The sequence below is a fragment of the Pinus tabuliformis genome, chromosome 5_1 (assembly GCF_031772625.1).
Source record: "Pinus tabuliformis cultivar Carrire ecotype Pingquan chromosome 5_1, CPIR1, whole genome shotgun sequence".
In the NCBI taxonomy this organism is placed as follows: Eukaryota; Viridiplantae; Streptophyta; class Pinopsida; order Pinales; family Pinaceae; genus Pinus; species Pinus tabuliformis.
The window spans coordinates 608267742-608339830 of NC_142305.1; positions in this window are offsets into that span (position 1 = coordinate 608267742).

Here is a 72089-nt window from a genome sequence, read left to right on the forward strand (position 1 = left end):
AGAGCCTTGAGGATCTAATACCGAGATTTATTTATAATGTTAAGAGGGAAAAATTGCATCATTTAGGATTTGACATACTAGAAACCCTCTTACTTAGAACAATTAGGGATGAGTGGATTGATCTCCTTGATCTCATGAGTAAATGTGATGTATACAAATTATCATTTGAAGAAATTTGTAAAACATGCAAGCGCATATCAAGACGGAGGGAAATAGTAAGTAAATCAACATCAAGATTGGTAAGTCAAGTTGAACTTGGAAATTTGTTTGATAACTTTAAAACAAAAATTCTTAGCAATATAAGCAAACAAGTAAAAATGTTAAGAATGCAAGATGAACAAAAATAAGATGTTGATATTTATGTTGTCCATGTAGAATCACATGTTATTAAATATTTCCCATCATTACCGAGGTTGAAGGAAGTTTACCAAGAGGACAATGGAGCAAGTCAATCACCAAAGCAGCTATGTTATGTAGCCCCAAGAAGACCATGGCATCCTAGTTAACCTAGTTTGATGCAAGAACCTAATTCACAATTTCAATGTTATGGACATCCATATCAAAGTAATTGGAACACCCCCTTTCCTTGGAAACCTCCGCCATCTCAACCCCAAAACCAATCTTAGCAAAAAGGTTAGCAAGGGACTTATGGGAACAATCCACAATATCCTCAATATTTTGCTCAATATCCTTCATACCCAACTCCATGTTATCCCTACCATCCACCACAACCACAACCTCAACCACATCCATCTCAAAGATACACTCCCACTCAACTACATGTACCACCATTTCCAAACCCACACAAGGAAGTAGCTCATCCCACTTACAATGTTGAGGTACAACACTTCCAAACATCTCCTCTTGATCTAAATGGTATTCATCTTAGCTCAGGAAGAGTATTGCAAAAAAGAGATTCTCTTGATGTCATTGAAGGACAACATTTAGAAAAAAAAGATTCAAATGAGAAGACCAAAGAATCATGGGTTTCACTTGATCAAGAGCAAACGTCAGAATCAGAGATTGAGAAAGTTCCCTCATGTTTACCATCAGATATTCCATGTGTTCAAGAGAATAATTAGCAAAAAGAGGAAGATTTGAATGTCATGGTAAATGAATACATGAAGAATGATCTAGATGAGCAAGCGAACCAAGGGCATCAAAGCTATATTGAGGGTTGGTTCCACAAAATCAACAAGATGGAGCATCACTCTCTTCTTCAACAATGCTTGATATTGTCAAAGTCAAAGCATTTGGTTTCTAAAATTTAGGTACATGTCAAAGCATGTATTTCAAGATTACACGAGTTTATCTGTCATCTTGATGTTCACATGGCTCCATTGGAAGTATTCTTATACTTGAAGGAAATTTTGTTTTTTCAAGTAGAGTAAGATAGTAAAAAAAAAATAAAAAAATGAAAAAATAAGAAAAAAAATAAAATCTCAGGTGAAAACCTCCTTTGAGGTGCTTGAGATTGGCTCATTGATTGAAAACCTCTGTGAGGTAATCAATGGGTTGGAAAAAGTGAAAAAAGAGAAAAAGAAAAGATCCCAGGTGAAAACCTTCTTTGAGCTCCTAAGCGGAGCTACTAATTGAAAACCTCATTGAGGCAGCTAGTAGGCCTAAAAGAAAAAAAATGAAAAAATAATATATATATATATATATATATATATATATTTGCTCCATGTATCTCTCTCTGACAAATATAGGTTCTCTCCAACCTTTACAAGCAACAAGAATAAGTTAGCACCAAAAGAAAAAAATTGATAAAAAAACTTAGTCAAAAAAAGTAAAACTTGGGTTTTCTCCTCCTTTGCTCAGATGCTCCAACACGATCAAGGCCATGTCAATCCGTCACCCTCATCCATTTCCAATATCCACCCATAATTTCCAATCCTTTCCCATTCATTTTCCTTGATATCCTAAAATTCTACAAGAGGGTTTTGTTTTGTTACAGGAAGACAAAATACAAAGGGCAGAAAATTATTTTTACCATATCTCAAAAATCATGCATTCATTGGTCGAGTTGTTTCATGGGGAGATGTATATGGATGATGGTAACATGCTCAAGGAATCTCAGAAAATTCTAGTGCACACTTTTCGAGAAACGACCTCCATCACCTACAACCATTTTTTATTTCTCTTTATATTCATGCATCCATTGGCCAATATTTTTTATGAGGAGGTGCATAAGGATGGTGAAAACAAGCTCAAAAAAATTCAGGTCAGTCCATTATATCATTTGATAGATATGGATAAAACAATTATGCTACATAAGAATGTCCTGAAATGTTACATGAGAAACTAGAAGTTCTACAGGAGGGAGATCAACTTGGAAAAAGAGCCCCAAAGGTCCTATTTTCCTTGGGAAATGTTGGGAGAGGTCCACTCAAATTCCTTCACCCCAATCACCACTCCATTCAACCAAATCCATCACCAAGATTCCACCTCTGACCACACATGAAAAAAACACAGAAAAAAGGACTTTGACTTCATATTTTTTTTCCTTTCCCACAACTTTCACCACCTTTTGAAGATGTTATTCTTGTCCCTAAAACCCACTATCATTTTTCCAAGTCCCTCAATGCAGTGCGATATTGTGAGAAGAAACTAAATGAAAGCTACATGAGGAAAAAAATATTGTAGAAACCTTCGTAGATTCATCAAAAAACATGGTCCAAGGATTGTTATTTCTCTGGAATGAAGATTTTCCCACCCTTAAAGCCACACCATCCCTGAGGATTAGTTGTAAGGTCAACCATCCACTCCAACAATAACAGATAAAAAATTGGAGAGATACCTGCAAGCAAGAAAGGTTCCATCAGTCAACTACATCATGTGAAGACCTGTGCACAAGAAAAACAAGGAAATTAGCACCTCTAGAGGACCATGGATCGATCATCAACTCAGTAGCAGTATGCATGCCTCTCCAGCAACCATCAGGTAGGTACAGGTATGCAATATTCTTCACCTCTTCTCTTGAGCGAGTTATGGTTATTTGTTAATGCAGAAGAGATGAGGTTTTATAAGCTAAGGATGGGTCAACAGTCTCAGCCACCCTCAACAAGTTAAGTGTAGCTAACTCCCTCACTCATGCAACTTGGAAAAGCCAAATTAAGAAGAATGATAATTATGAGGAGTGGGGACAACGGTTAAAAGAGGAAATTCGTGCAAAGGGAAAGTCACCAAAGCACTCTGAGCCATTACCACAAAAGGGAATAAAAGTACAAGGCTCAAATTCACTTGCACAATTACTCATTCCCAAGAAACAGTTGGAGAAACCCATCAAGATACATAAGGACGAGCTAAATGTTATCAGAGACTACCTAGGGTGCCACCGACCTGCTTCGAACAATGTTTGCAGGTGCTATAAGAGGAGTTGTAGGAGGATCTGAATTGCTATAGGAGGTCCAAAAGGAAGCTACAAGAGATAATTGAAGGGAAAAAGGGAGCCAAAACTACCCAAATTTGTCCTCAACCCCTCACACACATGATAGATATATCTTGAAAGGAGTAAGTGACTTTCTCCCTCTCTGTTCTTCCATACCTCTGCATGGAGAATTATGCTTGAATTAAGTGCCTTGTAGAAAAAAATTGTGCAGTAGTTCCATTTGGAAATTATTATATGTGAAGGCAAGATAAGGTCAGAGGGAAGTTTGTTTTGATAAAAAAAATATTAGAATCCTTCTCCCCCTCTGATAGAAACGAAAACAAGGGCAACAAACAAGTCTCTCTACAGGAAACACTGAGTAAGAAGTGGCTGCAACATTGGCCACATTGGGCACACTTGTCAAGCTCAAAAGAAGGCAAGCAAGGCAAGGTCCCTTATACTTTAAAACAAGGAAGAGCACTAGGATAAGGCAAGGGAAGCCTTAGGCTCCTTAAAAATTCCCTATCACTATTGATGAGTTAGCAAGAAAGAAGGAAGAGGGGGGACCTACTGAGGGAATAATTGAAGAACTTACTTCTCCTAAGGTCAAACCCAAGGAACTTTTGACACCTATGAGAAGGCCAACCACTAGAGTAGTGACAACTAAGTAGCTCAAAACACAAACTACCTTGCTACAGGAGATAACAAAGCTGCTACAGGAGAAAACAGAGCTGCTACAGGAGAAACAAAGCTTCTAGAGGAAGGGGCAGATTTGCTACAAGAGAAGAAATTGTGCTACAACAAAGTCTAGAGCTCTGCAAAAAGCTTGATTTTGAGCAGCTTTACTCTAGATTTGAAGAGGGACATCTAAGAGAAGGATTAGGAGTATTGGTTTGCCAAACTTTGGAAAATCATAGTGACAAATCATGGGGGGAGTAGTTTCAATTGAAGAGAGTCCATGAACTCATCAAGGATGCTAATTATCACATATGTTGTGGAGAATGTTTGAAAACTTGTATCATGGGAAAACATTGTAAACATTAATAGGGAGACTTTTCTTAAGACACAAACAGAAGCTTAGTTAGAAATTGGAGGAAAGGGTGGATCTAGAGAAGAAGGAGTTGGAGAAGAAGAGGAATAGGATGGAGTAATAGAATATGTGCCAAAATTCCTTTTGAGGTAGCTTGGGATGTTAAGGAGGTCACCAGGGCCATGAATGAGGCACAATTAGGTCACTAAGTTGCTCAGAGGATGAGAAACACTTTCAACAGGGGGTATGCTGGGTCTCCAAATTATACATAAATTAAGGCCCATATGACCATCCTTCAGCACATTAAACCTCTTTTTTTTGCATTAGATGACATATTTTTAGCTTTAATATGTTCATTAGGAAGGTTTAGAGATAATTGCATATTTGTGCCTAATATTATTTATTTTTGTAAAATATTGTGAGAATATTGGGTAGATTATGAAGATTTGGAGGATGAGATAATCTAGGGACTTGCTCCCTACTATAGGAGGATCAAGATTGGATAATAAATGAACAAAATATCATGAAATTATTGACAAATTTTGGAGCTCCAGTGATTGAGAAAATCTAGGAATGTGTTCCCTGTCATTTAATGCAAATTCCTAGTGTTGGGAACTAGATCCACTATTTGAGGGATTTTGGAGGGGAAAGCTTCCTCCTTTCAAGGAGAATGCTTCCCCATCAATTTGTATAAGTACCAATTCGAATTTTCCTCTAGGGGCATGTATTTCTTAGTCTTCTTGTGGAGAAAACTTGTTATTTAGCAGCTCCACTTTCATTTCTAGCAGGGATGTACTTGGATTGATTCAAATAATGAAGTTTGGTGCCATTTTTAGCTTCTAAATCTTGGTTTCCTTCACACTACTCTGAATTTCCTTGGGCTTTTCCATCCCATGAGCCTCAAATCCCTCTTGTTTTAGAAAATGTAACTATGTTCAGTCTTCAATAATGTACATAAGTCATTATGTAATGTACTTGTCAAAAGAATAAAGAAAATAATTTTTATTATTGTAACAATGACTTATTAAAGCATGGGTTTCATACTTGGGTCATCATTATATTAGTCAAAGTCCCCATTGTGGACTCCTATGATTAATATTGAGTTTACAGATTCGTTATACATTTAAAGAGACCCTTCTTGGGCTTTCGAATCATGTAAAAAGGTTTTGTATCAAGTCAAATATGAATTATGTGACCTCCACATCATGTCGGCCTAATGAAGATCAAGTTGGCCTAAGGACCCTCATTCGAGCCACAAGAAGCCTATATATTCAAGGAGGTTGAAGTCATTTGAACCACTCACACTCAAGAAAGTTCGATATCTCAAGAAGAACTAGAGAAGTGCAAAGTCTGTCGTTGGGAGGATGAAAGAAGTATGAGTTTCGGGAAGTCTCTAGAGAGGAAGAAAATCGAACTTTTGGTGACTTTCTCTCTCTGTTTCATGGTCGGGGTTGGGAGATCAAAGTCTCCTAATATTTGTTGTTGCTGAAAGTTGCATGTTGTCGGAATCTGCTACCTAGTCAAAGTCACTGGAAGGGGTCGAAGATCCGGGAGGCTCACATGGTGTGGAGGGAAGGTCTGGTCTTGGTCTAGGGTAAAGAGTCTCAAAGAATACTATTGAAAGGAAGAATTGTCTTGACTAGGTTTTCCCCTCAAGCGGGTTTTTCCCTGGTATGTGCCAATATCTTCTATCTCTTGTTTTGTGATCTTCATACACATATAATATGGAAATTTCTTGATGAAAGATAAGATAGTAAAGAATTAAAAGAAGCCAACACATTCACAAGTAATTATCAAGAAAGGAGAATCAAACCCTAATATAATATCTTTGATTTTCCAACATGGAAGCAAAGCTAAGGTCAAGAGAAATCAAAGATCAATTTGTCAGCATTGATTCTCCCTCTATGGTGAATTACATAAGATTGGGTTACAACACTGCTAAAAGATGGATCAAGAAAATCATCTACTACTTATTCAAAAAAGTCAAGAGTCAAGGATTCTTGGATTCCCTTACAATTTCTCTTACTGATGATAATGCAAAGATCATTAATAGTGGAGCATCGAGACACATGACAAGTGAAAGCAAGCAACTTCACACACTATCAAAGGAATCATCCTCTCATGTAGTGGAATTGGTTGACAACAAAATCTATGTTGTTAGAGGCCCGAGATCTACATCATGGAAGCTAGATAATGGATCGAAGTTGCATCTCAACAACATTCTCTATGTTCCAGGTTTGAAAAAGAATTTACTTTCTATTTCTTGTTTCGAATATAAAGGGGAAAGGATTGCTTTTGTTGATGGAAAAATATTGGTCTATGGAAATAGCTCTAGTATTGACAAAGCTAGGGTTATTGGAGTTCGTGAAGGAAGTCTTTACCGGGTTATCACTCCATCTCCTCAAGATTTGGTTCATATGGAAATAAGTCCCATTGAACTATGGCATCGAAGGTATGGTCATCTTCATTATAGGGTCATCCCTACTCTTAGTCAAATGGTTCATGGTATTGTTGATATGAAGTTATATCATGAAGGTGTGTGCAATGGATGCTCTTTGGGGAAGCATACTAGAAATCCATTTCATAATAGTGAAACTAGGTCTAAAGAAATATTAGACCTCATCCATTTCGATGTATGAGAACCCATGTCTGAAAAATCTCTTGGAGGTCATCTCTACCATGTAACATTCATTGATGATCATTCGAGGAAGACATGGCTCTACCTACTCAAAACTAAAGATGAGGTATTTGATTAGTTCAAGGAGTTCAGGGCTAAAGTAGAAACCCTAACTGAAAGAAAGATAAAGACTCTAAGGTTTGACAATGGTGGGGAATACACTCCTAAAGAGTTAATTACATATTGTAAGGATGCATGTTAGGAAACCAGCTCACAAAAAGATAGAAAAGATAGATCAATGCCTTAGAAATAAGCCTCTTTGAGGGGGCAACCTCCTTTACATTACACAAATGAACAATTCTTAGATGATTCAAATGACAAAACCTCCTTTCTATATATAGGAGTCTAAGGGGTCACAATATAACCAAGCCAACCTAACCATAATAATATAAAGGCACAAAAATAACAATAAAGGGATTCTATGGGGCACAATAATAACAATATGGGGAAAATAGGGGCACAACAATATTAATAGGGGATACAAATACAATAGTAATGGGGGAATCACTAGTATTATAGGGACCTAACATGCCCCTCTCCTTCAAATAACTATTGTCATCAACGCTTGAGTAGTTCTAGATGCTCCTGTATAAAATTCTCATCCTCCCATGTGGAATCTTCAACGGATAGGTTCTTCCACTTGATGAGATACTCCAAAATTGATCGATTTCGTAGCTGACGAGTTCTTGTTTCTGTGACTGCTTCCGGTTCTAATATAATTTTTCCTTCCTCGTCAAGTTCTAGAAATATTGTTTGAGATGGGAGCTTGTCACCTATAACCTTCTTTAAACATGAAACATGGAAAACTGGGTGCATTCGAGAAGCTGCAGGAAGCTCCAATTTGTATGCCATAGTACCAATATTTTGCAACACCTTGTACAGACCATAATACTTTGGTGATAATTTATTATCCTTCTTAGATTGCTTGAGGGACATTTGTTTATATGGTTGTAGTTGTAGGAATACCAAGTCACCTACATCAAAACTTCTTTCGTTGCGATGTTGATCTGCCTGTTGTTTCATTCTATTCTGCGCCAACACATGGTTATCCTTTAAGAGTTGGAGAAATTGTTGTTGATGCTCGATGTGATGTTCCACTGCTTGAACCTTAGAATTTTCTCTTAAATATGATGTGATGGATGGTGGTTGATATCCATAAAGTGTCATAAATGGGGTCATTTTTGTTTCAGTATGGAAGGAAGTGTTATACCACCATTCAGCCAGAGGCAACCATTTGACCCATTGTGTCTGTTTATCAGATACAAAGAAATGAAGATATCCTTCCAAACATTTGTTTACTATCTCAATTTTCCCATCAGATTGAGGATGATAAGATGAGCTATGAACTAACTGAGTACCAAGACTAGAAAATAATTCTGTCAAAAAATTTCCAGTGAAAATTGGATCTCTGTCACTTACAATAATCTTTGGGTTTCCATGTAGCTTTTGAATTGTTTCCATAAATGCAGTAGAAACTGTACTGGCTTTAAATGGATGTGATAATGCACAAAAGTGTGCATACTTGGTAAGTCTGTCAATTACCACCATGATGACACTCTTTCCTTCAGACTTGGGTAAACCTATGATAAAATCCATTGAAACCTCCTCCCAACGTTGGCTTGGAATGGATAAAGGTTGTAATAGGCCTGGGGTCTTAATTGTTTCAACTTTATTTTGTTGGCAAACCAAACATTTCGCCACAAACTTTTGAATATCTGATTTAAGGCCATCCCAAAGAAATTCCTTCTTAACCCTGTGGTATGTTTTTAAAAATCCTGAGTGCCCTCCTAAGGGAGAAGTGTGCAATTCCATAAAAATCTTTTGTTTGAGTTGGGAATTTTTACAGAGGTATAAGTGATCTTTGTACCATAACAAATCATTTTTCCAGCTAAATGTATCAAATGTACTGGAATCTTGTTGTAACTTTCAAATACGTGCCCACACTTCTTCGTCATTCTTCCATTCCTCCCTTGCTTTGTTTATCTAATCTGGTTGGATAATAGAAATGGTGCACAACAATGCTTCCACATCCTCATCCTTTCTTGAGAGTGCATCTGCCACAAAATTTTGCTTCCCTTTTTTGTAGATGATTTCAAAGTCATAACCCAACATCTTTGTGACCCATTTTTGTTGCTCTTCAGGGGATAATCTTTGTTCTAAAAAGTATTTAAGGCTATCATGATCCGTTTTTACCTTGAAGTGTCTTCCCATTAGGTAGGGTCAACATTTATTAAGTGCATGTAGTATTGCCAACATCTCCTTCTCATAAATAGCTTTGTGTAAATACTTTCCCTTGATTGGACGACTTTCGAAATCAATGGGTCTTTCATCTTGCATTAAAACAACACCAATTCCATTTCTTGAAGCATCACATTCCACAATAAATGTTTTTGTGAAGTCCGGTGTAGCTAAGACCGGTGCTTGGCACATTGCCTCTTTAAGATGTTCGAAGGCCTTTGTTGCTTCTGGAGTCCATGAAAATGCATCTTTCTTCAATAATGTTGTTAGAGGTGCTGCTATTCTCCCATAATTCTTAACAAACTTGTGATAATACCCTGTCAACCCGAGAAATCCTTGCAGATGCTTTATGGATGTGGGGATTTTCCATTCCTTAATGGCTTTAATTTTGCTAGGGTCTACCTTAACACTTTCATGAGATACAATATGACCCAGATATTCCACCTCTTGTACTCAAAAGAAACATTTGGAGCTTTTTGCATATAATTGTTTCTCCTCCAATAGTTGTAACGCCCTGTCAACATGTTCAACATGATCCTTCCAAGACTTGCTGTAGATTAGTATATCATCAAAAAATACTAACACAAATTTTCTAAGGAAGGGTTTGAAAATGGAATTCATCAAACCTTGAAATGTAGAAGGTGCATTGGTAAGGCCAAAAGGCATGACCAAAAATTCATACTGACCCTCATGAGTTCTAAATGCTGTTTTCAGAATGTCTTCAGTCTTCATTCTAATTTGATGATATCCTGAATGAAGATCCAACTTGGTGAAGTAAATTGATCCATGCAATTCATCCAATAATTCATCAATGACAGGAATGGGAAATTTATCTTTAATAGTGAGCTTGTTGAGCTCCCTATAATCCATACACATGCGCCATGATCCATCCTTCTTGTGCACCAATACTACTGGAGCAGAGAAAGAACTTTAACTAGGTTGAATTATACCAGCCTCTAGCATTTCTGCAACCATACGTTCAATTTCACTCTATTGGGTATAGGGATAACTGTACGGGCTGATGTTTGGAGGAACACTTCCTGGAATCAAATGAATAGCATGATCCTGATCACGAATAGGTGGGAGATATTTTGGAATCTCAAATGCATTTGAATGATTGTCCAAGACTTTTTGGAGATCTGGAGAAATATATGATTTCGATGTGGAAACATCTAGTTCCTTTTTTAGAAGCTTTGTCATACCGTTAGATCTGATTATCTTTCCCGGTTTCCCTGCAATACCCCTTAATTCAACTTCCTTTCCTTCCACAGAAAATTTCATGAAAAGTTCTTGAAAATTAAAAGATATTGTACCCAAGGATTATAGCCATTGGACTCCTAGTACAACATCAACACCACCCATTGGAATGGAAAGCATTGGGCTATTCAATACATATTCTCCCATTGATAGCTTGATATTATGGCACTTTCCAGATAAATTTATGGTTCCTCCACTTGCAACCATCACTTGACACTCTGGTGTTGGATATAGGAAGCAATTCAATTCTTTTGCTATCTTACAATGAATAAAATTGTGGGTACTTCCTGAATCAATCAACACTATTACCTTTTTCTTCTTGATATGTCCTTCTATCTTGATAGTTTGAGGAGTGGTAATTCCAGCCAATGCATTACAAGATATGATTGGATTCATTTGTTCTTTATCTAGGGTTTTTTCCTGGAGTATATCATCTTCTTTTGACATTTCTTGTTCCTTTTCTTCCTCCTCTTCACAATATATGTAGAATAATTTCTTCTCAGCACACTTATGACCTTTAGTGTATTTGCTATCACAACTGTAACAAAGTCCTTTTGCTCTTTTTTCTTCCAATTTTTGTGGTGTCAACCTTATAGGTTGTGGAAGGCTAGGGGTAACAACACTTCCATCTTTATAGTTGTGAGTGGTAGGCTTCCTAGTTGCCATAATTTTGCTTTCCATTTTTCTTGCTAACCTGAATGCCTTCTCCAATGAATCAGGTTCCCAAAGGCGAACCTCATGTTGGATATTATCCTTTAAAGTCCCTATGAACACATCAATCATATGATCCTCTAGAATATCTTTTACCCTTATGTTCAATTTTTGGAAGTCCTCAATGCGCTCCATCATTGAACCCTTTTGTTTGAGACTTATCAATTGGCTAAAAAAGGTGTTTCTTTTTGTATCCTCATAATGTGCTGTCATTTCTTCTATAAAAATTTCCCAAGTGACAATTTGTTTACGAGAGCAAAGCCACTGATACCATACAAACTGATTTGGTTCCAAATATAAAGTCACAATACGTACCTTTTGTGTGTTTTTCACATTATGGAGATTTAAAAATTGCTCCATTTGTAGTATCCATGTTGCGGGATCCTTGCCATCAAACTTCCTCGTATCGATTTTTGGAATATGGTGGGTCTTCAATCCAACATTAGAGTCTATGAAATCATGATTAACATTTCTTTTGTTCTCATCATGAGTTTCCTTTACTACCCTTTCACCATTAGTGACCATTTCTTGTAGCAACTTATTCAAATTTATCTTCAATTCTTCCATCTTATCGTCCATGCCATTCATCTTAGCTTCCATCTTAGCATCCATGCCATTCATCTTAGCTTCCATGACATTCATCTTAACTTGCATGCTATTCATATTAGCTTCCACGCCATTCATCTTGGCTTCATTTACCTTTAGTGAGAGTGAAATTTGTTGTACTTGGTCTTGTAATTTTGATTTATCATGTTGCATTTCTTCCTCTTCTTCATGAGTCATGCTAGAGCTTTTAGGTTTCTTACTAGGTGTTTCCATTTTATTTCTTCAGGGCATTAATTAATGCTAATAATTCTTCATTATTCCCTTTGAATTCCTTCAAACTAATTTTTCCAACCAATCTTATGCAAAATAAAAAAAATTACACACCTTTTTTTTTCACTTTGTAAGAGCTCGATATTGAATCTGTTATATCTTTGTAGCCACGGATCTTGAATACTTTAAATCTCGTCCTCTGGTATCCCTTTGAGTCCTCTTTCTAACCCCACAAGTCTAATCAAGATTGGATTCTCCAAGGAAGAGTTATGCCAAATCTCCCACGGTGAGTAGAGCAAACTTGTATGACATGCTGCATCTCACTGTTTAAACCTTAGGTTCTGAAAATGATACTCACAAAAACTACAGTCCGTCCTCTTTTTGTAACTTCTTACGAAAATTCAATCTGATATTCAGAGCGCAAGTTATGACGATTTTCCGTGACCTATTTGAAATGTAATTCGAGGGTTTGCAAAAACCCTAACTTCCTCAGATCATATCTCTGAGAATATACCAAGACAAGCGCTGAAATTTGGACCCAAGGTTCAGCGTGATTTTGTCTCAAAGGGGTTTTTTTCACTTTTGAAACGTTGCAGAAAAAAAGTTATAGTGAAAATGCCACGATGTCCTGTTTGGAACAGTGAAACCCTAAAATCCAAAGCTCTGATACCAAATGTTAGGAAACCAGCTCACAAAAAGATAGAAAAGATAGATCAATGCCTTAGAAATAAGCCTCTTCGAGGGGGAAACCTCCTTTACATTACACAAATGAACAATTCTTATATGATTCAAATGTCAAAACCTCCTTTCTATATATAGGAGTCTAAGGGGTCACAATATAACCAAGCCAACCTAACAATAATAATATAAAGGCACAAAAATAACAATAGAGGGATTCTATAGGGCATAGTAATAACAATATGGGGATAATTGGGGCACAACAATATTAATAAGGGATACAACTACAATAGTAATGGGGGAATCACTAGTATTATAGGGACCTAACAATGCAGGTATTAAGAGGGAGCTCATTATTCCCTACTATCCCGAACAAAATGGATTGGTCGAAAGGAAGAATAAGTCAATTGAAGAAGGAATTTGAACAATGCTCCTTGGTCAAGATCTACCAAAGTTCTTATGGGGTGAAGAAGCAATGACTGTCATGTACATTCAAAATATAAGTCCTCATAAGAGTCTTGATAATACTACACCAGAACAGGTATTCACGGGGAAGAAGTTGAATGTGGAGCATCTCCGTATATTTGGAAGTCTAGCATATATCCATGTTCTGAAAGACAAGTGAAAGAAGTTGGACTCGACAAGCATCAAAGGGAATATTCGTTGGTTATAGTCTTTCCTCAAAAGCATATAGAATTTACATAAAGGAAGGAAGACACATTGAAGTAAGCAGGGATGTCATATTCGATGAAAATCAATCTTATAAGAAATAAAAGGATATTCCTATTGATTCTGATGACAAAGAAGTTCCTGTATTTGAAGAAGAAGAATTTCATCATGAGAACTATACTAAATGTTTTGAAAAAGAAGGACCAAGTGAGCCTATTCAATGGTTGGTTGTCCTAACCACAAGGAACATGCAAAATTGATTGAAATCTACATTAAAATACGATGAAGGGCATGAAGTTGTGAAAGGGTCCTCCAGGGAAAGTAAGAAACCAAAGAGATATTCTAGCTATGCTGCATATATGACAAAGTTGATTGAAATCGAACGATCTACATTCAAGGAAGTTGAGCATGAAGAGGTTTGGAAGAAAGTTATGCTGGAAGAATATCAATCCATCATGAAGAATGGGGTTTGGGAAATCATTCTTAAACCTAGTGACAAATCAGTTGTCACATCAAAGTGGATCTATAAGATCAAACATGTTGTTGATGGAAGTATAGACAAGTATAAAGAAAGGTTCGTCGCAAGGGGTTTCTCTCAAAAGGAAGGCATTGACTATGAAGAAACCTTTGAACCTATAACAAGGTACACTACCATTAGATCATTGGTTTCATTGGTTGCTACAATGGGGTGGAATATCCATCAAATGAATGTTAAGACCACATTTCTAAATGGGACCATTGATGAGGAAGTGTACGTCGATCAACCTGGAGGATTTGAAGTGAATAGCAGGGACTCTCATGTTTGTGGATTCAAGAAGGCCCTATATGGATTGAAGTGAGCACCAAGAGCATGGTATGCAAGAATGGATGCATATCTTCTCAAAATTGGGTTCTTGAATAATATTGTTGATCTGAATATATATATCAAGGTCGTGAATAATGAGCCTGTCATTATTCTACTATTTGTGGATCATATATTCATCACTAGTGTAGAATGAAGAATTCAAGAATTCAAGAAGATGTTGGTAGCTGAATCTGAGATGAAGGATCTAGGACTAATGCATTACTACCTAGGTCTATAAGTATAGAAGAGACCTGGGGAGATATATTTGGGGCAAGGAAAGTACTTCATCAAGTTATTGCAGAAATTTTGGATGATGGACTCCAAGCCAATGATTACTTCTATGATCACCAACCTCAAGAAGTTGAGGAGCTCCAACTCTAGCCTCGTGGATCCTACCTCATATCGACAATCGGTGGATTCCCTGCTGTATATGGTAAATACTAGGCCCGATATATGTTTTGCAATGAACATTCTTAGTCAGTTTCAGTTGGAGCCTCGTCATGATCATTGGATAGCTGCCAAAAATATTTTGAGGTATCTTTGTGGCACTATAAATCATTGCCTAAAGTATCATAGTAAGGAAGTCAAGCTAATTGGCTTCACAAACTTTGATTGGTGTGGTAGTGAGACCAATGGAAGGAGCACTACCAGAGGATGCTTCAGTCTGGGAGCTGATATGATCTCATGGATGCGTAGGAAGCAAGATCTCGTTGCATTGAGTAGTGTTAAGGCATAATATGTGGTTGTGTGTGAAGTAGGAAAAGATGTTGTTTGGTTAAGGAAGCTTCTGACAGATTTGTTTTACAAGTCTCTAGGTCCTCCTGTGATTAATTGTGATAATCGAAGTTGCATCAAGATTTCTAGAGATCTCCTATTTCATTCGAGGATGAAACATATCAATAACAAGTTCCACTTTATTAGGAACTTGGTGTGGGATGGGATTGTGAAGTTAGAGTATGTTCCGACAGATGAACAAGTAGCAATCATACTGACAAAGGCTCTTCCTAATAAGAAGTTAGAATATATAAGGAACCTATTGGGTGTTGTAGATATTGGTGATTGTATTGATGATAAGGAAATGGAAGACATTTGTTGAGGCTTTCCCAGTGAAGAATTTCCTTGGGAGACATCAAGTTGGCACTCTGTGTTGATGTCTAGATCCCAAAATTGAAAATGTGGTGTTGTTTATTGAGCTCTATTTTGGATACACACCTGTATGTTTGGGTTGGTGATTAGAAAGTAAGCCTGATGGTACCTAGAGGGATTGAAAGTTTGAGTCCACCTTAGTCCCACTTGGATAGATTTCCCTGGCCAGGAATCTAGTCCATGGCATTGCGATGCCTAAATTGTTGAGTGACTGGTTGGATAGATTGCCCTAATCAGGAATCTAGTCCATGGCATTGTAGTGCCTAAAAGTTATCCATGTTTTCATATAGTTTGAGATCTTCCATTGTATATGTACATGATAAATACCTTCCTAGTTAAGACTCAAGAGGGAGTGTTAGAAAATGTAACTATGTTCGGTCTTCAATAATGTACTTGAGTCATTATGTAATGTAATTGTCAAAAGAATAAAGAAAAGAATTTTTATTATTGTAACAATGACTTATTAAAAAATGGGTTTCATGCTTGGGTCATCATTATATTAGTCAAATTCCCCATTGTGGATTCCTAGGATTAATATTGAGTTTATAAAGTCATTATACATTTGAACAGACCCTTCTGAGGCTTTCAAATCATGCAAAAAAGTTTTGTATCAAGTAAAATACGAATTATGTACCCTCCACATCATGTCAGCCTAAGGACCCCCATTCAACCCACAAGAAGCCTATATATTCAAGAAGGTCGAAGTCATTTGAACCACTCACACTCAAGCAAGTTCGATATCTCAAGAAGAACTGGAGAAGTGCGAAGTCTGTTGTTGGGAGGAAGAAAGAAGTGTGAGTTTGGGTAAGTCTATAGAGAGAAATAAAATCAAAATTTTTGTGCCTCTCTCTCTTTTTTTCATGTTTTGGGTTGGGAGACCAAAGTCTCCTAAGATTTCGCTGTTGTCGGAAGCTGCATGTTGTAGGAAGTTGATGCCTAGTCGAAGTTGTTGGAAGGGATCAAAGATCTGGGTGGCTGACATGGTGTGGAGGGAAAGTTTGATCTTGGTATAGGGTAAAGAGTCTCAAAGAATACTATTGAAAGGAAGGATTATCTTGACTGGGTTTTCCCCTTGAGTGGGGTTTTGCCTTGACATGTGCATATATCTTGTGTCTCTTGTTTTGTGATATTCATACACATATAATATGGTAATTGCTTAATGAAAGATAAGATAATAAAGAAGTAAAAGAAGTCAACACACTCACAAATAATTATAAAGAAAGGAGAATGAAACCCTAATATAATATCTTTGATTTTCCAACATCTTGTACAATTTGTTTATTTCCCTTGAATGTCTTTTTCACTTGCATCTCTTATTTCTGCATTTACTATTCATGCTTCTTTTGTTATAGGTTACATTGGTTAAATGATTGAAGTGAGTTTTTTTGAAGGTTATTTACATATTCAAAAGCACTATTCATCCTTATAATAGCTTTGAAAAGTCATATTCATCATTGAGCTACTTGGATTAATTTACTAGTTCACGAAATCTATAATTTCTGGAAGTCCCTTATAGAAAAATAGTAGTAATTTTCTGCAATTTTTTAGAATGTGTTCATAAGCTTCATTTGAGTTTATTCCACTTTTATTGAGTCATACAAACATTCAAATTAATAAAAAAAGTTACCCTATAGCATTTTCACTTGATTAGGTTAAGCATTTGGTAGGTTAACTAGCTCCCTAGTTCTTGAATTTCCATTTTTTAGAGTAGTAACTTTTTGTTATTTTTTAGCATGAGTAAATAGGCGTATTTTGGAGTGATTCCACTTGAAATAGAGTCCTAAAAAATTCTACTTAATAAATTAAAAAAAATCATCTCATTTTCATTTTATTTACTAAGGCATTCGGTAAGTTATCTCCTCCTATAGCAAAATAGGACCTCCTGTAGCACCTCTTGTAGCACTCCTCTAGAACAAGTAAACTTGACCAGATTTACTCCAAAAGATTTGTTTTTGTCCCTTAGGCTTGAATAATTACCACTAGATCTAAATCCATTATTGGGGAAGAATAAACACCACTTAAGACTTTCCTTTTTACAAAGTAGGTTAGGCCTATTTATTTCAATTCATGCTCTTAGGATTTCAATTACAAATTGTTGTTCTTGCATAGGATTAGGTTCTTTTCAAAGCAACTTTTCACATTCTGCAATTAGACTAATGATTCACATTGTTACAAGTAGCACACGGTTTACATTCTGTAAATAGATAATTACTTTGCATTCCTTGAAATAGCATAACCTTTACCTTCTTGCAATTAGGATTAATGCCTACATTTGAGCAAGTAGCATTTCCGTTTCTTTCAAATAGAGTAATACTTCCATTTATGAAATTAGTTTAGGCTTTGATTGCATGACATTCACTCCATTACATCAGATCAATGAATGAAGGACACATTGTATGTTGCACATATATTGTCGATATCTCTTAATTTTGTAGGTACCTTGGGTTGATAATTTAAGTTGGTAGCCTTGAGAGTTGTAACATTCTTGTTGCAATACTGGGGCTCATCAACAGTGCGTCCTGGAGGTGGAAGTCTAGAACTTGCTTGCCATCCATCAACATTTGGCATTTGGTGGCAAATTATGGATCATTTTTGTAATGTTGCGGTCATCCAAAAGTCTCATGCCCACAAGAGTCGAGCACAGTGGTCAGCGCTGCAACCAATGGTTGACCAAGGAAATTTGCAACATTCATTAAGGGAGTTTTGAGGTCTAAAATGAGACTCTTAAGGAAATTATAAAATAGTAGTGGAAATGATAAAATAAGATTAGATTACATCATCAAATTTCAGAAGGAAAAAAGTAAAAGCTATTTTTTCAACCCGTATTTTCAACTCATCTCTCTATGGGTTTACTCAAATTTAGAGCATAAACACTCGTTTGATGAAAATTTTGATTTATCATCCAAGGAGTACCCATGTTGCATACTTTTGATGGACCCTGCTACACGAAAAATAAGAAATACATAAAAAAAATGTGATTGTAATCACATTTTTTTTATGTGTTTCTTATTTTTCATGTAGTGGGGTCCATCGAAAGTATGCAACATGGGTACTCCTTGGATGAGGAATAATCACATTTTTTTATGTATTTCTTATTTTTCATGTAGCGGGGTCCATCGAAAGTATGCAACATGGGTAATCCTTGGATGAGGAATTAAATTTTGCATCCAATGAGTACTCCCACTCAAAATGTGAGTAAAACCTTAGGGAGATAAGTAAAATGAGAGTTGAAAAAATAGTTTTATTATTTTATTTTTTTATCTTTTTACTTTTTTACTCCAAAAATGATGAATCATCCCCCATGGTTGACATCATCACCTTTAATCCCATTGGTTCTTATAATCTTTATTTTGGCTATACATTTTTCTTAGGATGCTCATTTTAGACTTCAAAATTCCCCTAATGATTGGTGTTTCCCTTCTTGTACTTAATGTTCATATGGAATTGTTCCATATATGTGGACTATTTTTTATGGTGGCCATTCTGTAAATTTCCTTTTGTCTGTATAAACTAGAGAGGTAGGTGATCTTTGTGTATGATAGTCTCCTTCCACAAAATGTAATGTTTCCACTATTGGCAAGCCTGCATGATGGAATACATCTCTTTCTCATAAGTGGGGTATTTCTGAATTCTATTGGAGATTGTCTCACTATGATTGGCCATTTGTCTTAATTTTAAATGGTTGTTGCATAATCAAAGGCATTTGTCTCAATTTTAAATGGTTGTTGCAAGTCTATCAATGTGAGCACTAGTGTGGAGCAAAGGTGGTGCTTTATCTCAATGAACGCCTTCTGTTAGGACTCGAACTAGAAAAACTTTACTTTCACTCCACCCTTGGTAACTTGACTCAAAGGCCAATTGATATGAGAGAATCCAAACATGAACATTTGATATAAATTGGAAAGGCTTAGAAAGCTACAAAAATATGTTAGAGTAGTTGGGGCTAGTCAATCTCGAATAAATTAGACCTTAGCCAGATCCACATGCACGCCTTGCTCATAAATGATGTAACCCAGATATTGGATTTGGTTCATGCCAAAGGTGCATTTCTCAAAGTTGGCACATAGCTTATGTTATCACAGGGTTTGAAGGACCTGTCGAATATGTTGCAAGTGTTCTTCCCAACTCTTGTTGAAGAACTCTAGTGAATCCAAACCGCGTATATCTAGATAACTAATTTTTCATATGTTCCATCAGATGTCTGTCTTTATCCAATGCATCATTATTTCATTATCCATTTATTAAGCGATGACCATGAGCAGCAAAGATCAGCAGATAAATCCTCAACACACAAGAAACACATCAACACATATGGACACCGTGGTTTTAGGGGGAAACCCAATATGGGAGAAAACCATTGTTTTTGTTGTCTATGTCTTCTTCTTTTATTATAAATAAAATCTTCATTATGTTTTGTACTGGTGCAGACTCTTACTAGCACACATGCATCCACTGCAGGAGGTTACTGTTGAAGAATGTAACTAGCATCAGTCTTCATAATTATATTTGATTCATGATGTAATGTATTCGTCAAAAGAAAAGAAAAGAAAAGAAAAGAAAAAATTATTATTAGATAAAATGACTTATTAAAGCATGGGTTTCATGCTTGGGTCAACTGCTTTTAGGTCAAAGTCTCCATTGAAGGCTTCTAGGGTTTATGTCAAGTATCATTGTTCATGTCATAATGTAAAAGACCCTTCTTGGGATCTATTTGTCAAGAAAGAAATTTATTTTAATGTAAATTAGGTCTTTTAAGCCTCCTCCACCAATTCGGCCTCAAATTTGACAAGTCGGCCTAAGTAAGGGGCAAAAAATCCTATATAAAGGCATTAATTCGATGTCATTTGGAGCACTCACTCATCCAGTTCGATCTGAAACTTCTAGGGCCATAAAAAAGTGTGAAATTCAAGGGAGGAATAGGAAAGGGCTATCGAAGGAGGACATATCTATAAAGCACAATAAGTTGAAATTCTCTCTCACACACACACACACACATGAAGCTTCTAAGATGCTGGAGAGGCTGAAATTGCAGTGTTGAAGCTGAGCCAAAATTCTAAATTGTTGGGGGGAAAAATTGTTGGGTTGTGTTATATTCATTCCACGTAGTTAACAAAGGGTTTAAGGTGTACCTGTAACCCCACTTTATGGGGTCTGGGGCAGCGCCCCGGAAAATTTTCGTTTTGTACCCTATGTTAGGTTGGGCGGACCCACCTATGGTTTTGTGCATGATTTTCGCACATGTTTTTGGACGCGATGGTTTTCGGTCCATGGTATTGGATGCTTCGGCATGTATAAATATGTATTGTAACATTGAAAGGAACATAATGAAAAATCAAGCTAGTAGTCCCGGTTTTGGGATCCAGGGGAAAATCTCTGTGTATATGTGTTTTATGTGTTATGCTCTCACATTATTTATTTTATGTGTTTCAGAATTTGTATGCATCTAATTTCTGTATGGGGTTAAAACCTATAGAAATTATGGGTTGTTGTTGGGTTATAGCTACTAGAAAAGAAGAGATTATTGAAGGTTGTTGAATTATATTGAAATGCTTACTTGGTGGAGGAGTAAGGTCTTTGGGTCTAGGGTCTTAGTATATCTCAACTTGAATTTTCTAGTGGAAGAGTTTGACTAGGTTTTTCCCTATATAGGGTTTTTAGCCTTGGTAGAGTGCTTACATCCGTTGTCTTCTATCTTTGTGTTTTGAATTTGATAATTGCTTGATGAAACAAAGATAAAATAAGAACATAATAAACTTAATAATAAATCAAAGATATCATAAGTAATTATCGAAATAAGAAAATATTTCTTCCTTATCTATTTTCTAACATGGTATCAGAGCTAAGGTGAAGAAGAAGGAAAAAGGTAGATTGAAGAAAAGGGGATCAAACAAAGGTCTTTAAGGAAAAGGATTATATAAGAAGAGAATCCTAATGTCCATAGGAACTATGTCAACTTCAATGAAGGGAGAAAACAAGCTAGAAGGAGCCTCCCACTACAGGGCATGGAACATGACAGATCTTATCCTCAAAAAGCATAAAGTTTTGAAACTTATTCAAGGAAAAGTCAAGAATCGTACTGATGAATAAGAGAAAGAGAAGTTCAGAGAAACTGAAATCTTGTCCATGAACCTAATAATGTATGGAGTAAAGGAAAACCTAATTTCATACATATCCAACATAGATTTTTCTCAAGAAATGTATGAGGCTCTCTCCAAATTATTCACCATAAAGAACATTGGTCAAATAGAAAGCCTCAAGAATAAATTAGGAACTATTAAGATGGCGAAAGATGATATTGTATCATCCTACTTTATAAGGATATCTATAATCAAATATGAACTACAAGAAATAGATGAAGTTGTACTAGAAAAAAGAGCTCGTGATCATTGCTCTTCTAGGACTATCAAAATCTTGCAGTGCTTTTGCATCAGGAATTAACAGTTGGAAGGATACTCCAACATTTGGACAAATTTGGAATGCATTCAGTCAAGAAGAATCATGAATATCATTAGTAAACAACAACAATAAATATGAAGAATAAAATACCTCTAATACCTATTCTTCTCATCATAAGAAAAAGGGAACCTTCAAGACTTTCAAAGGACCAAAGAAGAAATTTGAGCTATCCAAAATTGAATGTTACAACTGTCATAAGATGGGTCATTACAAGAATCAATGTCTTGAGAATCCAAGGAATAAGAAGAGAGATAGGGAACAAGAAAATATTATTGACGAAGCTCCACCTGATAAGAACGAGACTGAGGAATCAGAATTCAAGGACTTATACTACTATGTCCTCTCCTACATATCCTTCTTAGTCTTGTATTGTTTTCCTTTATGTTTTAATTTCTAGAGTTTGTAGGTCTAACATGTCTTGTTAGAACATTTTTGAATTATTTTGATAAAGTTGTAGGTATCCCTCAAGATTGGATTAAGAGGAAGCCTCCACCATTTTTACCAAAAAGATAAGTATTTTGTTCTTTGCTTCATATTTTCATGTTCGGCTTCCTCCTCACATCAAGATTTGTTTGTATTGTATGCTAATAACCTTTTTCTTTATATTTTCCCTGGTTATAAAATCTTATTTAATGTTCACAGTTTATAGAGGATACTTCAAGGGATAAACTTTAAGCATGGAAGAAGTTTTGTTGCAAAGGAAGCCCTTTAATAATTGATGTCCTACAATGTTTGCCAAAGAACAATTCAGGGTATGTCTTAAACTACAAGTTATGTTACGAAGTTCTCTTCATAGAAAAGGTATGTTCATTGTATTTTGAAATTTTCTTTACATTATTGACATCATTATGTCTATGGTTTTGAATCATAGAGATTCTTGTTAGGGTGATTAATCATTAGATTGAATATACCCTTGTTATACTATCGTTTGATTATTCTTGTAAAACCCTAACCTTTAGGGTTGATTATGAAACCCTAGCCTCTTGATGCTAAGAATATGTCAATGTTAATAATGTTAAGACCCTACTCCTCTTAGGGTTGTTGATAAAGTCATAAATCCTATTCTTTTGAAGTTTAAGGTTTTGATAATGTCATAATAAAACCCTAGTTATTTAGGGTTTTTTGTTAATTTCTAAGTTATATAATGAAACCCTAGATATTTAGGGTTTGGTGAATTATGGTTTATGAAAAAATCATTTCTAATAGTTATAATAAGATCTTAGGAATAAAACCCTAGGTGTATGTTTGTATGTTTGATCGAAACCCTATCCTGGTGAAAATTGTTGTATATCTAAATTCGATGTGTTGATGTTTGTGTATTGGGTTTACCTAATTGATATTAATGTTAAATGCTAGTGCATACTAGCTATGTATATGCAAGTATGTTGACTTAATGATTTAGTTTGTGAAATCTAGGGATTGTAACAAAACCCTAGTAGAAATTGATATTCTAGGATATGATGATATTTTTTTCGATATGATTTAGTTTTGATGATAAAATCTAGGGTTTGCAACAAACCCTAGTAGAGTCTGACATGTAATTCTAAAATATTATTGTTGAAACCTTAGATATATTGTACAATGATTGAATTGTTATTGAATTTCTGATATCTAAGGCTTTATGTCTTGAAGATGAAATCTAGGGTTATGACAAAACCCTAACAAGAAATTGAAGTCTATTATATAAAAAGATGTGTCTCTTGTTGATATAGGTATTTGATGTCTAAAGCATGAATGATTTGATGTTTTCATTGTAATGACATGATACACATATTATAGTTGCCTTCGTGCTTATGTATATTTGTATTTGGTTGTACTTGTTGTTAAAGATCTGTAGGTACATAATCTTCATGGTGTTGAAGATGTTCATTATTGAACATGATAATAAGCATGATTTAGGAAGTTACAAAAATGATGAAGATAAAGATGACCTTGATGCCATAAGAAAGAAATCAATACTTCTCCAAAATTATAAAGTGATTGATCTCCTCAAGTTGAGAGGGAGCCTAGATAGAAGAAAGGGAATATCTCCCCAGTTGAGAGGGAGGGTATATTATGACAGTGAATACCTTGAAGTAAGCAAAAGTATTATAGATGGATGTTTATGTTTCATAAAGTTGCAAACAAAATACTTGAGAAGATCTGAGGATATATTTGGTGATGCTGAAGAAATGAAAGAAGAAGAAAGATTCTGACAAATTGTAACTTCATGATGAAAGTAGCATCAGAATGATTAAGGACCTCAAAGGTTTGTGTTTACTTATATCTGAAAGTTTATTACTGATTGGGGTTGTGATCGTGCAGGATCTCTCCGTAAAAAGGTCGAACACTCTGGAAGCATGCTTGGAAAAATGGATATATTTGATTTAATTGATAGGGAGAGATGAAGTATCTTATGGCAAGATACTTGGGAGGACATTTGGTCAGCCTATGTGTTCAGTTCTAGCTCGCAAAGAGGGAGGATGGTGATGGTGATGGAGCTCCGACTTTGGATACACACCTAGATCCTTGGGTTGGTGGTAGAGCTTAAAATCTTGATGGTACCTAGAGTGGCTAAAGCTTGAATCCCCTTAGTCCCTCCCGAATAGAATACCCTGGTCAGGTATCTAGTCATAGCACTGAGTGTGTTATGACTCTTCATAGAGCATATCATTATGACATCTTCCATGTACCTTTGTATATATGTAATTATGAATACCTCCCTAGTTAAGAGGGAGTGTTGAAGAATGTAACTAGTGTCGGTCTTCATAATTATATTTGAGTCATGATGTAATGTATTTATCAAAAGAAAATAAAAAAAATATTATTAGAGAAATTGACTTATTAAATAATGGGTTTCATACTTGGGTCAATTGTTTTTAGGTCAAATACTCCATTCAAGGCTTCTAGGGTTTATGTCAAGTATTATTATCAATGTCATAATGTAAAAGACCCTTCTTGATCTCTATTTGTCAAGAAAGAAATATATTTTAATGTAAATTAGGTCTTATAGGACTCCTCCACCAAGTCGGCCTCAAACTGGACAAGTCGACCTAAGTAAGGGGCAAAAACTCTTATGTAAAGGTAGTAATTCAACCTCATTTGGAGCACTTAGTCAACAAGTTTGATTTGAAACTTTTGTAACCAAAAAAAGTGTGAAATTCAAGGGAAGAAGAGGAAAGGGCTAGCGAAGGAGAATGATATCTCTATCAAGCAAAAGAAGTCAAAATTCTCTTTCTCTCGCACACACATATGAAGTTGTTGAGTTGCTGGAGGGGACGAAACTACAATGCTAAAGCTGGGCCAAAATTCTTAATTGTTGGGGGCCGAAATTCTAGATTGTTGTTGGGTTATTCTTGCTGGACAAGAAGATACTATTGACGGTTCTTGAATTATATTGAAATGATGACTTGGTGGAGGAGGAAGGTTTTTAGGTCTAGGGTCTTGGTCTATCTCAACTTGAATTTTCTAGTGGAATATTTTGACAGGGTTTTCCCCTATATAGGGGTTTTAGCCCTTGTAGAGTGTCTGCATCTAGTGTCTTCGATCTTCATGTTTTTATTTTGATAATTGATTGATGAAACAAAGATAAAATAAGAACATAAGAAAGTTAATAAGAACTCAAATATATCACAAGTAATTATTAACATAAGAAAATCTTTTTGCCTTTCTGATTTTCTAACAACGACAACTTCCACTCATTCTCCAGTACCCATTGGAAGGGAGCTACAACCCCTTGATCTCGTTTACCAAATCCTACCAGTAGGGAGAACCTGCCCCCTGAAGAAGTTTAACAACTACCACTAGAAGGAATATCTGACTCCCTTATTGAGGGCTCCAACCCTCAACACCCCTCGTGGACCATGTTTCATAACATTTCATACTAGATCCGCCTGTCTCAAATAAACATCAAAACTTGTAGCCTAATTTTCATCAATTTTTTCAGATTGGACCCTCAACAACAATAATCCCAAACCAATATTCCAAACTGAAATACCGAATCTCAAAGTCTAAATCACTAAGGTACTGTAAACCAACTGAATCACTAACAAGCTATTGAATATTGAACCAACCATTGCAACTAGATAAAATCAATGCACAACCAAACCACATCATATACAAACTATCCTAATCAAGAAATCATTGACATACAACAACAAATACCACAAACCTCATCAATTGTCATCATTAAGCAGCCCTGACCATATTTAACTCAGAATATATGTGTGGTTGTTATTAAGAAAACCTATGTATATACATGCTCATCATGTGTTAAACCCATGTATAAATTTCAACATACTTAATATATTATCACATAGTTTATACATGACAATATTGAATCATATATGCTTATGTACGCGACAATACTAAAGAAAACCTGCATACGTATCTTAAACTACTTAATCAAATCTTCTCTACAAACACGACACACATTCTGCATGCTTTACTGTCAAAATCACAGATCTCTGCAAACGCATTTAGATCATTGCCTACTATAACCACAGATTTATAAATTCAAAAAAAATTCAACAAAAAAAATCAGTCAAGCATATATTCAATACATCTTTAGATATTTCAGATCTGGGCCTTCCCCTTGCTCCCTAGTGCACACATGTTTGAAATCAGATCACACATGAATAATCATTACTTACACACATAAATACTTGATATCCATCTCCTTATATATCTTTTTTCCTTTCCAATACCACACGAAAATCCTTTGGCAATGTTTATGGTATTTGATTAACATGATCAAATAGATGTTGTCATTACAATACTATGGGAAATTACCATGGTAATGGCCCCTGGTATCTATTTTTCCATGGTTCAGATTGTGTACATGACTTTTGTTCATAGAACTTGCATATGTACGCAACTCTTCTTCACAGGAACTGTGTATACTTCTCAAATTTCACATTTTTCATACATCCTATGACTGAGTTGCCAATTCTCTTCCATATCCTCTATAATATTTGTACCAATATTCCTATTATCCACATTGGTTCCATAACCATCATATTATAACTAGGTTGACATCAAGGCAATATTTTTCAAGAAGGTTTCCAACAAGGACAACAGATTAGCCATAATGCCAACAATCTCCCCCTTTGGACTTAATGGAAACCACCTACGAACACCAAGTCTTCTCTCCCCTTTTGACATCAACGGAAAATGATGGAACCAAGCTGAATGAAGTATTTTCCCTTGTAGTGCTCATCACTATCAATTTGATCTACTGATATGAACCATGCAATTTTCATAGTGACCATGCTCCCCCTGACCATATGTTGGACCTTCTAAAGATATGCAATATAAGTTCAAGACTTTACAACTCAAATACATGGCTATCCATGACTTCTTCTATAACCAATGAATTTATGCTCCCATAACTACATCAATCACGCAAAATAATGGGGTTACATACATGACATGACTTGATCCTAATAGAGCATACATGGTTGAATTTTACAATGAGTGCAACATGGGTCTTTTCACGACCAACACACCAACAAAATAAAACAATAATGATGCATGAATTTTACAAATGCACACTAGTGTGCTCTTCTAAATGCAAGGCCTATACAATGATATGACATCCATGATCAATGGTATTTGCTCTGTGCAACATCTCATCCATAAATAAGGAACTCATATGTAACAACCCTGGTGAAAATTACATATAAATAAATTTAATAAAAGGAAAAATAATAACCATGGTTATGGGACACTTATTCCAAGCTAAATGTTGAGAAAAAAACCCTAGTGTGGGTGTTCATTTGGTTTATTATGGCTAAGTAAATTGGCAAAGGCAATGGAAAATACTTTGGAAAGGCATGAGGCATTAATTGGAATTTTATTTATGAAAATAATGGAAATTAGGAGAAAAGGAAGGTGAAAGGTCACAGGGTGCATGTGAGGAGGAAAATGAAGGAAAATAATGGGAAATTGAAGAAAATAGAGGCCTCATTAATAAAAGGTTTTCTAAGGATTAGTTTGTAACATTTTGACAGTTCAGTTTTGGAGCTCTCTCGCTATTCTCTCCCTCACACTCTTGGACACTTAAAGTTTTCTTGGATCACTTCAACATTGGATCAAGAAAAGGAAAGATGGAAAAGGAAAGAAAGGATTAGGGAAAGAAGAGCATGCTCAAGAAGCTACAACATGATTATTTGCAGGTATTGATTTGCATGTAAGATTTCCTTGTTATATTTAGCATGCGCATGTGGGTTCTTAGTTCTCTTGTTGTCATGGGCATGGGTTTTTCTAGGTGTGACAGTGTTCTCCAACCTAGCCTTTCCATTCTCGAGTAGCCATGGTGTGATGGGGTCGTCATGTTTTGGTTGAGATGGATTTCCATATAAATTCAAAACTGAGTGAGGTGGATCTCTGAAGGAAAGAACACATGGCCTAGTGATCCATAAACCAGAATGTGGATTGCGGTAAATCCTTGGCCTAGTAACCCCTGAACTAGACTGTGGATTATGGTAAATTTGGATTTTGTGTTTCTTGGGTGGGCCTATGAATCCTTGAACGGTGAATGGTGGGATATATGGTAAATCCTAGATGTAGGTGACCTAGATCAGGCCTAGGAATCCTTGGTCGATGAATGGAAGGATATATGGTAAAGCCTGGAGGGTGGAGTCTTGATTATGGCCTAGTGATCTTTGAAGCAGAATATGGATTATGGTAAAGCCTAGAGACAAGGAGACAGTAAAATTCCTCATGGTGTAGGTGGAGAAATCTTGTGGAATCCATGCTTATTTAGGGCCTAGTGATATAGTGTGGATTGCAGTAAAGCATGGTTCTATTGATGAGGGTGAGGTGGTGTAGCCTTGGGAAGCGTTGCTTTATTTTTTGGTTATGAGTCCCACATTCATACTTGGAATATGGCATGGGGGTGATTGGCTGAAAGAAAGATTTGGTTCAGCCAATCTATGGTCGGGTGGTTCATGGATGTCCCAAACTAGGTTAGATTTTGCATTCATTAATAAGAGTTCCTTCTCCTTGGTATTTCATGTGTAAATTTATTGGCTTATATGTGGATTCAGTGGATGTTGTATATTTTTTATTTCTATTGTTTATATGTTGGTTATGAGTATGTTTTATGACAGTGATGATGTATGGCCCTCATCATGTTTTGATTTGTAAATGAATGAACAATGAATATATGACCTAATAGATGATAATGCAGTTAATTTAATAAGGCATCAATGCTTCTTAGCAATTCTCAGATAAGTATGAGACCCCTATGCTCAGATTTGTTGTTATGACCTGTAGAATTCATATTTATGACATGTTTGACAAAATGTTTGTCATGAATAGTAGGGGTCCAGTCAAGTCCTTATTCAAGTATTTGTATTAGTATCATTGTTCTGATGTTACTTTTCATTTCTGGAAATTCCATGGAGTTTTAGGTAGTGGTCTAAGTCCTGACCCTAAAAAAATGGCACATAATTTGGGTTCATTGGCTCTGAACTAGCTGAAAAAGATCCCAGTCACTTGCATGCCCTTGCTGTGAGAGCAACTGGAGGGTCCCAGTTTCATGCATTCCCATGTCTTTGGAGCAACTGAGACCCTAGGTCAGTAAATGTTAAGTTTCCTCAGGGGTTGGTCACCTGGAAAGGTTGGTTTGGTCCTGGAGGATCTGTAGTCTGTGTAGAAGGTCAACTTGGTTGTGTTGTGTCGATTCCACTTCCTTGACTGTACATGGGGAGTTGAATCAGATCATAGTAGCCTCTCGTCACATGTTTACCCCAGTGGCCCGGTTAACTTGGGTAAATGTGGGAGGATGGTGTTACAGAGTGGTATCAGAGCATGGTTCACCCTTTGGATTGGATGGGCGATGTGTTAGTCATGCATTCATGTCGATTACTTACGTGTTCTCTATGCTTGTGGTTTATGTTCTTATTGTGTATGCATGGTATTGGTCATGGTTGAAGTGGTGTCACCATGTGAAAGTGGATGGTGTGTTGTTGGATGTGTTTATCATGAGTATAGGTTGGTTATGCACTGGTTATGTATGTCAATGTTTGTATGTATCATGTATGCATGCATGTCATACATATGTTGATTATGCATACATTGACATGGTAATAGTTGTCGTGCATGAAGTCATGGTATGTGGTCGGCATGGTCATGCATTGATAATGGTTGAAATGATGTTTATATATTGTTATGATTATTTTTATACATGTATTGTGCTAATCAAGTTGATCTTGCAAATGAGATATCCTCCCCGAACTATATTGAGGTATGTTGATTATGTTTATATTTTGTTTTAGCTTACATGATACACCTTGTAGGAAGAAAACAACAAATATGACTAGCAATATGGTAGACTATAGTTCACGAGACTCTCTCTATGGATCAGATAAGTAGTGTGGTGTTGGGAATTCTTCTGATTTAGTAGAGACATTGAGAATATTGAAGGAAGAATTAAGGATTTGCAAGGCAGATAATGATATAATCATGTAGGCACAAGGGAAACAAGTAGAATTTCATGCAGTGATCCTTCAGAGTTTTTCAAAATTGCAGAGACAGGGACCACTTCAAATCAACCATGGGAAGGAGGAAAAAACTAATGGGGCATATGGCAGTAGATCTCATGGTAGGCACAAGTCAGATAGAGATGACACGATCAGATATGGTAGGATCTTGGATACTCTGGATAGGAGAGGTAATGGACACAAGTACTATTCTAGTTTTGATTTTGACAGGCACTATGATCGTTATCATTATCACCCTTACAGGAGGAGTGATAGGGGATACTTGGCAGATGAGTTTAAGAAATATAGGCCACCTACCTTTGATGGAGATTTGAAGAAGCCAGAGGATGCATAGGCTTGGTTACTTGGGATGAAGAAGTTATTTGAACTGCATGAGTACACAGAGAATATGAAGGCCAAAGTAGTTATCTTCAGCCTCAAAGGGAAAGTAAACATTTGGTGGAAATATGTAAAACTGGTCAGAGACATCAAGAAAGAAGTGTTGAGTTGACATGAATTCAAGAGACCCTTCAGGAAGAAATACTTTTCAGAAAGGTATTACGACAACAAAGCCAAGGAATTCTATGAGCTCAAAATGGGATCGATGATAGATGAGGAGTATATGATCAAGTTCTTAGAGCTTTTGAGGTATGTACTATATCTTAAGGATGAAAAGGCCAAATTTAAGAGATTTTTCAGTGGATTGCCATTAGCATTTAGAGATAAGATTGAGAATGATAAGCCTTTCTCACTTGAGGAAGTTATTGGGAAGTTGAAACATTGTTACAAGCCATCAAAGCGTAAGAGTGAATCTCAATAAGGATGGAAAGGGAAAGCTAAAGGTAAAGGTAAATGGCAACCGAAAATAAAAATGCCTCAGAATGCAAAAGAGAAAGAGAATAATGCACCATACAATAAGTCCAACGTAGCTAGACAAGGACATGGGTCACAACAACATAATTAAGGTGATGGTACAAGACGTTGTAGTGTTGGACATGTGGTAAGGAGCATATTAAGAGGGATTGTCTATAGAATCAGGGTGGTAGGCTTAAAATCTATAGTGCACAGGAGGCACATACTGTTGGGGATGTTGGGCAGAGCATTCTTCGTATCTATGCATCAATCATTAAGACGGATAGTAAGATTTGTGATCAAGTTGTTTCTATTTTGATTGACTCTAGATCTAATTATAGTTATGTTAACCTTGACTTAGTGGATAAGTGTGGTTTGAATAAAGAAGTACATGCAGAATCTTGGTTAGCATAGTTGGGTACCAGTACAAAGAAGAGAATTCATCATTGGGTAAGGGATTGTGCTTTTGAGTTGAATGGTATGCCTACATCAGTACATTTGAATGTATTTCCGTTGGAATCATATAGTATGCTATCGGGTATGGACTAGCTATATCTTCATAGGACCAAGGTAGATTGTTATGAAAAAGCCATTGAATGCTTGGATGACAATGGAAAACAAAGAATATTGTAGGGTAAGAAGAAATAAACATTAGTTAGGATGGTGAAAACTATGCAAGAAAAGCACAGTCGCAGAATAGGGTGTGTGTTATTTTAAGTGCATATTTCTAGTGATAAAGGTAAGGATGTTGAGGATGCAAAGGTATTGAGTAGGTACCCAATCTTACAACAATTTCAAGATGTATTTCCCGCAGATATTTTAGGGTTTCCACCTCACAGGGAAGTAGAATTTTATATTGAGTTGGTATCAGGAGAAACAACAACATCGAAGGCATTGTACAGGATGAGCACACTAGAATTAGTAGAGTTAAAGTTGTAGTTCAAGGAAATGCTTGACAAGGGATACATTAGGCTAAGTGTATCACCGTGGGGTGCACCGGTATTGTTTAGGAAGAAGGAGGATGGTACTCTCATGTTATACATCAATTACAGGCAATTGAACAAGGTAACCATCAAGAGTAGGTATCCATTGTCGAGGATTGATGACTTGTTCGATCAGTTGAAGGGAGTAGCAGTGTTTTCAGAGATTGATCTAAGATCAGGATATCATCAGGTACACATTAAGCAAGAGGACATACACAAGACACATTTTCTGACTAGGTACGAGCATTATGAGCTCGTTGTAGTTCCATTTGGTTTGACTAATGCTCCAACTACCTTTATGTGATTGATGAATAGTGTGTTTCAGCGTTATATGGACAAGTTTGTTATTGTGTTCATTGATGATATATTGGTATATTCTGAAAATGAGGAAGAACATGTTGAACATTTAGTAGCAATATTGAGATTGATAAGAGAGCATTAGTTGTATGCCAAGCATAGAAAAAGTATGCTCTTTCAGACAGAGGTACTTGTTTGCAAGGAAGGTATAGCAATGCATGCAGAGAAATTAAGAGCTATCATGGAATGGGAAGCTCCTAGAAATGTGGATGAGGTAAGATCATTCATGGGGTTAGCAGGTTACTATAGGAGGTTCATCAAGAAATTTTCTTGTATTACATATCCTATTACATCATTGTAAAGGAAAGGTAAGAAATTTGAATGGAAAAAGGAATGTGTAGCTAGATTTGAGCAACTGAAGTAGTTGTTGACAAATGCTCCAGTGTTAAAGATTACAGATCTAGAAAAAGAATTTATGGTATGCACAGATGCTTGTAAGAGAGGACTTGGTGGAGTCCTTATGCAGAAAGGATAGGTAGTATGCAATGAGTCACAAAAACTGAATGAGTATGAGAAAAATTATCTAACATGTGATCTTGAGTTGACAACGATCATCCATGCATTGAAGATGTGGAGGAACTATCCTCTTGGCAGGAGGTTTGTTTTGATGAATGATCATAGTGGGTTGAGATACTTGTTCGATCAACCGAACTTGAATTCCAGGCAATTCATATGGTTGGCCATGATCATTGAGTTCGAATTTGAGATCATGTACATCAAGGATAAAGAGAACATGGTTGTAGATGATCTTAGCAGGCAGATACAAGTGAATCATATAAAAGTTATGAGTTCTTATAGGATAGACTTACAGGATCATATCTTACAAGTAGGTCAATAGGATGATAGGTACATGGAGCTTATGCACAGGTTACAATAGGGTATAGGTGGTCAAGATGTGGACTATTGTCTTACAACATATGGCTTGATCAGATTTAGGGACAGGATATATGTGCCAGACAGTAGTGAGCTCAAGAAGACTATCTTGAGAGAGTTTCATGTGAAACCATATTCAGGTCACCCATGATATCATAATACATTAATAGTGGTGAAGAAGTTTTATAATTGGTTGAATCTGAAGAAGGACATGGCAGAGTTTGTGCCTATATTCTTGGACTTTCAACAAGTAGAGGTAGAATGTAAGCATCCAAGTGGATTAGTACAGCCGATTCCGATTCCAAAGTAAAATGGGAGGTCATTTTTGTGGATTTGATCACAAGTTTTCTGAGGAAATCTAGACATCATGATTCCATCATGGTTTTGGTGGACAGGTTGACAAAGGTAGCACACTTAATTCCAGTGAATTCTACTTATTCAGCTAGTGATGTAGCATGGGTCTTCATCAGAGATATAGCCAGACTGTATGGTGTTCTGAAGAAGAATGTGTCATACATGGATGCTAAGTTCACTTCCAATTTTTGAAAGGAGTTATTTGCAGGTTTAGGGATAGAGTTGGCCTTTAATACAACTTATCATTCGTGGACATATGGACAGATAGAGAGGGTCAAAAGGATATTGTAGGACATGTTGAGGAATGTATGTGATGCATCAACAATGGAAGTGGGAAGAGTATCTTCCACTGGCTGAGTTCGCTTACAACAATGGGTATCAAGAATCTTTGAGTATAAGTCTATTTGAGGCATTGTGTGGGCAGAGTTGTAATACTCCCATTAGTTGGAGTGATCCAGTTAATAGGGTGTTGATTGGACCGGATATGTTGGTAGAGATGGAACAAAAATCAAGAAGAATCTGAAGGAAGCATAGGGTAGGAAGAAAATCTATGCAGATCAGAATAGGTTGTTTAAGGAGTTTCAGGTTGGAGAACATGTGTATTTGCACATCAAGCTGAAGAAGATCTCCTTGCGGATTGGATTGTGTGCCAAGTTGGCACCTTGGTTTTGTGGACCTTTGAATATTCTTGAAAGGATTGGACCAGTAGCCTATAGAATTGCACTACCTCCAACAGTGAAAGTCCATGTTGCTTTCCATGTGTCCTTGCTTAAGAAGTATGTTAAAGATGTTGATCATGTGATTGACTGGTATGTATTCCAGGTGGAGTTAGATGGTAATTCTAGCAAGAACCTTAGTGTATGTTCTAGAGAAAGATGCTCAGGCTCCAGAACTGAGCAATCGAGTAGGTTAAAGTGTAGTGGAAGCACTTTAGGCCTGATGAAGTTACATGGGAGATGGCGGATCAAATGCAGACTATGTATCCTTCTCCATTCACTAGTTGAGAGAATGTTTTTAGTATATTTTTTTGTGTGATGTTTTGGTTTTTGTACGTATATGGATGTAAATACCACCATGAGTTGTGTTATAAATATCCAATAAGCGGTATGGGTGTCAATTCATTATGGTTGTCATGTTGGTTTTCTTTTCAGCGGGATGATTATTGTAAATACTGCATTGAGCTAAGTTATAAAGCTCCATGGGGAGTATGTTTTTCTTACATCAGTCTTGTATAAAGCTCCATGGGTAGTATGTTTTTCTTACATCAGTCTTGTTGGTTATAGGTGTCATTGAACACTGAGGACAGTGTTCCCCCAATAGGGGAGGGTTTTGTAATAGCCTTGGTGAAAATTTCATGTAAATAAAGTTAATAAAGGAAAAATAATAACCATGGTTATGGGACACTTATTCCAAGTTGAATGTTGGGAAAAACATCCTAGTGTGGGTGTTCATTTGGTTTATTACGGGTAAGGAAATTGGAAAAGGCAATGACAAAGGCTTTGGAAAGGCATGAGACATTAATTGACATTTTATTTATGAAAATAATGGAAATTAGGAGAAAAGGAAGGTGAAACATCACAGGTTGCATTTGAGGAGGAAAATGAAGGAAAATAATGGAAAATTGAAGAAAATAGAGGCCTCATTAACAAAAAGGCTTCTGATGATCAATTTGTAACCTTTTGTGAGTTAAGTTTTGGAGCTCTCTCTCTATTATCTCTCTCACACTCTTGGACACTTAGAGTTTTCTTGGAGCACTTTAGCATTGGATCAAGAAAATCAAAGAAGGCAAAGGAAAACTAGGATCAAGCAAGGAATAACAGCATCAAGCAGCTACAATAGGATTATTTGTACGTATCGATTTGCATGTATTATTTCCTTGCTATATTTAGCATGCATGGTTATGCATGTGGGTTCTTGGTTCTCTTATTGTCATGGTCATGGGTTTTTCCAGGTGTGACATTGTTCTTTAGCCTAGCCTTGCCAATTCTGGATAGTCATGGTGTGATGGGGCTCTCATATTTTGGTTGTGTTGGACTGTCGGATGGATTTGAAACTAAGCGAGGTGGATATTTTAAAGAAAGAACACATGGACTAGTGATCCCTGAACCAGACTGTGGATTGCAGTAAATCCTTGGCCTAGAAACCCCTGAACTGGATAGTGGGTTGTGGTAGAGCCAGATTTTGTGTTGCCTTTGTGGGCCTATGAATCCTCGACCAGTGAATGGAGGGATATACGGTAAAGCCTAAACGTGGGTGCCCTCAATCGGGCCTAGGAATCCTTGGTCAGTGAATGACAAGATATACGGTAAATCCTAAAGGGTGGAGTCTCAATTATGGCCTAGTGATATGATCCAAGTGGATATTAGTGGCCACCCACCTATTCCACCTAGACCCCCCGTTAGTTTCATCTGTTTCCTTTTTCATTTTATCATTTACTATTTTTAGCAATTTTTCGGGTCCCGAAATTCTAGAGCAGTTTTGACCCCCCTAAACGAAGTTTTTTTGGGGTCCACAACAGGCCCATAGCCATAAGCAAGGGCCTACAACGAAACTTGTAGTACTTGATGATACCTTTCCAACAAGGTATCATACGCACCAAACGGATATAATATGACCAAGTTATGACACCAGGAAGTTGGCTGCCCAACTAACCCCGACGAGACCCACAAACTCTTGGTGTTACATCTCCTAGGTTAGGGTTTTGGTTGTTTAGGGTTTTCTCATGTTTTCCAATAATAAATAAGCCCTTGAGCCTCATTGTAACATAGTTCATAGGCATGTAGCTGCCACATCTCATCTCAGAGATAAGCTACCGTCGCCCAAACTATCTTATTTCCATTTTGTTTGTAAGCATAATTTAGTATTTTTATGTTAATCAAATGAAGTGTTTTTCTGCTGCATCTCTGTGTTTATGATTATATCTATAAGTTGTGTTCATGTTTAAGTTCAGATCAGTGGTATTAGAGCAATCTTCTCTTTCTCTATTTTTCTTTGCATGTCCCCGACGAGGTCAAGGTATAAGGAGTTAGGGCTTGATCTGGTTGAACCATTACAAGATCGACCTCGTAAAACCTGACGAACTCCCATGGAGAAAGAAAATAAAGAGGAGGGGGCATGAGATCCTTCCAAAATGTTGCTCAAGGAAGCCCTCAAGTGACAGAGGCATGCGATGATGGATAACTTTGCCTAGATCCTTGGACGACTACCCACAGGTGATGCATCTTCATCCAATAACCACTCTAGAGGCATCACTCCTTTTAAGGTACAAGTTAACTTCGATATTCCCATATTTGAAGGCCTGATAGATGTAGACACCGTAGATAAATGGTTAAATCTGTTAGAAGGATATTTTTCAGTTCATGACTTTTCCAATTTGGAAAATATTACTTTTGCACTTCTCAAAGCTGCCCCACACGTCAAGGACTAGCGTGAAACCTACTGTAAACAAAAGGATGAGAGTGAACCCTAGGTGTTTTCAGCTGCACCCACTTGGAATTCTTTCCAAGTTACATCAAGGAACAATATTACCCTGTCGGGAGCTATGAAGAAAAATACATAAAGTAGACCACGCTATGGCAGGGAAGGCACCAAGATGTGCTAGAGTTCACAAATATTTTCCATACCCTTCGCATGAAGCTGGGTATCAAGGGTACTGAGCGGCATTTGGTGCTCAAGTACCGCGACTATCTACATAGTACATCCAGGGCGAGATGGAGTTCCTGGACATTTCCTCACTTGGCACGGCGTATCGATATGCTGTCAAGATTGAGTAGAAGTTTAAATAGAAGAAGCAGGACTTTGGATCTGCAAATCAAAAGCAAGGAAAAGTTGCCCCCAAACCACTGAACAAAGGAGCAAGCCAAGGTGAGGCTACCTAGGATATCATGCCGAAGCCGCAAGCAAAGAACAACACCACGAAGATGAAGAAGGACACAAGAAAATGGTACGAGTTCCATAAGAGCTCCACTCACAATACAAGTGAGTGTCGGGCCAAGCAGTCACTGGTGGTCGAGCTGAAGCCTTCCGAATCAGATGTAGGTTCTGACTCTAAATTAGAACCCTATAAGGGAACTGACAAAGGGAAGAAGATCATTGATGCGGAGCCTAGTGCCACTGTGGCCATGACCAAGATCCGAAAGATTGAGCTTGAAGATCCAGAGGACGAGGAACGCTTCTTCCACTCAGAGATGTGGGTGAAGGGTTCTCCGCTGCAGTTCATTGTCCACAACGAGAGCCAAAAGAAACTCATTTTGGTAGAGGTAGTGAAGCATCTAGGCCTAAAGGCTACAACACATCCATAGTCATACACCATTGGGTGGCTTCACCAAGGACGAGATCTTCACATAAGGCAGTAGTGTCACCTTCCCTACAACATCAAGCCCTTCACGAATGAGGTACTGTGTGATGTTGATCCTCTTGAAGTTTTTGATGTATTGTTAGGACAACCATACTTGTGGAATCGACATTTCGTATATGAGTCTAAACCTTGCTCTGTGATTATTGCTTTGGCTAATACATTGTATAGGATACGGGAGGTAGCCCTGCCTACCACCATCTCTTTGATCACTGCAAAGCAATGTAGTAAGATCATTTCCCAAACCAAGAAATTTGTTTTCCTTATGATTCAACCCTAGGGCAAGAAGAAGTTTGTGGCCAGAGATTCTAGGCAGGGCTCCTTTGCACAACAAAAACATATGGATAAGGTCGCAGAGGAATATAGTGATATTTTCGCCTCACCCGTAAGGGTACCTCTACACTATCAGGTCAATAAATCCATCGATCTAACCCCGAGTGCACCACTACTCAATGGACCAATCTATCGATGCTCTATTCTAGAGAACAATGAGATCAAGAGTGAGATTCAAGAACTATTGCAGAAAGGGCACATCAGGCCAAGCTCATCACCTTGTGGGAGCCCAATTATATTGGTACAGATGAAGGATGGGACCTGGAGGCTCTGTATTGACTATCGAGCGTTGAACAAGATCACTATTTGGAACAGGTACCCAATCCTGCAGATTGATGACCTTCTGGACCAGCTCAAAGGGGCTAAATATTTCAGCAAGATTGACTTGAAGTCAAGTTATCACCAAGTACCTATCAAACCCTCTGATGTGTGGAAGACTATCTTCAAATCCAAGGAGGGCCTTTTCAAATGGCTGGCCATGCCGTTTGGATTGACGAATGCCCCTGCAACCTTCATGAGACTGATGGATGACATCTTTCAACCCTTCACCAATGCATTCGTGGTGGTGTATTTAGATGACATCTTGATCTTCAGTTAGATTTGGGAAGAGCACCTCCACCATATTCGACAGGTCCTTCAAACCCTGCGAAAACACAAGTTGTGTGCTAACTTGGAGAAATGCACCTTTTCCCTGACCTAGGTTCAACATCTGGGATACATCATTGATGAGCAGGGTGTACATGTGGACCCATCCAAGATACAAGTCATTCAGGATTGGCCAGTGCCAACCACTCTAACAGAGCTCCACAACTTTTTGGGTCTTGCCAATTTCTACCGTAGGTTCGTGTTGGGGTTCTATCATATCACTTGGCCTTTAAGTCAAGTCACCAAGAGCAGAGCGAAAGTAAAGTTTTTTGGTCAGAAACCCAAAAAAAAGTGTTCTCCAAGTTGAATAATTGCCTTTATTCTACACCAGTGCTCACATTACCATACTTGCAACAACCATTTGAGATTGAGACAGATGCCTCTGATTATGCTATTTATGCAGTTCTTACTCAGCATGGGCATCCAATGGCTTACCATAGTGAGACACTTTCAGACACAGTCTGAAAGTACCCCAATTACGACAAATAAATATATTCCATTTTACAGGCATGTCGTCAATGGAATCATTACATTCTAGGGAAGGAAACGGTCATCCACACAGACCATCGAACTCTATAGTTCATACAAACACAAGGGAAGTTGTAGAACGATCGCCATCAGAAATGGTCCACCTATCTGAAAAAGTTCCATTTGAACAGTAAGTATAAGAATGGCAGCACCAATAACGGCGTTTATTTACTCAGTCGATCATCGGTCATTGCGTTGATCACTGTTCTCAACTCCTGTGGGCACGAGACATCAGGGTGGCCACATCTTTACAAGAGCGATCCATAATTTGGCAACATATATCAGACACTCTTGGAAGGGAAGAAAGTTCCAAATTTTCACCTTCAGGATGCACTGTTATGCCACTTGGGACACATCTGTGTTCCTTCAAGTGAGCATGCCAAGATGATTTGGGAGGCACACTATAGTCGAGTCGTTGGACATTTCAGAGTAGAGAAAACAGTGGCAGTATTTCAGAAGTATTTTTATTGGCCGAAACTTCGTTAGAATGTTGGGAAGTACATTAAATCCTGCACTGCTTGTGCCATTGCCAAACCAACCACCAAGAAGAAAGGCATGCATACTCCTCTACCTACTCCTAATTGGCCTTCGGAATCTGTCTCCATGGATTGCATGTTGGGCCTTCCTTCTACTAAGCACAACAATGATTGTATTTTCATGGTTATCGACAGATTCTCTAATATGGCCATCATGGCGGATTGCAAGAAGAGTATCACAACAGAAGCCACTGTTAATATATTCTCTGAGAGAGTGTGGGTACACTTTGGGATCCCACAATCCATTGTCTCAGATTGGGACAGTAGATTCCTGAGAGCATTTTTGTCAAATCTCTGATCGATGTTGGATACAAAAATTACTAAGTCCACGACTTTCCATCCCCAAACTGATGGCCAAACAGAGGTTGTCAACATGATGATCATACACATTATGCGCATGTACAACTCGAAGCATCCATGCACATGGGTTTAAAGTCTCCCCTATGTCCAACATAGCTACAACAGATCTCTCCACAACTCAACAAGCGACAAGCCCTTTCAGGTAGGGTTGGGATTTCAACCATTATGCCCCATTAATGTGGCCATACCATTTGCAGCCACTTAGGTAGATTCGGCTCACGTTTAATCCAAAGTTGAACGGGCTAACAACTTCATTGAGTGCATTCAACACATCTGCCAATAGGTCCATGATATATTGGAGAGAGCCAATGTTAAGTACAAGTGACACCATGATTAGCATTGAGTGTCGCACAAGTTCTAGGTTGGCGACAAAGTTTGACTACATTTGCAGAAGGAGTGCCTTGTTGGATCCCACCGCAATCTTCACCCGCTCCGATATGGGTCATACACCATCACCAAGGCCGTCGATGACAATGCCTTCGAGCTTAGAATCTCGTCATTCCTTGGTTTTCACCTAGTGTTCAATGTAGATCACCTCCGTCCATACTTTCCACCATTGTTGGACACATCTGACATTGCAGAATAGCTCACACCAACAGACATCAACCCAGACTGCATGAAACAGGCCACAACTGATCAGATAATGGACACAAATATCAAGAACACTGGAAAACAGAGGATACATTTATATTGAGTTGTCAAAGCAGGCCAACTCCTTCACCAGGGCAAGTGGTTCACCAGGGACCAAGTTCAACAAAAATTTCCTCACCTCATGGAGGCTCTACACACAATGGGACCATTGCTTCCTAAGGGGGGAGGAATGATCCAGGTGGATATTGATGGCCACCCACCTATTCCACATAGACCCCCTAGTCAGTTTCATCTGTTTCCTTGTTCATTTCAGCATTTACTATTTTTGGTAGTTTTTTGGGTTCTAAACTTCCGAAGCAGTTTTGACACCCTAAACAACATTTTTTTGGGGTCTGCGGCAGGCCCGTAGTTATAGGCAAGGGCTTATGGTGAAACCTATAGTACTCGGCAAGACCTTTCCAACAAGGTATCGTACGTGCCAAACGGGGCCCACAAACTCTTGGTGTTACATCTCATGGGGTCAGGGTTTTGATTTTTTAAGGTTTTCTCTTGTTTTATAATAAAAAATAGGCCTTTGAGCCTCATTGTAACATAGTTCAGAGGCATGTAGCCACCACATCTCTTCTCATAGATAAGCTACCATCGCCCGAGGTATCGTATTTCCATTCTGTTTGTAAGCATAGTTCAATATATTTTTCTTAATGAAATGAAGATTTTTTTCTACTGCATGTTTGTGTTTATGATTATATCTGTAAGTTGTTGCATTCTTGTTTAAGTTTAGATCATGATCCCTAAATCAGACTGTGGATAGTGGTAAATCTTAGAGACTAGGAGACAATAAAATTCCTCATGGTGTAGGTGGATAAATATGGTGGCATCCATGCTTGTTTAGGGCCTAGTGATCTGGTGTGGATTGCGGAAAAGCCTAGTTCTATTGATGAGGGTGACGTGATGTACCCTCGAGAAGCCCTAGTTGATTTTTTGGTTATGAGTCCCACATTCATGCTTGAAATATGGCACAGGGGTCGTTGGTTGAAAGAAAGATTTGGTTCAACCAATCTGTGATTGGGTGGTTCGTGGAAGTCCCAAACCTAGTTGGATTTTGCATTCATTACTAAGAGTTACTTGTCCTTGGTATTTCATGTGTAAATGTATTGTTTTTATATGTGGATTCTATGGTTGTTATATCCTCGTTAGTTTTGTTGTTTATATGATGGTTATAAGTATGTTTTATGACAGCGATGATGTATGTCTCTCATCATGTTTTGATTTTTAAATGAATGAGAAATTAATATATGACCTAATAAATGATAATTTAGCTAATGTGATAAGGCATCAATGCTTCTTAGCGATTCTCACATCAGTATGAGACCCCTATGCTTAGATCTATTATTATGACCTATAGAATGAATATTTGTGACATGTTTGACGAAATACCTGTCATGGCTAGTAGGGGTCCATTCAAGTACTTATTCAAGTATTTGTATTAATATCATTGTTTCGATGTTATTTTTCATTTTTGGAAGTTCCATGGAGTTCTGGGAAGTGGCCTAAGTCCTGGCCCTAAAAAAGTGCCACAGAATCAGGGGTCGTTGGCTTTGAACTAGCTGAAAAAAATACCCTAGTCACTTGCATGCCCTTGTTGTGAGAGCGACTAGAGTGTCCTAGTCGCATGCATGCCCATGTCATGGGAACGACTAAGGCCATAAGTCAGTAAAATGTTAATTTTCCTCAGGGGTTGGTCACTTGGAAAGGTTGGTTGGCTCCTAGAGGTTTTGTAGCATGTGTAGAAGGTCAGATTGGTTGTGTTGTGTCAGTTCCACTTCCTTAACTATACATGGGAATTTGAATCAGATCATAGTAGCCTCTCGTCACATGTTTACCCTAGTGGACCGATTAACTTGGTTAAATGTGGGAGGAGGTTGTTACATCATTTGTAGCAAAACCATGATAATCATCAGTAACCACCATGCTTCAGATAGACATTTGCAACATAATCATCTGACAACAACAACATAAATGATAAAATGATAGCAGTATGAATATCATCATTATCAAGAAGAAATATATCAACAATCAGATAAGACATTGTAGGCTAGTCCCTTCAATGCCATTAACACGTGCCCAAATATGCAATGCATCCAAGCATCATTAAGCAAGAGTCGCAGAAAAAAAATATTTTTGCAATAAAGAAACTTATCCCCTTAAATTCATGTCTTCAAGGTTAGAACACTTTCTCCACATTAGGGAAGACCCACAATCCTCAAGTAGCAATATCTTATCAATCTCTTGGACCACACCACCATCGGAAACAAATACATATTCTCAACATATGTGAAAAATAAGAGTACTTCCATCATAAAAAACCATTAAGTAGAATAGAATTGATCAATAGCATAATCAACAGCTTCAATGAGCATAGCATACATATCTTCCTTATCAAGTGTATCATGATTTAACACTAGTAAAAATAAGACACTATTAAGAACTTCACCAAATACAACTGAAGCACCATATAGGCATCATCCATAAATTCACCACATGCAATCCATGCATCATGATAATACCATGACATAGTGATAACAACACATATATTTTTGGCAGTGAGTAAGACTGATGACAACAGTAATAATCATGAACTCATCATAGACACCATCATGTAATAAGGAGTACTCAATATGACCATAATGCCAACAATGAATCATTAGAAGCATAGAAGATTCTCCCCTGAACTTGTGCCAACTTTTCATCATCAATTATGATCACATTATATCTTTCTTAACAATAAGAAATGCACCAAAGAATCATATCAATAGTAGAAATAATATAGGATTTTGCAACAACTCATAGACTCATCATGAACCAAAACCATTATGTTGTAGCGATTGCAACACCCTCCAAAATTTTTGCCCACATCTAATTTCAGAGCCTTTCTTGGGTTTTTCCTTGATGTTTGCAAGCACTCAGGCTCATCCCATGAGCTCGTATTGAGTCTTTGCACCCTCCTCACTTGACCGTCCACCGAAATTTTTTAGCATGTTGGTCACAATGTCATGCTTGCATCCATGTTTTGGCTATGCACAAAGTTTGTCTTCGTGTGTACAAGCTGTATTCGCTATGTAAGCATCTGTTGCACTCACACATGAAGTTGTATGCAATCTCGTGCAAGTGTTGTCACGGTCATTCAATGATCTATCACATGTGTCACACTTGTCACTCGCACCTGTTGGTCAGTCGCACTGAATGTATGTTGTCATTGAGTAATGTTCAGTGTGTGTTCGCAAGGTCGTGAATGCACAACTTCACTCGCTCACACACTTAGTCATTTTTCTGAAATTCTTTTGACTTGAAAAACCCCCAATAGCCGGACCTCCACTGAGCTGCATAGTGCAGTTTCAGCCCTCAGTGATCATGTACTGCGGCCCAGAATTGCACAGAGCTTGAGGCCACCTCCCAGGAAGTACTGCACAATCCTAGAGTCAACCCAACTTACTATCTTCTAGAACAGCGCAGAAGCTTCTCAACAAGCCATCTCAATCCACCCAGCTCGCAAGCAAATCTACCAAGCCTCTAGCTGGTCAACCAAAGAGTTTGAACGAGCAGTGACTCCGAGCTTCACTCCTCCAAAAAATTGCGCAGAAGCTGCCAGCATGGCCACCTCTAAGGACTGAAGAAATTGCACAGACATGCCTGACAGACACCCACTACATGTCACTACACTGTCCTCGAAAAATGTGTAATTTTTTCAGCCAATCAGTCGACCTACTGCTCCTCTTGAAACCTGTGCAGTTTTCATGGGTTGTCCCCTAGCTTCCCAGCATCCAGCTCAGCCCAGAAACTGCATAGGGATTTCCTACATTCCAGCCTCCTAGCTCTGCGCAGCTTTGGCCAACAAGATGCTAGCCTCCCCAAAGAATCTGCACAGTTTTCACTACTAGTATCCTCCCTACTGCATGCACTGTCTCCCTAGAAAAATTGCGTAGATTTTCCCTCCAACCTTGCCAAATCCAGTAGACAGTCACTACTGATCGAGATTTCCCATCTCAGCCTCCTAGTGACCTCTGTGCAATTTTCATTGACAGTTTCCAGAGCCCACATCCCGACTTGAAATGTGCTCTGTGTAGTTTCAGAGTCTTGTCCTCTCTCCCAGCCACCTGCATCCAAGAACGAGAGACAATGCATCATGGTAGACTAGGATATTTATGGATTTGATGTCATCTCGTCATGACTGATTTCAGATATAGGTACAGGGATGAGACATGGCACGATGATGAACAGGATGAACATGGAGTGCATGCTAGGAGACTTGTTCATGAATGGATTAACACATGAAGCATGCCATGTACAAGAAAAAGAGAGGCATGCACATGCAACATCAAGCGAACACCAAGACCATCGAAGACTCTTCACACCTTTCCATGCAGAGGTGAAGCTATGATACACCAAGATCACATTCATCACTTAGAAGCACTATAGCTTGACATGGAAACCACCACCAGCATGAACATACCATCTCTGTCATGTCGATTAATTTCATGAGTCATCTCGGCCACATCGCTATTGTGGGCCATACTATTGTAATCAATGTAATGTAACATGGAATTCCAAGAGACACACATGTAAATTTGAAGAGTCATGTAAGTCAAACAGTCATGAGGGAAGTCAAAAAGTCACAAGGGTCAATTTCACCCTTGGTTATATATACCCCTCATTTGTACATGCAAAACACTTTTCACCTTGGCTCTTCCCACATGGCCATGAGAGTTTGTAGTCTTTTCTTTGAGGAGTAAGCATTGGCTCCAACGCCCTTCTATCGGGGTTAGTGATTTAATGGTGTACCGATGTGTCCTGGAATTTTTGCTTAATTCAAAAGCCTAATAACAGGCCAGCACATTTTCACACATGTATTGTATTTGTTTGTATGACTATTCTTTGGACACTTGTAATGCATGTTGCTTTAACCTGTGTTAAGACAGTTGAACTATTTTGGTTGTTCTAATACATATTCTTACAAAAATGTGTTGTATAAGTTGTTATAATGACCATCACACCGATGTGGACTATTACACTGGGTGTTGTACGTGCCATCCATTCACTGTGTGTTTGTGACTGTCGCATCCGTGTGGACTACTCCGCTGGAAGCTGCGCATGTCCTGTTGTGTTTTGTGTCTCTAACAGAGTTGGGACTATTCCCTTTCGACTTGAAACTCACTTGCACCCTCTCCATCTGTGGTGAAAGAACCTTGGCACAAGTTAAGCACCCACCAAGCATGTGAATCTCATTGTTTGAAGACAAAGCAGATCACTCTCATGTGGTGACAAGTTAGAGCTAAGGCAAACCTTTAAGACAATGGCAACCGGGGCATCACACTGGATGGGACTCCTACACGAAATGGTGTGAGGTCTAGTTGGGACTTCATACCAGGGAGATCCACTGAATGTCAGCAGGTCCAACACCGTTAACATTTCTGGTGCTAGAAGGAGGGCCGCCAGTTGTTTATGGTTGAATTTCCTCTCACCCCCACACACCAGTCATCTGGTCAAGGAAGTAACTCGCACTCCCTCTCACCTACACGCAACTCTGAAGTTGGTTACTCCTCACCTCCCAGACATGAACACGAAATTTCGTATTAGCACCTCTGCTCTGTTTGTCCCATCATCCGTCAGTTTGCGAAAGCAGTCGAGTTGATCCCAAGAATACAAGATCTCCCATACGCATCAAGAAAGACAAAGACCACTCCCATAGTAATTTTTGTATCATCGGTGGAAGAAGAAGTTCTTGCCACACTCGAAGGTCTGGCAGAAGCTCTTGAGAATAGAGACGAACCTCCAGTCTTCCAACAGTGAGAACAAGACACCCTCATGATCTTGGGCTCAGATTCCGGTATAGGAGGCCGAGGGGAAGGCAGTGGGGGAGGCGGAGGCGGAGACGAACCAACAGACTCAGACCCAAAACCATCAGATTTTGAAGAAGAGGAGGAGGATGAAGAAGAAGAAGACATGGTTGACCAAAACTTGGAATGGATTACTCAAGGACCATTGGCTCTCTCGGGTGCTTTGCACAGGATGCCAAAGTGTTTAGAGAGAATTCTCATAAAGTATGACCCTGACAGAGTAGTGAAGGTAGAAGATCACTTAGACAACTTCTACCTACATCTACAAACACTTGATGTATAGTACGGTGATGTTGCATGCAGATTGTTTCCATGTACCTTGGATGGCTGCGCAACAGTATGGTATTACAACCTTCTTGTCAACTCCATCCATAACTGGGGTATGTTCAAATAGATGTTTCTTGAAAAAAAATTTGATGACAAGACTCGGCCATGTTGCTTAAAGAGTTGGGCAGTTTGAAGATGGAGGTGAAAGAAAAGGTAAAATATTTCAATTAGAGGTTTTTTCGCATACTGAACAAGTTTGCAGTGGACATGAAACCTCATGACTCCATCAATGTCGACTGTTATACGTTTGCACTGCCAACCAACATTGTGCAGTTCGTCAAGCGAGTTGTGAAACCAACACTACTAGAAAATTGTGAAGAGGAAATCATTGTAGAAAAAGACCTGTGCGTGATTAGAGTCATCAAGGATGATGAACCAGCAAAGGACTTCAAAGATGTGAGTAGGAAGCCCAAACTGTAGCAAGCAAGGGTAAAGACAAGGAAGCAAGTGATATTGAAACCCTTACTCATCTTGTAAGAACTTGACAATAGAAGTGTTTGAGCTGAAACAACGAATGATCAACACATCTACGAGCAACCAGCTACCTAGAAAACATAAATGAAGCATGTCATCAGGCAACAACCGCTTCCAAGCTAAAATTGCGCAAAGCTCTAGCTCAGTGTTCCATATAGAACAATGTGGAAATGAGGATTTTTTTCCCATTCCATAGAGACAATCACCCGGAAGGGTCTTGTTTGGATTAGAAATGAGTTGCAGACTTAGTATGCAACCACACACTAAACATAGTTCCAGCCAAGAGATACAAATGTCGACGAAGATGTTTCACCTGATGAGGCACCCAACACTGGGAAGGTGATCAACATGTATCAGTGCTTGTAAGCAGCGTAGAAAATGAACATCGAGAAGTAGCCCCAAAAGCAAAATGGTTGATACAATCTCAGAAGTCAAGGGGCTCGCCCTAAATTTGGGGAAATGCGAGAAAATATTGAATTGTTGAGGAAGGTTGATCCAACAGTTGTCCAAAAGAAAAAAACACAGAGCAAGCCCAGGAAGACAGTTACTAACAAGAGTACATCCATGAGCAACAAACTGTTGAACACTCTTCCGGACAGTACAAAGACCAGTTTGACCCTAGACATCTCGGTGAGTCTACCCACTCTTGATTATAACATTGTGGAAACATGAAGAAAACTCATGCAAAAATATCTTTGTTCGAGTTGGATAAGATTCAAAGTCAGTGGGATATTCTGTTGCGCACAGTGGGGAAAACATCTGCAGACAGTGCAACCTCTACCACTAAGGGAGCAATCACATCTCCTGGTTCACTTAAAACTATGCTTAACACACTCTAGATGGAAGAAGAAACTCAGTTTGCCCTCCGTTCTTGCCTTCATTCAAAATATTTAACTACAATGTTCACATCTGTTTGGTTGATTCTGGTGCATCAGCCAATGTCATGCCACTCTCCATTTCCAAGAAGATCAATGCATAATGGAGCAAGGCATCTGTGTAGATCATCCAACTTGATCGGACATGCATACCATCCATTGGTGAACTTCGAGATGTGATCATCCGTTTATCTCATGAAGATTGAGTTCACCAGTGCATCAACATTATTGTTGTGGACATACTGGAAGCTTATGGCTTATTGCTCAACAAAGACTGGTCCAGCAAGTTGAATGGGTACTTTTCTACAAACTTGATACACTTGTGTCTTCTGTACCAGGGAAAAAGAAATCAAATCCAGGTGTTACCCGAGAGATACATGAGATACAACATCACTTCCATCAATGGTGAGAACAAACTGTTGGATTTCGTAGAGCTCATGTTCGGCAACTACCTCTTGGAAACAATGTTGGGGTGTTATCTCGCATAGCTAGCTCCAACCCCACTAGACACGTAGTTGGGTCTCGTTCCTTACCCAACTGATGCAAATGAAACCTGTACAACACATTGTATCACTAGTAGCAGTAGCAGTAGCAATAGTAGCAGTAGTACAAACGTGTCAAACGGTCTATGTATAGATGATTTATGGACCATGTATTTTGAAGGATCAAAGACATAGGATGGCTCTAGAGCTGGGTGTGTCTTGATTCCCAAAGAGCAAGAAACATTTGATCTCGAGTTGTTTGGAGTTTGAGTGCATGAAAAACATTGTTGAATACAAATCACTCATGTTGGGCTTGCAAAAGGCCATCAACCTCAATGTTGTTGCGCTCAAAGTGGTGGGTGATTTAGAATTTTTGGTATGACAGGTATGTAACACCATACACTGTTTATCACCTCATCTCAAAAGTTACCAACAAGAGGTATGGTGACTGATCTCTAACTTCCAAGCATTCAATATCATTGTTGTACCAAGAACGTGTCATGTAGGTGCCAATGCTTTAGCAAACACAGCTTCTAGGATGTCACCAATTAGGGATAGATTTACTATTGAAATTTTGTACAATCCTTCTATCCCTGACAACATAAATAATCTATGTGTTTTTTACGATGATTAAAAGATACTGCACTTCATGGCCAACATTGATGTCTTCAAAGACATAGCGATTGACGAAGATGAGCGCGAGCAATATCTGTAGGCTGGGGATGATGACAAGAAAGGAAACCTCATTCCCAAGGGTGTGGTAACTCTATAAAATATATATGATTTGCAAAACCACTTTCAGGGGCCAAGGAAAAGCAAAACCCACAGTTCCACCATGATTCACGGACATATAAACTTGGGAACAGAACAAGATCCAAAGTTTGTCAATCTCAGTACGTGTTACACACATCAAGAGCGATAAGTCTTTGTCTGCTTGTTCAAACATTACCGGGATGTGTTCGCATGGGCATATGATGATCTGAAAATGCACGACACGTGAATAATCCAACATGAGATTTTGATCAAAGAAGGTGTCAAGCCATTTCAGTAGAAGCTGAGAAAAGTACATGCATGATGTAAACCCCTCATATAGAAAGAGCTGACCAAGTTGTTGGATGCACGGATCATATATAGAGTTCATCATTTCACATGGGTTTCCAACCTTGTTCCTGTATGTAAGAAGTCTGGGGAGATCCGCTCGTACGTTGATTTCTGAAACTTGAATAAAACCTTGGATAAAGACAATTACGTCATTCCATATATGGAGCATATTTTACAAACGGTATCTGGGGCATAGATTTTTTCCTTCCTTGATGGGTTTTTAGGATATAACCAGGTTCTGGTAGCGGAACCTAATCGACTTAAAACTACCTTCTATACCAAGTGGGGTATGTTTGCATACAGAAGAATGCCATTTGGCTCGTGAATGCAAGTGCAACATTTCAGCACACCTTAGACATCGCCTTTCATGGACTCATCAGATATATCATAGTGGTGTACCTTGATGGCATGGCCGTGTTTTCAAGAAAACGTTCAGACCACATACGACATCTGAAGAAGATATTCAAGCGATACCGGAAACATGAGATTTCCTTGAATCCCAAAAAGAGTGTATTTGCAGTGTCTGAGGAGAACCTCCTTGGGCACGTCATTGCCAGAAGCGGGATCAAGGTTGATCCAGACCAAGTCTGGACCATTACACAGATCCCTCACCCAGCCAACAAGAAAGAAATGCATTCCTTCTTGGGAAAGACAAAATTCCTTTGGAAGTTCATCTCGAACTATACGCAGATAGTGAAATCAATACAAGACATGATCAAGAAGGATGCAGTCTACAGCTGTAGCAAGAGGGAAAATAACACATTCACCTGTATCAAGTAGGCTATAATAGATACGCATGCACTTTATAGACCAGATTTCAAAAAATATTTCTTGTTATACATCTTCACCTCTGACAACTCGCTTGTTGCAGTACTCACTCAGAAGGATGAGCTAAACGATGAACGTCCCATCTCCATCATGAGCGCAATCATGCAGGAACCTGAACTCAACTACCCTATCGTTGACAAATAAGCATACACAATATACAAGGCGGTGAAACACTTCAGACCCTACTCGCTGAAGAACCATTGCATAGTCCACGTGCCTCACCCAGTAGTCTGCTCACTGCTTGTACGACAAGAGTTAGGTCAACTACGTGCGAACTGGATGACAGGATTGCAAGAGTATGATCTTGACATCAAGCCAGTTCACAGTGTCAAGGGTCATCATCTTTGCAGGCTCACAGTTGAAGTAGTCCATGTACATGAAGAAGAAGAAGAGCTCATTGGTTGGGAGAAAGAAATTGAGATGTATGGTGTAGAGCGAGCACCGCCCATTGCATGCAAAAACTCTTGGTACGAAGATGTGCACCAGTACCTTAAGCATGGAACCATACCCTCTCACTTATCCATGAGACAGAAGAGGGCACTGCACCTCAAAGCCTTATCCTATCAGCTGGTGCACAAAGTGCTTTACAGAAATCACAATAACGAAATCTTGCTCAGGTGCCAAGAGGCACATGATTCATAGAAGGTCTTGCATGATTTGCATGACAGACCAGTCGGAGACTACTTCGTGGGAAATACCACTATGCAAAAAGTTATGAGAGCCGGTTTCTACTGGCCCACGTTATTCAAAGATTCACACGTTTATGCCCACAAGTGCCCGGTCTATCAACGATGCGCCGACAAAACGCGAAGGTCAGCAGCCCCGCTACACCCTATTGTAGTGACCAAATCGTTCCAACAATGGGGCATGTACATCATCAGGGAAATTTTCCCATATTTGTTAAAACAACACTGCTACATCATGACAACTACTGATTACTTCACGTTGTGGACAGAAGCAGTTCTGCTCAAGCAAGTGAATGACCAGGAAGTCATTAGATTCCTCCAACGGAACATCATCTCATGCTTTAGTATTTTGGTATCACTTGTGTTTGACAATGCAACTTAATTTTCATATTTGAAGCTTTATGATTTTGCATTGCAATATGGTATTGTGCTAAAACATTCATCTAACTATTGCTTGTAGGGAAATTGTCTCGCAGAATCCACGAATAAAAACCTTATCTGCATCATCAAGAAGACTATTTACTCTGGACAGTGTAACTGGCACTCCACTTTGATGAATGCCTTATGGGCTAACCATGTAACACCCAAACCCTCTCTGAACACTTCGCCATACTTCCTGGTTTATGGGAAAGAAACCATCCTACCGCCAAACATCTACTTGCCTGCGCTCCAATTGTACGAAGAATCCCAAGGCAAGCCTTGTCTACTAGTTCAGCATAGGATGGATACACTTCACAAGCTACAGGAAGAAAGAATGAAAGCAAAAGAAAAATTCACACTCCACCAGAACCGTATCAAGAGATGGCTAGTCAAGAAGTCTGCAGGGAACACTAATTTTGATGTTGGTGATTTGGTCTTGAAATGGGACAAACCCCATGAAGACAAAGGTAAACATACGAAGTTCCAGTCCCTATGGATTGGTCCGTATAATATCCATGAGAAGCTTTGCCCACACACATACCATCTGCAACACTTGACGGTAGGATTGACAACCTTCTTGTCAACGGCCAAGATCTCAATCACTACTTTCAGTGAGTCAGGGTCATGCCCCACGCCATGTACATAGTATGTTTACTTCTTATTGACTTTTTGATTTTCTTATTAATTTTGTTTCGTTTTTTTTTTTTTTTTTTTTCTTAGTGTCATGCTACTTTTGGTTTTGTAAATAAGTGTTGCCCTCTACTAAGTTCTGGATTTTGAATGAGTATGTGGCTGAGATCCAAAGGGTCTTGTGGCACTGCAGCACTTGGCCAATCCCATGCCTATCTTCTCTGTGCTTGGTTATAACCTTAAGCCAATAAATTCTTGAAAGAAAATATGAGTTGTTTTGCAAGGGAATCTTTGTTCCAACCATGAACCTGTGTCGACACTGGGAAGCCCCATGCCTGTACTTAGCCTTCTACTCTGTGTGTTCAAGCTCATCCAACTAGTAGAAACAGAGAAGGGGGAAATCTAAATGAGCAAAGCTATGTCAGAGGTATTACATGCTTCTCTAAAGGAACAACCTCTTCTGCTCTCAATAAGTTGGGATCCCTCTTCCACCCCAAAAATAAATAAGTGCCTATGCACAGTCCTCTTTTAAAAATACAAAGGTAAAAGAAGAGAAAGGTTTCCTGCGTAGAGAGGTGAAGCATGCAACTCCACTGAGGTACTGACCAGGCTCGCTGGCAGTGGAGCAATGCGTGTGTTCCTACATGACTCCGTCGGGGTACTGTCTAGGCCTGTTGGCAGCAGAGCAACACCAGAGATGAAAACTTATACTTTGAAATTTTTTAACTCACGAGCCAAACTACCCTTCCCGATTTCAAAACACGGTGACCAAGCTGAAACTTGTTATTGTGTTTGAATGAGTTTGCGAAAGGCGAACCATGTCTTTCCATGGGGTAAGTGGGGAAACTGAAGCAACTGCACAATGATTCAATACTCCTTGATAGACCAAGGCCCTATGTTTTCAATGGACCAAAACAGAGAAGATGATATTCAACCATTGTGTCGCGAAGTGTTGTAGCGACTGCAACACCTTCAAAACTTTTGGCCTGCATTTAATTTCGGAGCCTTCCTTGGGTCTTTCCTTGATGTTTGTAAGCACTTAGGCTCATCCCATGAGCTCGTGTCAAGTCTTTGCACCCTCCTCACTTGACTGTCCACTAGACAGTTTTTAACATGTTGGTCACAATGTCATGTTTGCAGCCATGTTCTGGTTATGAACAAAGTCTGTCTTCGTGTGTACAAATTGTATTCACTATGTAAGCATCTGTCGCACTCACACTAAGTTGTATGCAATGTCATGCAAGTGTCATCGCAGTCGTTCAATGATCTATCATAAGTATCGTGCTTGTCACTCGCATCCGTCGGTCATTCACACTGAGTGTATGCTATCTTGATGGTTCGAGGTGTCTTGTCGTCAAGTTATGTTGAGTGTGTGTTCACAAGGTCATGTATGCACAACTTCACTCGCTCACACACTTAGTCATTTTGTTGAACCCCTATCGACCAAACCACCCCCCAACATCCAGACCTCTGTTGAGCTGCACTACGTAGTTTCAGCCCTCAGTGATCATGTACTACTGCCCAGAATTACACAAACCTTGAGACTGCCTCCCAGGCAGTCTGCACTGCGCAATCCTGTAGTCGACCGACTAAATTTCTTCTAGAATAGCGCAAAAGTTTCTCAGCAAGCCATATCAATCTGTGCATCCGAAAATCAAACCTACCAAGCCTCCATCTGGTCAACCAGAGAATTTGACTAGGCAGTGACCCCGGGCTTCACTCCTCTAAAAAATTGCATAGAAGCTGTCAGCATGGTTGCCTCCGCGAACTCAAGAAATTGCACAGACATGCATGCTAGGCACCCGTTTCATGTCACTACATTTTCCTCAAAAAATGCGTAGTTCTATCATTCAGTCACCCAGTTAGTCGGCCTGCTGCTCCTCTTGAAGTTTGTGCGGTTTTCATGGGATGTTCCCCAACTGCCCATCATCCTGCTCATCCCAGAAACTGCATAGTGATGTCTTGTAGGCTAGCCTCCCAACTCTGCGTAGTTTTGGCCAGCAAGCTCCCGTAGCCCGCTTCCAGCCTCCCTGGAGAATCTGCGCAGTTTCACTACCAGTGTCCTCCCTGCTGCCTGCACTGTCTCCCTAGAAAAATTGCACAGATTTTCCCTCCAGCTGAGCTAAATCCTGCAGAAATTCATTTTTGATCGGGTCTGTCCATCTCAACCTCCCAGTGACCTTTGCTCAATTTTCAATGACAATTCCCGAAGCCCACATGCTGACCTGAAATGTGCTCTGCGCAGTTTTAGAGCCTTGTCCTCTCTCCCAACCACCTGCATTCAAAAATTAAATACAATGCATCATGGTAGACTAGGATATTTCTATATTTTATTTCATCTCATCATGAATGATTGTAGATACAAGTACAGGGATGAGACATGGCGCGACGATGAACAAGATGAACATTGAGTGCATGCTAAGAGACTTGTAAGCAAACAAATGAACACATGAAGCATTCAACAAGCAAAGGATCAAGTGAACACTAAGACCATCAAAGACTCCACACACCTTTCCATGCAGAGGTGAGGCTATCATACAAAAAGAGCACATTCATCATTTAGCAGCACTGCAGCTCAACATGGACACCACCACCAGCATGAACATACTAGCTCTGTCATGTCGAGTCATCTCCGCCACATCACTACTGTGGGCCATATTGTTGTAATCAATGTAATGTAACATGGAATTCCAAGAGACCCACATGTAAAGTTGAAGAGTCATGTAAGTCAAATAGTCATGAGGGAAGTCGAACAGTCACAAGGGTCAGTTTCACCGTTAGCTATATATAACCCTCATTTGTACATGAAAAACATTTTTCACCTTGGATCCTCCCACATAGCCTTGAGAGTCTATAGTATTTTCTTTGAGGAGCGAGAAGTGGCTCCAATGCCTCGCTATCGGGTTTAGTGATGTAATGGTGTATTGATGTGTCTTGGAACTTGCGCTTAATTCAGAAGCTTGATAACAAGCTAGCACATTTTAACACATGTATTGTATTTGTTTGTAAGACTAATTTTTGGACACGTGTAATGCATGTTGCTTTAACCTGTGTTAAGACAATTGAACTATTTCGGTTGTTCTAATACATATGCTTAATAAAATGTGTTGTACATGTTGTTATAACGACCGTCACACTCGTGTGGACTATTCCGCTGGGTGTTGTACGTGCCATCCGTTCATTGTGTGTTTTTGACTGCTGCATCCTTGTGGACTACTCTGCTGGAAGCTATGCATGTCCTACTGTGTTATGTGTCTCTAACAGAGTTGGGACTATTCCCTTTCGACTTTAGGCTCACCTGCACCCTCTCCCCCCATGGTGAAATAACCTTGACACAAGTAACACTAAGCACTCATCAAGCACACAAACCTCATTGTTCAAAGACAAAGCATACCAATCTCATGTGCTAACAAGCTAGAGCTAAGGAAAACCTTTAAGATAATGGCAATGGGGCCATCATTCCGGATGGGACTCCTACACCAAATGGTGTGAGGTCTAGTTGGGACTTCATATGGGGGAGGTCCCTTGAATGTTGGCGGGTCTAGTACTGTCAAAACATTCCTAAGCAACATATGAGCACCATTATTAGACTACAACAAATCATTATCAGAGCCAGGATGCCAATAATGAACTGATGGAAGCATATGAGAAGCTCCTCATAAATTTGTGCCACTTTTTAATCACCGCAGAGAAGTATAAGCGAATATATAGGTCAAAAACTGCGTACACACGTTCTTGTTATTCATAAGAACCGATACAAAATATGAAATGTTGATTTTTCATAGTCACAACTCCCCCTGAACATGTCATATATGTTCTTGATCACATTCACTTCATCAGATGCAACATCAGTAACATAAACATCACCAAAATAATAGTAACATATGGAATCATTGTCATCAATGCACACATGCAAAGCTCCCCCTGAGATCATATACCACATATCCTATGGACCTGATAATCATCATATGTTTTTCATGGGGCTATGTACTTCACATTTACTTATGCAATATGTATTAGAAGTATACAATAAGTAAAATAGATTGTAGTGGGGACTATATTCCTTTACTATGAATCTGAAGAAGAGGAGCTATACCTCTTTTTTATGTCTGGATTCTTCATTAGCACATATAATTTGTCTCCATTTCTGGATCCTTTTGTTATAACCTTTCCAGTGTCTTCTTCTATAACTTTGGATTTGGTTGATGTAAACACAATTGTGTGTCATTTATCAATTATTTGGCCTACACTTAGAATAGTATGCTTTACACCGTGAACTAACAATACATTAGTTTCTCATGTATGCTTATCAAGTTTGGATCTACCTTTTCCTAGAAATTTTTCTAGTGCACTATTTCCATGAATAACTTTACCATATTTGTTTTTCTTGAGAGACACAAGCTTGTTCTTATCTCCAGACATATGATGGGAGCATCCATTGTCTATGTGCCATTCATCTTCTTCTTCAAATGAGCACAGAGCAAGGCCACACCTTACTCGTTCTTCTTCTTTCTGCTTAATATGTGGAGTGTTGGTGGATCCATCTTTCTTAGTTATTTTGTACAAATATTCTTGTTTGGTTGTTTGATTTGGAGGAAATCAACTTGTTGTCTATGTGAATACATTATCTTGTTCCTGCATTCTTTTCCTACATGCCCAAACTTGTTACAAGTATAACATCTTGCATGACCAAAGAAGGGGGCATCATAATATTTCTGTTTCAAATTTCTCTTATTGAAATCAATAGCTTTGTGACCAAATATATTGCATGTAAAACAATAACCCTAAAAGAAACTTGAGTACTTGGGAGTTGATGATTTGATTTTCCCTGTGAAGTGGTTATTTGCTTGAGATCAAAACAATCTACTTCTGCAATTGGCTGCAATGTGTCCATAGTTATGACAAATAAAGCATTCAATGGAATTGACCATGGGAGAGAATCGGTTGTTATTTCTATTATTGGGAGAAAATGAGTTCCTTTGAAAATTCACTTCCCATAGTTGTTGGTTTGGTAGAATTTTTAATTATTTTCCTGGATTATCAGAGTTTGCTTTGGTAACCTCAAAATTACTTGCACAAGCCTGTGAACTAGATTCTCCTTTAACAATTTCATGAAAGACAAGGCCTGATTTGCTGGAGGGATATATTTGGTTTCTAATAATGTTATCCAAAATCTTAGTATTGTCTTGAAATCTCAAATGTTTATCTTTTCTACTAACTTACCTTTTAGAATGTTTACCTCAACCTCTAGTCTTTGACATTGTTTTTCATTTTCTAGATACTACTTCCTCCTTCCTTCTTAAGCCTGTCTTCCTTCTTCTACATGCATTATTAAACCAATAGTCTCTTCCTTAAGCCCAACCTCTTGTTCTTCAAATACTTGAAGTGTCTCCTCATGTCATTTGTTTTACTTTTCAAGATATGATCTTAGGTAAATGATATTAGCTTCAAGTCCTTCACAATATTGTTTCTTTTCATTAAGTTGTTCAGATTCTACTGTAGTACTTACCGATCTATCATGATCCCTATTTTTATATGCCTGCAACTTGTTTTCAAGTCTGTTAATCCTTTTCAAAGCAGAAGCAATTTTTATTCTAAGCTTAAGATTTTTTTTAAACCTATATTCTTCTGAGTCATTAACTCCATCTGATATTTCATGGTCACTCTTATCTTTTGATAGACAACAATTTCCTTTAGATTCATTTAATGTTGCAGAGATAAGATTACATGTTGTTTTTTCTAATGAGCAAACTTTATTCTTTTCCATTTTTCCTTCTCCTTCATAGATTCCCTACAGATTATCCCATACCTCCTTTGCAATTTCATAGTGCATGATATTATTTAATATTGAATCAAATACGTCACAATAGATTGCATTTAATGTCTGACTATTCTTCTGTATTTCTTGTCATCATGGCTTAGTTTTAGTACAACCATTACAGACTAAATGCCAAACATCATATTCGAGGAACATTATCTTAATCTTTTATTTCCAATCCTAATAATTAACAGCATTAAGTACAATCATACCTTTATTGTCCATATTTATTGACTTGGCTTGATTAGTTGTAGATTGTTCCTCATCTATGAATGTAGATATTGCTATATCATCAGATGCATCATTGCCATTGCTTTCTGTTGAAGCCCCGAAAATCGGGTCGACAACAAGGGGGATACCCACCCGGTCTGGACCTTGGTTGGCAGCTCCTTATCCATTTGGTATAGCGGGTCCGACTGGGGATAATGGGACCAGTTTCCCAATCTAAGGGGTGTGTGTGTGTGTAGAGTTGGATGATGCTGATCTAGGAGTATTTAAAGCTAATTTAATTCAAACTTCTAAACTAACTCTATGCTATTGTAATCTAATGAGAAACAACACATCTAATCTACGCTAACCCGGGGTGTATTTCTTTTATTATGCGATCTAAAGAGATTTCGAACAATAACTGGTAATAAAGATCATTCAGCTATCATAAGAATAGAAATCAATTAAGATAAACCACTCTGCATAAAAAGTTAAGCAAAACAGTTGTGAACAGCATATCTCATAATAAGTTATTCATATATCAAACACAAATAAATGACTCCACCATACAGAAGTGCCAAATGGTAACCCACATATTCATGCATTAACATATAAACAACTGAAAACTGCATATCATTTTAAGAATATAAGCAGAAATTGGTCAAGAGTTAAAAGTACCATTTATGACTAATCCTACCCATAAACTTCAAGCAAAAACGATTTATCTCTACTTGTTCTAACATCTACTAAGAGTACAAAAGTGCAACATCAGTAGCAGACATTAAAATGCAAACATTAATAAATCTCGATCCATCCATTCATCAAAACCTCCTCTGAGGGTGTAGAAGTGCATGTTCCGAGGACAAATTTTTGACAAATTTCTGGACCCTTCTCCAAATGCAATGAGAAGGGTTAAAATACTACTTCCTAATTCTAATAATAGTATTATTACAAAATTTAGGATGCGGTTTTCAAATGACCGTCCTTTTTCTAATCTAGTTAAAAGAAAAAACAACATTCTAAATAAGGCTATTTCTGAACTTGGTCCTTAAAGTTGCAAGTGTTCAGCATGGGCTTGAGGAGAGTCGGCTGACTGATTTCTGCGCTGAGCTGGGCTGCGAAAACAGAATCTATGAGAGCTGGCACTACTTTTTCGACCGCGTTTGTGATGCATTTCACCGTCATCCATTGACTGTGCGGTTTGACCAAGTATGTCCAGTAACATTCCCAATTCAACCTGTTTAATGCTTGGATTGCTTTCCCCTTTGCCTGCGCTTTTTGCTTCCATTCTGCTTCCAGTTGTAACTTATTTGGTAGGTACCCCAGGGTGGTCTCTGCAATTAAATTGGCCCTGTGTAAATTCTCATTTACATAGTCGATAAGAATGCTTGCCTGTGTAGCCGCTGTCTCCGCTGCTCGCTCCGCCTGCCTGATTTGATCGTCCCTTTTATTAAAGAGCAATTCTTTATGATTTTCATTTATCCTGGGTGCACCTGCTCTTTTCCCTTCATCATCATCCTGCCAAGTTAATTATTTCGTCACCCTTCTGTCACTCTGATCATAGTCACTCCGCAAGTCTACCACTTGATTGGTGATTTTATCGCTCAGCTCACAATAGTGACTCCACTGTGATATTTTACGTCCCAGCTCTTCCTGTTGCTGCAGTAGTTGCTCATTTAAGCCAATAGATTCTGAAATAAATTCTGCCAGCTTAGGTTCATCTTTATGCATTTCCTGTAAAGTCTGCAATTGTTTTCCTTTCTCGTCTAGACTTCTTTGATAGCCTATCTGCATCTGCTGAAAGTCTTCGTGCAGCTTCTCGAGCTGTTTGGAAGCTTCAATATTAGCATTGGCTTTTTGCAACTGTTGTTGTAGCAGCTGTATCTGATCTTCTTGTTCTTTCAATAGTTGCTGAACTTCCGATGCCTTGTCAATAGTTGCAGAAGCATATGCTCCTGCGATCAGAGATAGCTTAGTGAGATTTTCAGTCGGGTTATTGTTGGGGTCTTTCCATAAGACGTCCAAATGTTCAGCATCTTGTGACAGTGTATTTTCTAATTTTCTTTTCTTCCTCTGTCTCCTTACAACTGCTTTGTGTTGGGGACTATAGAATACATCCAGTGGGGGAATTTCTTCTACATTAAGTAGAAGCTCAGAAGGTGGAGCGATAGGGATGTGCTCCGTTTCTGTGACACTGCTGACTATGGTCGGAACCACTTCTTGCACTACCTGTGTATTGTTCACAGGTGTTTTCGGGGCTTGCCCTTCAAGATTGATCAATTCATTGAAGGTTTCCCATTCTTTGTCCAGTTCTGTTGTGACGAGTGGTGCTTCGATGACAGGAGGGGGGACATCTCTTGGCGGGGAGGCGATAACTTGTTGTTGAGACATTGCACTTGACTGAGTTGTATCTTTAGTTGTTTCTTCGTTTTTTCCTTGGTTGTATCCAGACTCTTTAGGATGCTCAGGCACTCCTTGCGCAGCGTTGGATTTAGATCTGGAAGTGCTAGAGTTTTCGCTGAGGCTAATGCTTGGAGTTGGCTCTCTAGCAGGCAGTCGCAGCTTCTCTAGAGGAATATTGGCCAGCCTTCTTTCCCTGTATAACATGAATCTTTGGAGGTCATCTGGAGACAACCTCGACCGAGCTTCCCGCAAAATTTCTTGGAGTGAGCTTCTACTCTGAAACAAATCATCAAACAAATCTTTCTTTCCAGCGAATACTTTTATTTTGACGTTCGTTGTGAAATATTGGGCAACATCATTTGGGTCAAATGGCCTAGCTGGGAATTTAAATAATTGAAGACACGTCACATTCTCCACTTCGGCGAAAGCGTGTCCTACATCGAACAATGAGAAGGCCCCACAAGCTACAAGAAATTGAGGCCATATGGCTTTCTTCTTGTCCTTTAGGTCTTTGGTCAGGCCGCCTTCTGAACAGGTTTGGTAAGCAATTTACCGAGCCAAAAGTTTATCAGGGATATATAGAGGTAGGACATGTGGAGGTGTAGTGCTTCCAAAAACTCTAATGTAGGAAAACCATTCTTCCCCGAACCATCTTGCGATGGGGATGATATCTATTTGTGCCTCGGGTGAGCACCTCGGGGGGTATTCATCATACATTATTCTATACAAGGGTAAAATAAGCCCGTGGCAAATCTGGTAGAAGTGAGGGACAAACTGAGAATCCTATAACACCTTATGATAAACATGGATAGGCAATGGGTCCTGGGTAGTCCATTTCCAACCCACAATGGGGAATTTAGACACAAGACAAATAGAATCCATAACATATGTAGACAGATAAAAAGGAGGATAGATCCTTTGAGAAGAGGATCTTTTAGACCGGTAATTGATAACAGCCATGTATAGATTATCAGAAAGGATCTTGGCCCAATCTATAATATCGGCATTTGTGGCAACATCAATTAATGGTAGCCATTCAGATGAGAACTTATTGATATCTGGCATCCCAAATAACCTACAAAGCATGGCCGCAGCAAAACAATACGGAGAAGTGAGGGAACCAGTGCTGTACATACCGTTTTTGTCCTTTTTGAGTGGCTCCTCTTTTCTAGATCAATCTCTGGTGGTCTCTGATAGGTCTGGGTTCTCTGCCGCGAATTTCTTAACGAATTGTGCGTTGTAAGTTGCCTGCGGTTTAGGAAGATGATACATAAGCTTCAAATCTTGCGCATCAAATGATCCGATGAGCCCGTGTCCTTGAACCTTGAATTGTCTGTTGTTCATGTCTGCATTATCAAGTATCCACTTGATCATATTCGTATATGGTAGAATTTTGGGTCTTGCCGCTATCCTGTGAAGAAATGAACATGCTAGCTCCTCTAAGGATGCCTCGGAAGAGCGTTGTGAGCCCGCGACAGCAGCAACCTTCATTATTCTAGTATTTTCCTCTTCCAGCACCCTGTACATGCTTTCCCATGTTGATATCCCTGCGTCTCTGTTACAGGCTGTGTCTGTATACAAAGGCGTCATCTCCTTCGTCTTTTCCTTCGCTTCGGAGCTTTGAGCTTTATTTTTCTTTCCCATTTCTTCCTGCGTTTGTGTTTGAATCGTCTTAACTCTTCGTTCCTGCAGATTACGAGTGAAATGGAAATGACTGATCCAGAAAGGTGATGGGAGAGTTTTAAATGCAACAGATCTATCAAATATGCCACCTTATGTGAAGTAATTCTCTACAAAGGCACGCGTCTTTAATTCATTTAATAACTGACAACTAATCCATTTACTATCATTAAAAGCGCATGATTTCGAGTCAGATTATGGTAAGTGGCTTTTCTTTGAATGGCGTGCCAGAAGGATTCGCAATGAAGTGATTTATGATTTGCTTACGTAACCTCGCATATCGCGCGATCGCAAATCGCACCATCGAAAATCGCACCATCGCAAATCGCACCATCACAAATCGCGAGGATGTAATATCGCAGTGATCGCAACATCGCAGATCGCAGAAGTTTGATGTTTGCCAAATCTTGTCGGCTCATTTCTATGATATGCGATCTTGCGATTGGCATTATCGCAGATCGGTGAATCTTTAAGTTTTTCCTTATGAATACTACTTTGTTGCGACGCGATGTTATTCTTAACACGAGGATCTTGCGCATACCGATATTTAAAGAGAAATGGAGGCATTTCCTATCCTTTTTGCAATGCGACTTTAAAGATTTTCTCCTTATCATAAACTTAGGTTTAAAATATTCAAAAGGCTTTACCTAAGCTTATGATGGTAACCTTATTTTGAGGAAAGGAAATTCTTGTTTTTCCTAAAAATTAACTAAGGGTCCCCATTCATTTAGTATTTTGGTCAACACTTAAATGAACAAAGGGGGGGGTTGTTGTCGGCCACAAAAATTGGTGATTCACTTGGGAGAACCAGTTATCTATGATATTCTATTGACGTTTTCAAACTCCTGAAAAAAAAAATTTCTCAGAGAACTTAAACTTTATTATAAAAAGATAAAGCATATCATACTTCAAACTGTCAATGATGTTTTGTTTCAACCTCTTTCTATTTTAATTACTTGCATCCTCAGCTTGTCCTTGCATTTACATCAGCCATTACTTGGTCTTGTGAAAATTAAAATAAAGTCTTCCCTGTGTAGCAGCCTTTTAAATATGCTCCTTTGTCGCAGGTAGAGGCTCTGCTGCCAGCAGGCGTCCATAGCCTCGACAGGGTTACCTATTACCCAGTAATGATCCTTTATCCTGCTTAAGGCTATTTACAACTTTTCAGAGAAAAATCCATTTTTGAAACTTTTTCCTTTTTATTCTCTAAAGAACAATGTCTTGGTTTGGTGGCCAAATTATGACACAGTCATTCACTTGATTTACACTTTTGCTGAACAAGCTGGTTCGTGATGAGACCCCTTGTCTTTTGATTGCAACAATCTTGAGTCGTTGCCCTGTTTTGGTGGACAGTATCGGCAAAGTCAGCAAGTTATAATATCTGTGATCATGATAAGCCGGCTCGTGATGAGACCTCTTATTCTTTGAGATATAGTGTTTTTTTTTTTTTGGATTGTTCCTCTGAATGCTGCGATTTCCTTTAGCAGGGAGGAAGTCAAATTTTCTTTCCTTAAGAAAGTTCTGGACGACAATGATAGAGTTGTTTGGAAATGGCTATTTCTACAGAGAATCTTTATTTCATTATTGATACCTTTCATTGTACTGACATAAAACAATTTCTTCACTAAGATAGCTTTCTTCAAATTTCTTGGAGTTGAAACTAGTATCATATCTGGGTTAAAATTATATTGATAATAAAGATCAAATTTCCAAAAGATTTGTTGTTCATAGAAGCAGAAGTTCAAAATCTTTGATAGAGAAAAGGTGTCTTTAGTAAATGTCAAATGCTGTTAACCATAGCAAATTTTATTATGGAGAAAAATATTTAACTGTTATGAGAGGTAGACATTCTCTAGGGTTATGTACAGAATAAGGATAATCTCTTCTCTTATTTTGCCTACCAACTATTAAAAGTAAACCTAATAACCTAGCTAAATTACTCCTACTCCTGTTCTAACTATATACAAAAGATTAGCTAGGTGAAATGATATTTCCAGTGGAACCATCTCTTCATTTTTATTCCTAGCCGTATGTAACTTCCAAACATCAGTGTTAAGAACAAAATTTTCCTTGGACTGTTAATGTTGGATGTGGAATATAAATGTGTAACCTCAGTTGGAATTCTGTCTGATATTTCTTTCTCATGAAAACTTCTTTCCAACTGGATACCTATTGGATCATAAAAATTAGGATGAACTTCTGTTTTGGATTGATGATCTCGTAATAGGAAAGATGACAAGCCAGGTTGTGAATATGATTTTTTAGTTTCAATGGCTTGTAACCTACTATTCGTTAAAGCTGAGCTTTTAGCGATTTCGTTTAAAAGGAAAGTTTCCATATATAAATCACTAAATAAATCGATGCAGAATAGATGGAAATTCCTAGAAAGAATCTTATCAATTGGCGCGAATTGCCAACAAGTTTCGAAAGGTACTTTCCTTGGTTGATGGTGTTTTGGATGCCAAAGAAGTTTCTTAAGAAAGTCTGATATTGATTGATCTTGGAATTGAGAAAGTTCTATACTTCCTTGACACAGCTTAGCTTTCCAAAATGGTGGCACATCTTTCGAATGTTCTTTGATAAGATGCTCAACATGCCACAGTAATCTATCAAAAGTCTGAAAATTTAAAACAAAATCCGATTTTGTACAAAATGAGTGCAAGTGAGAAAGAAAGGAATGATTATCTGTACAAATAATGTTACAACACAACTGGGATTTATTTGTAATATCTTGCTTCTCACAAGAACTGGCCAGAATTATGGGATCCGAGCAATTTCGAATTCCGTCTTGTGAATTAGAAGACAAGTTATGATTGTGAGCAGGCATGGAGGTTTCCTCATGATATGAATCATAGATCGGGGTATTGTCTTGGATAGTAAAATCATGCAAATGATCTTTTACTTTGAAATGAGGATTGACTGATATGATTTCTGAATTAGGATAACTCTCATTATCTGAGCTTAGTTGAGTTACTTGGGATAACTCAACAACATCATCGTTGTCAAAGTAGCTATCATAAATGATTTTACAGGTTTCCCTAGATTTCTCTTTTTCGTCATATATTTTCAGACAAGGAAGGTCAAGTGGTTCTTGTTTGAAAATGGTCAAAGGATGTTCTATAGCTGTCTCTTTATCTCGAAAACCTAATGATGGCTCGTTTGAATAATCCTCTGTGTTTTTTGAGATATCTTTAATATTGAGAGGGGAAAAATTATCATCACTAAAAACATCAGGATAAAGAGAAAAATGCGTTTCTGGAACAATGCATTTAAAAATCTCATCATGGAAAAATCTTTGTTCATCAAATTCATCATAGACATCGGGCTTTAGATCATACCTCTGTGTACTGATACTTTTTGAAAGAGAAATAGTTTGTTGTTCTAACCTTGGCATCTGCATTTGTTGGTTTGCAATGATATTATCTGACCTTGTATCAAAGTCATCTCTTGGTTCCAAGGTAGGCTTTCCTCCAGCATTCTCGCTTTTATCTTCTCGCATTAGAGCATGCATGACTCCTAGGCTTTGGGGACTTTCTTCATCATGGCTGATTTGTATATTCAACATGGAATCCTCATTCACATTAGAAGAAAATGAAACAAAGGTTGAACTAATTTCTGCTTGATCAGACATAGGAGGCAGGGAATACTCAGCATAATCTGAAGATTCTTCATCCGTGAGTTCACTTTCAAGATCATACTTTAGACAATTAAGATGAAATCGCATATTAAAATCCCTAACAGATTCATCTTGTTTCCGTAGATAATCAATTTCATCATATACCTGGTCATAGTCGTAACAATCAAATTCAAAAATGAAAGTCTTGACGAATTGGTCCCAGTTGTGAATTGATGCAACTGGGAGGGTTCTGCACCATTTTCTAGCCTCCGTCGTGAATGTAAGAGTAAAAATTCTGCATAAAACGCCTTCATCAATTCTCTGAATATCAGAACTTGAAACTTTTTGAATAAATTGAAGAGCATGATTAAAAGCAGAAGAACTATTCTTACCATTGAATTTTACCTGAGACAAGAGTCTTGCCACTTCCGGTGGAGTGTTGGAAGAGGTAGGAACTTGGATGCAACTCCAAATAGGAATTTTATGAGCAGCCATCCTGGTTCAAATTTTACAATTGAAAATCATTCCAATAGACACTATGTTCAGGCCCTCCTTCTAGCGCCAAATATGTTGAAGCCCCGAAAATCGGGTCAACAACAAGGGGGATACCCACCCGGTCCGGACCTTGGTTGGTAGCTCCTTATCCGTTTGGTATAGCGGGTCCGACTGGGGATAATGGGACCAGTTTCCCAATCTAAGGGGTGTGTGTGTGTGTAGAGTTGGATGATGCTGATCTAGGAGTATTTAAAGCTAATTTAATTCAAACTTATAAACTAACTCTATGCTATTGTAATCTAATGAGAAACAACACATCTAATCTACGCTAACCCGGGGTGTATTTCTTCTATTATGCGATCTAAAGAGATTTCGAACAATAACTGGTAATAAAGATCATTCAGCTATCATAAGAATAGAAATCAATTAAGATAAACCACTCTGCATAAAAAGTTAAGCAAAACAGTTGTGAACAGCATATCGCATAATAAGTTATTCATATATCAAACACAAATAAATGACTCCACTGTACAGAAGTGCCAAATGGTAACCCACATATTCATGCATTAACATATAAACAACTGAAAACTGCATATCACTTTAAGAATATAAGCAGAAATTGGTCAAGAGATAAAAGTACCATTTATGACTAATCCTACCCATAAACTTCAAGCAAAAACGATTTATCTCTACTTGTTCTAACATCTACTAAGAGTACAAAAGTGCAACATCAGTAGCAGACATTAAAATGCAAACATTAGTAAATCTCGATCCATCCATTCATCAAAACCTCCTCTGAGGGTGCAGAAGTGCATGTTCCGAGGACAAGTTTTTGACAAATTTCTGGACCCTTCTCCAAATGCAATGAGAAGGGTTAAAATACTACTTCCTAATTCTAATAATAGTATTATTACAAAATTTAGGATGCGGTTTTCAAATGACCGTCCTTTTTCTAGTCTAGTTAAAAGAAAAAACAACATTCTAAATAAGGCTATTTCTGAACTTGGTCCTTAAAGTTGCAAATGTTCAGCATGGGCTTGAGGAGAGTCGGCTGACTGATTTCTGCGCTGAGCTGGGCTGCGAAAACAACATCTACGAGAGTTGGCACTACTTTTTCGGCCGCGTTTGTGATGCATTTCACCGTCATCCATTGACTGTGCGGCTTGACCAAGTATGTCCAGTAACATTCCCAATTCAACCTGTTTAATGCTTGGATTGCTTTCCCCTTTGCCTGCGCTTTTTGCTTCCATTCTGCTTCCAGTTGTAACTTATTTGGTAGGTACCCCGGGGTGGTCTCTGCAATTAAATTGGCCCTGTGTAAATTCTCATTTACACAGTCGATAAGAATGCTTGCCTGTGTAGCCGCTATCTCCGCTGCTCGCTCCGCCTGCCTGATTTGATCGTCCCTTTTATTAAAGAGCAATTCTTTATGATTTTCATTTATCCTGGGTGCACCTGCTCTTTTCCCTTCATCATCATCCTACCAAGTTAAGTATTCCGTCACCCTTCTGTCACTCTGATCATAGTCACTCCGCAAGTCTACCACTTGATTGGTGATTTTATCGCTCAGCTCGCAATAGTGACTCCATTGTGATATTTTACGTCCCAACTCTTCCTGTTGCTGCAGTAGTTGCTCATTTAAGCCAATAGATTCTGAAATAAATTCTGCCAGCTTAGGTTCATCTTTATGCATTTCCTGTAAAGTCTGCAATTGTTTTCCTTTCTCGTCTAGACTTCTTTGATAGCCTATCTGCATCTGCTGAAAGTCTTCGTGCAGCTTCTCGAGCTGTTTGGAAGCTTCAATATTAGCATTGGCTTTTTGCAATTGTTGTTGTAGCAACTGTATCTGATCTTCTTGTTCTTTCAATAGTTGCTGAACTTCCGATGCCTTGTCAATAGTTGCAGAAGCATATGCTCCTGCGATCTGAGATAGCTTAGTGAGATTTTCAGTCGGGTTATTGTTGGGGTCTTTCCATAAGACGTCCAAATGTTCAGCATCTTGTGATAGTGTATTTTCTAATTTTCTTTTCTTCCTCTGTCTCCTTACAACTGCTTTGTGTTGGGGACTATAGAATACATCCAGTGGGGGAATTTCTTCTACATTAAGTAGAAGCTCAGATGGTGGAGCGATAGGGATGTGCTCCGTTTCTGTGACACTGCTGACTATGGTCGGAACCACTTCTTGCACTACCTGTGTATTGTTCACAGGTGTTTTCGGGGCTTGCCCTTGAAGATTGATCAATTCATTGAAGGTTTCCCATTCTTTTTCCAGTTCTGTTGTGACGAGTGGTGCTTCAATGACAGGAGGGGGGACATCTCTTGGCGGGGAGGCGATAACTTGTTGTTGAGACATTGCACTTGACTGAGCTGTATCTTTAGTTGTTTCTTCGTTTTTTCCTTGGTCGTATCCAGACTCTTTAGGATGCTCAGGCACTCCTTGCGCAGCGTTGGATTTAGATCTGGAAGTGCTAGAGTTTTCGCTGAGGCTAATGCTTGGAGTTGGCTCTCTAGCAGGCAGTCGCAGCTTCTCTAGAGGAATACTGGCCAGCCTTCTTTCCCTGTATAACATGAATCTTTGGAGGTCATCTGGAGACAACCTCGACCGAGCTTCCCGAAAAATTTCTTGGAGTGAGCTTCTACTCTGAAACAAATCATCAAACAAATCTTTCTTTCCGGCGAATACTTTTATTTTGACGTTCATTGTGAAATCTTGGGCAACATCATTTGGGTCAAATGGCCTAGCTGGGAATTTAAATAATTGAAGACACGTCACATTCTCCACTTCGGCGAAAGCGTGTCCTACATCGAACAATGAGAAGGCCCCACAAGCTACAGGAAATTGAGGCCATATGGCCTTCTTCTTGTCCTTTAGGTCTTTGGTCAGGCCGCCTATGAACAGGTTTGGTAAGCAATTTACCGAGCCAAAAGTTTATCAGGGATATATAGAGGTAGGACATGTGGAGGTACAGTGCTTCCAAAAACTCTAATGTAGGAAAACCATTCTTCCCCGAACCATCTTGCGAAGGGGATGATATCTATTTGTGCCTCGGGTGAGCACCTCGGGGGGTCTTCATCATACATTATTCTATACAAGGGCAAAATAAGCCCGTGGCAAATCTGGTAGAAGTGAGGGACGAACTGAGAATCCCATAACACCTTATGGTAAACATGGATAGGCAATGGGTCCTGGGTAGTCCATTTCCAACCCATAATGGGGAATTTAGACACAAGACAAATAGAATCCATAACATATGTAGACAGATGAAAAGGAGGATAGATCCTTTGAGAAGAGGATCTTTTAGACCGGTAATTGATAACAGCCGTGTATAGATTATCAGAAAGGATCTTGGCCCAATCTATAATATCGGCATTTGTGGCAGCATCAATTAATGGTAGCCATTCAGACGAGAACTTATTGATATCCGACATCCCAAATAACCTACAAAGCATGGCCGCAACAAAACAATACGGAGAAGTGAGGGAACCAGTGCTGTACATACCGTTTTTTTTTTTTGAGCGGCTCCTCTTTTCTAGACCAATCTCTGGTGGTCTCTGATAGGTCTGGGTTCTCTGCCGTGAATTTCTTAACGAATTGTGCGTTGTAAGTCGCCTGCGGTTCAGGAAGATGATACATAAGCTTCAAATCTTGCGCAGCAAACGATCCGATGAGCTCGTGTCCTTGAACCTTGAATTGTTTGTTGTTCATGTCTGCATTATCAAGTATCCACTTGATCATATCCATATATGGTAGAATTTTGGGTCTTGTCGCTATCCTGTGAAGAAATGAACATGCTAGCTCCTCTAAGGACGCCTCGAAAGAGCGTTGTGAGCCCGCGACAGCAGCAACCTTCATTATTCTAGGATTTTCCTCTTCCAGCAGCTTGTACATGCTTTCCCATGTTGATATCCCTGCGTCTCTGTTACAGGCTGTGTCTGTATACAAATTCGCCATCTCCTTCGTCTTTTCCTTCGCTTCGGAGCTTTGAGCTTTATTTTTATTTCCCATTTCTTCCTGCGTTTTTGTTTGAATCATCTTAACTCTTCGTTCCTGCAGATTACGAGTGAAATGGAAATGACTGATCCAGAAAGTTGATGGGAGAGTTTTAAATGCAACAGATCTATCAAATATGCCACCTTACGTGAAGTAATTCTCTACAAAGGCACGCTTCTTTAATTCATTTAATAACTGACAACTAATCCATTTACTATCATTAAAAGTGCATGATTTCGAGTCAGATTATGGTAAGTGGCTTTTCTTTGAATGGCGTGCCCGAAGGATTCGCAATGAAGTGATTTATGATTTGCTTACGTAACCTCGCATATCGCGCGATCATAAATCGCACCATCGCAAATCGCGAGGATGTAATATCGCAGCGATCGCAACATTGCAGATCGCAGAAGTTTGATGTTTGCCAAATCTTGTCGGCTCATTTCTGCGATATGCAATCTTGCGATCGGCGTTATCGTAGATCGGTGAATCTTTATGTTTTTCCTTATGAGTACTACTTTGTTGCGACGCGATGTTATTCTTAACACGAGGATCTTGCGCATACCGATATTTAAAGAGAAATGGAGGCATTTCCTATCCTTTTTGCAACGTGACTTTAAAGATTTTCTCCTTATCATAGACTTAGGTTTAAAATATTCAAAAGGATTTACCTAAGCTTATGATGGTAACCTTATTTTGAGGAAAGGAAATTCTTGTTTTTCCTAAAAATTAACTAAGGGTCCCCATTCATTTAGTATTTTGGTCAACACTTAAATGAACAAAGGGGGGGTTGTTGCAGGCCACAACGCTTTCCTATCTTGAATTCTCCCTTTGAGTCACTTTCTTCTTTTGCATCTTTTCCATTTTCCTTGATCCACTCTCAAGTAGTTAAGCTTCTACTTGAGGGACCTTATCTGATACCAATTGTTAGGAAAAACACTGAGAGGGGCACGGGGGGAGTGAATTAGTATTTTTAATTCACTTTAAATTTCAATTTCACATTCAAAATTTTGTGCGTTATTGTTCTTGATGTAGGAGCATC